Source organism: Thamnophis elegans, chromosome 1 (assembly GCF_009769535.1).
Source record: "Thamnophis elegans isolate rThaEle1 chromosome 1, rThaEle1.pri, whole genome shotgun sequence".
NCBI lineage: Eukaryota > Metazoa > Chordata > Lepidosauria > Squamata > Colubridae > Thamnophis > Thamnophis elegans.
In genome coordinates, this window is record NC_045541.1 from 67,343,827 (window position 1) to 67,404,107 (window position 60,281).

The window sequence follows — 60,281 nt, forward strand, 5'->3', positions numbered from 1 at the left end:
TTATATAAATATATCTAGTACTCCTTCCTCCTCCTAATTTCTCTACTACAACTACCCTGTAAAATGAATTGGGCTGAGAGAGAGAGAGAGTGAGTGGCCCCAAATTACAGACTGTTGTATATCAAATGCAAGTCTTCTTTACAGGGAAATATAAGATTCATAATCTTCATAATCCTTTTTTCTTCTTCTTGGTACAAATGTTGGAAACTGCTGGCTTTTGGGTGGGAGAAATATTTTCCATCTGTTTCTTGGTTTTGTGATGAACTGGTTTGGTATTGGACCATTAACTTTAGCTGCCTGGGAATTGGCCCATGTTGTTTAAGGGGCTGAACTGTACAAACCTGTATGTGTCTACTGAGAATAATCTTAGGTGCAATTCATTGTTAATAGGCCTTAGAGCTGAATAAGAGGATTTGGGATTGAAGCTCTTACATTTCATAGTCTACTAGCTTTATGCCTTCGTTGATTAAAAAGCTGAGGTTTTCTGGATCAAAAAATTAAAGTATTGCCTGGACGCCAGAAGATAGATATGAAATATAGTGGGAGAAGAGGAGAAGAGACAATAACCCAGGGGTGGGCTATGGGTTCGTCCAGGTTCAGGAGAACCCGTAGCTAATGTTATGGCCAGTTTGGAGAACATCCCACCCCTGGCTGGCCCTGCTTGCCCCGCCCTGCCCCTCTCACCCTACCCCTTCCCTCCCAGGAGTCTCCACGTGGCCCATTTTGGATGTCAGGTAAGGGCAGGGTCTCCACAGAGGCTTGGGGAGGGGGAAAACAGGCCTCGCTGAAGTTCCGGAAGGCCCATTTCCAGCCTCTGGAGGGCCTCTGGAGCCTGGGGGAGGAAGTTTTTGCCTCCCAGAGGCTTGAGGAAAGCCTCCGGAGCCTGAGGAAGGCAAAAATGCCCCCTGCCATGGACTAGCCACACCCGCCCAGCAACTGGCAGAGAAGCTGTTGCGGAAATTTTTGAAGCCCACCTTGCAACAAGCAACCTTATTGTCTGTCTACTACAGCCCTCCATGTTTATGTCCATGGACAGGGAGGAGAGTTGATCTCATATTAACTTTTCTAGCCAGGTTTTATTAAATCAATGTCATGCTAGACTTCAGGTGAGAGACCAACAAGCAATGTCTTAACATAGGTTAGTGATAAAATATTGTGTGTTGGTCTTTTGTCAGATCTCACAGACATCAGGCCTCTGGGTTCCAATGACTTGAATTTGCCCTACCATATTATGCAAATGCAAATGGCTATTTGGGCTTATGGGTTTACATTAAACCACAATGTAGTTTGATTGCTTTTATATTAGCAATTTGTTCAAATTCAGCCAATTGGAAAGGTTGATGATAGTCATGTCACAATGCAAGATGCAAAGTTAGCCAGCAAAACTGCCTACAACTCAAGCTAACTGTGGTCAGAAAGTGCTTGGTATTTTCTCTGCAGGGTGGAGATTTTTTATTTATATATTATCATACTGGGAGGCTCTGTTCCCAACTTTATGAGGATATAATTGATGTTTCAATTTTAAGGATGGTAAATTAATGTCTTTTTTTCTCAGAACATCTGCCACTTAAGCACCATATTTTAATCTGCATACAGATGCTTTGTAGATGACGCTCCCAATTAAAGTGATCTATTTTTTAACATCACTCTTTGGATCTGGGCTGGGCTGGGGGGGGATAGAAAAAATTAGAAGCACAGACTAGGATGATGGAAATGTATGGCTACAATCAACTTTTATTCCTTCAACTTTATTTGATAGAGCAATACTTAGAGGTGTAATTTTTTATAGTAAAAGGTTGTATAATTAAGATTCTTGTTATAAATTTCTCCTAGGGATTTTTCTCTAGTTGCTCAGATGTTCTTGAACTCCCTCCTTAGCTGCTAGGAATGATCCCATAGAGACTTTACACGGCTTCACCTAATGGTCCCAATTCTGGGAGCAAAACTGAAATCACCTTCCCAGGGATTTGCTCTTCTGAGTGTTTATACCTCTGGATTTGAGATGATCAGCTGACTGTAGTTGACCTGTCTCTTCAGTGACAGTGTCAGCTCCCAGCTAACTTAATAAGTCCTTCTGGGCACGATTAAAAAGTTTGCGCTTGCCACCTTGCCATTATGAAACTTATGCAAGAAGTTTGAAAGTTCTAGCAAATTGGCTCCTTGGTGTATCATTAAAAATCAACTTAGCTTCAAAGACATTAGTTTAAATGAGAAGAAGGCAGCTGCTACTTCTCTGGAGTTAATGCTCATCTGAAAATGATGTTCTGGGAAAAGAGAAAGATGCCTACCTTGTGCATTATGACTACTTTGGTTTAATGATTCTGCTCTTCATTTGTATTGCCCAAGTCCTCTCTACACCTGCAGCAACACACTTGAGTCCTTATGTGCATAAGAAATTAAGAACAACCAAACAAGGAGTTTTACTATTGGTTCACTTCGCATGCATTTTGCACTACATACACATGCGCAGTTCAAAGTAAATTGCTCTTCATGCATGCGCAGAACAATTTACAGTGAACTGCGCACGTGAAGTCACTACAAAATGACATGGCAGTGACATCAACGTTGGCAAGGGAACCAGTTCGGGGCTGTGGCAAGCCTGGGTCACTGCTGGTTCTGTGACTCAAGAAAAAATGCCACTACCAGTTTGGCTGAACCGGGACCAACTGGGAGCATCCCGCCTCTGAACCAAACTCTTTGAATCCAAGGTCCTTCTTCAACCAACATTTTTATTTCTTATGGTGGCCAACCAGATGTATCTAGAGCAGTGTTTTTCAACCACTGTGCAGTGGCACACTAGTGTGCCGTGACATAGTGTAAGGTGTGCCGTGGGAAAAATATATATATATAGTCAATATAGGCACAGAGTTAATTTTTTTAACATTTTCTAATGGTGGTGTGCCTCGTGATTTTTTTCATGAAAAAAGTGTGCCTTTGCACAAAAAAGGTTGAAAAACACTGATCTAGAGTGCTGATACATGGAGTTGGAGATCTACCACCCTCCTACTGTTGTTTTCTTGCAAATACTATTTGGAGGTATGCTCCATTCTACCAGAGGTTTCATTGAGTCTTCATGACCAATAATCTTTGATAAATCTTCCCTCCATGAGTTTATTAATCTCTCTTTTTGAAAGCTATTAAAATTAGAGATCATCATCAACTTTTCTAATAACAAATACAACCGGTTAATTATGCACTATGGGAAGAACTGTTTTCTTTCAGCTGTTTTAAATATCTTCTCAGTCTAATTATGTGCCTTTTGAGACAGGAAATAAAATGGACAACTTTATTTAGGTCAAGCGTGAATATACACAACCAGGTCAGCTATCTTTTTACTAGACACTGTAGCCTTTTCTTGTGTGCAAAGTGTTCAGTTCCCATGCACTTTAATTATTTTCTACATGACTTCTTTCCTGGTTTGTGGGAAAAACACGGTCCTGTTTACGTTCTTGCTAGCATCTATACATGGAAAAACTAAGGCATTTGTAAAGTAGGATTTACTGATAGGAATCCATGATATGTTTTTTTTCTTCATGAGCCTAGTATTTTTTATTTGATTAACATATCACCAAATGTAGCACAGACATTCAGATGATTGGCAATAAATTCCCAGATCTCCCCTGACTTGTTATTTTTTTAAAAAGTTTGAGAGCTTTTAGTCATCTCATGCTGGCTTTAATCTGAATGACAAATTGTAGGTATGAAAATATAAGATTGGGGCTGGAGAGTTATCACAAAGATTGTGGTCCAGGTTGTTTACTCACTGGGGGTGAATGGGATGGAAGAAGCAGTAAATCCGAACAGTGCATCCAGGTAAAGAGATTCAAGGATTTTTGTTCAATGAAAGGTGTCATCAGTGATAGTGAGCATTATGCACCAGGAAAGCAGGCCACAAAGTCGGAATAGCTGGAGACAATTGAAAGGATGATGGAGTTGGCAAAATTGGCTGGAAAGTTGGCTGGAGATTGGAGCTGATCTGGAACTGGAGTCTGTGAGAGCTTGGATACCAGATATGGAGGAAATCCAAGACAGAGCCCAATGTAGTAAGATTTACCTTTGTCTCTGTCCCATAGAAGCATCAAATGATGGCCAAATAAATTAATGGGGATGAGTAGTGGAAAATGGATCTGGTTCTCTATATGAGATTCTGCATGAGACCCTGGCTTGGCTGGCCCTGCCATGTCTGTCAATGATAGTAGGGAGACGTTTCCCATCACTGGCATAATAGATTGGGCAGCTGACCTTGCAGAGTAGTGCTGATATGAGTGACACAAAGATTGTTAGTGTTACTGGTGGTAGTCCCACTAAGACTGGTATAGAAGTTATCAAGGAAACTTTGGACACAGGAATACAGGAGGATGGACTCATGCTAATGAGAGAGAAGCCAGACTAAATAATGTTGTATGTTGTCAACCTGGACCCTAATGAAGCATGTAGTGGGCAGATAACGTCTGGGCCTATACCAAGTACATATAGGGTCTGTGGTGCTGGACTTTTTCCTATCTTTCTTACATTTGTTAATGTCTCAGTTTCAACTGTTGTACAGTACAGAAGCTGCTAGTCACACATTTGATTAGAATTTGATATTGCTTCTATTTTAATCAAACCTGGAGGTTTGGTGGTTGAGGAAGGATTGCAGCTGTTAAATGAGTGTATTTAGGAAAGCTATCAGAGTGGCTTCCTGGGAGGAGCCTGCTGGTGGTGGCAGCAAAAAAATCAGCTGCCTCCGAATTCCTGGCTACGTACCTGTTTAGAGGAGCTTCCATCTGACGTCTTATCAGGTTTTCTTATCCTTCAGGCAAGAAGGAAAGAAGAAACTGTTTTGCTGGCAAATGCTCTTCGATTTTTGCAGCTTTTGTGCTTGCAGGGAAAGGGGGGCTAGCCCAAGGCAGAACGGCTGTCCGTGCTGGGAACTTCAAACTGCCTTGTGCAGGACAAAGTAGGTCTCCCCCACTCAGTTCTAAGTTTTGTTTGATTTAATCTTATCACGAGCTGAATCCATTTCCGTGCACAATAATTATTTATCAACATTTTAGCTTCTTTTCTTTTTCTCCTCCGAAAAATTATTTACTTAGAGGCTTTTAAAATGGCGCCGAGCAGGCTGGTTTCTCCGGTAATAATGAACACTTTTTGTTAATCCTCACAAGAATTCACAAGAATTCAAAACAAAAGAGATTGCTTATCATATGTTTTGGTTTCACAATAGGCCAGCAGAAGCTTTTTAATTAGCTTTATTTCTACAAGAATGTTACTCCTTCATTAACTTTGCTTATCTGGAAGTTAAATGGTGATGAATCTGCTGAACGGTCTTGTTACAATGTTTACTCACTGAAAGTTTTGCCAAACCTTAACTTCAAAATAAAAGGGAAACACAGCCTCTTTACTTAAAGCTGCATATTCAGGCAATAGAGTTTTATTAACTGCAGGCAGATAAATTTTGAAATGGCTTCAAAAACAAATATTAACTTGAAGTTGTAAATTTGTTTCTTATTACTATTCAAAATACCAGCTTCAATTTTGTAAAAGGCTTTCTTATCCAGCTGCGTTACAAGATGGCGATTTTATAGCTTCTGTGTTTGATATATGACACACTCAATCAGCTCTATTCTCCTGAAGACTTCTCCTTATTAACTGTTAAAAGTCCATAAATAGTATCCCATTTAAAACCGAGGGGAGCAGAGACTTTGTTTGTTTGTGCATTTTTTTTATAATGGCTCCCAAATCGAAGCAGTCTAAGCGTTTCCTTAATAATACATCTTAAGAAATTGTTACAAAATCGCTGCCCTTGCCTCCCACGCCCTCTACTGGAGATCTCTTAACACAAGAATTTCTTTTTGAAACCCTTAAAGAGTTCAGACAGGAAATTAAACAACTTTTATCGGACTTATATGATAAACTGGACGCCAAGATTGCTCAAACAAGGGAAGATACGATCAGAGTTATGACTGTTATGACAGGCTATGTTTCTGAAATGGAGGACAAATTGGAACTTTTGGAAAAAACTAATTCTAATTTGACATCTAAAATTCAAACGTTACAACAGGAAGTTGAAAATGCTCAAAAACAACTCGTTATGATAAATTACAATAAGACTGCGTTTGCAATAAGAGTCAGAGGATTGCGTGAAAAGGAACAGGAGAATTTGAAACAGACCTTTTTTGAAGCTTTCAGACGTTCGGTGGGAAGTCCGGGATTTAACTTTGATTGGCAGATTCAAAAAATTTATCACCAGAACTCGTGTGTAGCAAAACAACGACAGCTTCCGAGGGACATAATTATATATTTCACCACAAGAGAATCCAGAAATGCGATAATACAGAAGTTCTACAATAACAGGCTGCGAATCGATGGACAGGACTTGATTGTTTTTAAAGAAATACCATCTCAAATATTAAGAGCAAGGAGAGACTACACTTTCTTAACTGAAAAACTCAGAGATTCTCAGATACAATATAAATGGGAAGTGCCATCTGGTATCACAGTCACATTTGAGAACCAAAAATATCGTCTCAATTCTGTTTGCGAAGCCCGAGATTTTTACTACAAAACTCTGAAGGCGGGACTTCCTGACTCACCCGGACTTGGAGAAAAACAAGGAGAAGGAGAAGATAAGCAGCGGGACACGTGGCTACAAGGCGGAGGGTGTTGCTTTCCCTTTCCGGAAGGGCAGAAGAGTAAAGAATAAAGATCCAGCTATGCCTTTAAAATACTTCTTAAATTTTTAATTTGAATAAAATTTCAGGACCTCTGTCTGGTATAAAATGACAAAGCTGTATACCGATGAAGAGATATTGAGACTGAAAGAAGCAGTGCTGAATTTGGACATATATTGCATGGGACTTATATAAGACTTGTTTGAATCTTAATTTAAACTGCGCATGATCTATTCTTTGGGGCGAGGAGAGCGGAGATCATAGTTTTCTTGGATTGTGGTTTGGGATGAATGGAGCTGGGTGCGTGGGGTAGATGGAAGGGTAGTGAAAGTTCAATTAGATTATCTTGATCCAGAATGTAAGCTGATTTTTGTATAAATTGTTATTTGAATACAAGGTTAAGAAAGATTATCTGGAGAGTCTACACGAGGGTGGAGTAAATATGAGAGGAGCAATGGATGAGGATAAAATATATATGCGGACACGGGTAAAGGCAGGATGGGAGGTATAGAATTTATATGCGGAAGCAGGTAAAGACATTGTTTAAGATTTTAAAAATAATGAGAAGCTGAGTTTAATGTTAGAGAGTATATTGACTTCTCTTTTTGGGGGGGTGGTTCCCCCCCCCTTTTTTTCTTTTTATTATTCTTTTCTTTTTTGCTCTTTATTTTTTATTATTTTTTATTATTTTGTAACTTCTAATCTATTTGGTTTCAATATACTCCAGACTTTGCTTGATAAAGAACGATGCCGGGAATGGGACCTGGGAAGTCGGAAGGGGGTCAGGGAGGGGGGTTCAGGGGGTGGGTGGGGGGGGAGGGTGGAAGTATAGACTCAATTTTCAGAACAATGAATGCACTTGGATACTGTTGCTTTTTTTTTTTTCTTTTTTTCTTTTCTTATTTCTTTTCCTTTTATTTTTCTTTTGTTTTAGTACAAAACAAATAGACCAATGAATACTAGAAATACACCAAAGCGAGGTGTAGAGGGAAAGAAGAGGGGGGAATTAAGAGGGAGTGAGAAGGGAATGTAAGGAGGGTGAGATGGTGGGAAGGGGAGAAAGGAATGGTTGAGGGGGAGGGGAAGTAGAAGAGGGGATTGTTGGAAGGGAGAAATGAAAGTTGGAGGGGTAGAAGGAAGGGTGTATGTAGGATAGAAGTGTTATGAGTTGTTTACTGCTTCTTTTTTCTTAACTGCACAGTATTTAAGTGATTGTATAAAGGAAAATGAAAATGTAATAAAAGAATCTTTGATTGAAGAGGAAAGCTATCAGAGTGTTAGTGGTTTGACAGATCCTTTTATTGTAGTCTTACTTCCCTCATGCTGAGTGTCTCTGGTGGAAACAATTGGGGAGGGGTATATATTAGAGGAAAATATTACGTGGTTGAATGAAAATATGGTGGTGGCTGTCACAGAGATGACAAGTGGAGGTGTGTGTGTGTGAGGAAGGCAGAGTCGAGGGGTGGGATGACGACAGGTGAGGATATTATAATAATGGATGGACAGGGGGATATATGAATGAGGATCTGAGGACTGGGACTCATGGATCAAATGTAACCAATATTTTAGTTCTGTCCCATCAACCAGCCTTCAGTGATCATCACTAACACTAGGCCTAATACAAAGCCCCAAGTTCCAGCTGATACTTTTAAAAACCATATTGGTGTGTCACCCACATCACCCACATGGACAGCCATATAGCAACTGCAGAAATTCAGATTGGTTTTCTCACAGGACCAATGATGTGATATGCTCTTACCTTCATTGCTGTTCCTGATCAGGATGCCCAAAGATTCCACCACAGGACACATTCAGGTACCAAAGATGTACTAGATGTTGGGTGATGAGACGCCCTACTTATTTATTTAGGATGAGTACTGTGGCAGGAAATTAATACTTCCTTCCAGTTATCCGTGCCCAGTTTTTCCTGGGCTGCTGAGTTGCTTATCCCCTTCTGAAGTGAACATTGTCTTTTATTTCTTTCTCTGGTAGTCTGGTGAAACATTGGACTTTTCTTATCTTTTCTCCCTTTTTACCACTTTACTGATAGAAAGTGAGAAGCAGGGACTCTGCTGGTTCACTGATGGAATAAAATGAGCTTAAAAAACAACAGGTGAAATTGGCAAAAGCTCTGCCATTCTTTCTAGATCAAAAAAATCACTGTAAAACCAATGCTTTGTTTCTGGTCCACCAATGTACCAGGCAAGAAGGAATGAAGAAGAGTCAATGAAGGAGGCCCAGCAAAGAAATTCACATGCCATTAGTATTTGTTTTCTTGGTGCATGTGGGAAGGGTAAAGAAAAAAAGGGGGATCCATCAATCAGATGCTACAGTAAATGTACTCCAGGCAGAACCCCCCAGGCCATCACTATGGTCAAAACAAAGGAAGAGGCAAAAATCCAGAAACAGATTTCTGAAGGTAGTTTCATTTTCATGGAATACAAGCTGCTTAAATATGGATAAGTCTTGTGATATGCACTAGATCAACCCATTCATTCATGATTAAACACAGTACCTTATTACCCACAAGTGATATTCCCTTAAAGAACAGGACATTTAGATTAAAACAATCACCTTCCCCATCACTTTGAATTGGTAAGAGTATAACCTAAAGGAATGGAGGAGACTAACCAGTTTACCTGCTGTCCTTTTCTTTTAATACCAGGTTACAGTTTTCATCAACTCTCTGCTGCTGGTTAGTACTTGACTATTCTTTCTAGTCCATTTCCTTCTCTTGCCTCTTGGAAACTTCCCTTAACGCCTGGATTTAATAAAACCTGAAACCCAAATGCTTCATTAAAAACTATATCCTCTCCTGGTAATGATATAGTATATGTACAAAGCCAAAGTAAACTGGGGCACTTTCTGGTATAAGTTCTCCCATGCTCCATTTAATCCCAATTCTAATTTAGAAACTTCTTTTTTTAATTTTCAGTGCTCAAGTGCTTATTCTGATCTAATCAAACATTTATACCTGTTCAATAAGTCATCAAAGTCTTCATGGAGCACCACAAAACCATAAAACTAGGATATATACTCATGTTATAAGTCCATCTGCAGATAAGCTGACCTTCCAATTTTTAAATAAAATTCTATTAAAAATGAGGGCAGCTTATCTGCATATGGCATATTTTTCATCATATTTTGGTTAAAATGTTGAGGATCAGTTTATGCACTGATGGAACTCTTTGTGAGCATATATACTACTTTTAACAAATTTTATAGGGTTTATATATATATGTGTGTGTGTGTGTGTGTGTGTATATATATATATATATATATATATGTATGTATGTATGTATGTATGTATGTATGTATGTATGTATGTATGTATGCATGCATGCATGCATGCATGTATATTCTGGCTTTATAGATTTTAGTTTTATAGCTATCACTAGTATTCCTTTCATAGCATGGATTCATCTATTGAATAACTTTATATGCTTAATTTGATAAATATTATATAGACAATTAATTTTATAACTCACCCTTATAAAATAAAAGCACCTGATAATTCCATAATTAATTCTGTATTGCCTAGTTGCTATCTTATTTTGATCAAAACCTGAAATAAATCTTTGGGGGTATCAGATTGTCTTTAAATACCTATGGTTCAGTGTCACATAGATTGGTTTGACTTGCATGCCTGTAACACCTGCAAGTATAAGCATGCTTCATAACATTTTTGAACAAGGACATCAGTAGCACTGCTAGCAATACAAAGCAATGCACTGATCTGTTAAGTCTAGCAGTAGCCCTTACTTTTTCATAAGTATGATTTTCATATGATTTTCGGGAGCAAGAAATGTTTTTTTTTAGCAGTTTTGCTCTGCAGCTTTGAAGGAACCAGGCTGAAACCACATGTCTGCAACAGTTTGGAACTGAATTCCTTAGTTACTTTGCCTGCAGCATTTCCAGTACTTCATCAACTTCTGAATAAGATTCCTTCAGAGAAAACATTACAGTTATCTTAACCTGAACTCTTCCATCTTCCAATGAGCAATTGCCATGTTGAAAAACTAATTTTGTTCTGATTTTAGGACCAACATGTAGACATACATATTGCAGGGCCAAAGCAATGTGCAACTTGTTCACACTGGTGCAACGGGACTGGGTGTTTGTTAATATGATTTATTAGGCTAGGAACTTTTTGTCTTCACTGTGAGTTGCATTGTGTTGGGTGCGTGTGCACTGAGGGAGCTCAACCAATCTCATTGTACATATGTTGTGCACTGACAAATAAAGTATTATTATACTGAAAGAAAGAAAAAACTTTTCCAAAAATCAATGCATTGATAGTTTGATTGTTGTTATGGCTCAAACTAATTCCTAAACTATACTCCACTGAAGATTTTGAGATTCTCTTGATACCAAAGAATACTTCAATTCGCCAGATGGTTTAGCAAGTTTTAAAACAGTAGCTTGCTTTTTAATTTTCTCAAAGGCCCAGATCCCCAGATGCTATCTTCAGTATGGATTATATATACAATACTTGCATACAACCTAGATAGTATCCAGATTCTCCCTAGTTCTATTCCGTTGAGGGCCTTTTCCTTTTATAGTACATAAGATGCAAAATATATAGCAGGATTTCATCACTGCATCATTTTTAAACAATGTTATCTTAGTGTTCTCTTGTTTAAAGCTAGAAGATCTCTATCAAATAGGATTTCTGTACCTTTAATAAATTGAAATAAGCTGGAGAACTGAAAACTGCTGTCACATTACACTTCAGGTACACGGGCAGTGGGCAATTTACCCTTTAGCATCAGATATTTGAAATTTGCATTGTGTATATTTATTTATTTGAAATATGCATTATATTTTCTGGAATAATAATCACATTCTCGATAGCAATTTTGTTTGTGGGCTTAAGATGTTGAGCTAAGTGAACAAGGTAAGGAAATGTATCCGTTTGCTTCAGCAAAAATGAGAGCCAAGTCTTAATAGAATATAATTAATAGATCCCAGTTGCTCTGAACTCTGGATTAGTTCCAAATTCTCATCCTATTTTCTTTTGTAAGTTTGAAATGTTTTTCGATTTTATTCTTCTTCTTCAACCTTGTCTTGGACTCATTCTGAATTTCACTAGAATTAATCTCAGGCTATAAATATTAAATCTATGCCAAATAGTTTGGTCTTTTTAGTTCATCTGTACCATACAGTTACCACAACACATTTATACATTCATAAAAATGTAGTAAAAGACATCTGATGCGATCTTAGTTGAATGTATGAAAAAGTCTGTAATTGATTTTGGATTAAATTCAAATTGTCTCTGTTGATTTTACATTACGATAAAATGCTGCTACTTTAATATTAAAATATGCTATGTAATGTCGTAATGAGTGCTACAAAGCCTGTAAATTGTGTTTAGAAATGTTAGAAAATATCCACTATTCAAGCTCAGATGCTTTGTAGGTGAGGCATTTTTGTCTGCTCAGAACCTGAAAAAACTAAGAAAGTTGGCTAAAAGATCGAGAAAAAGTTGAGTATAAATAGGATTAATGGCAAAGAAGTACATGTTTGTTATAATACAAAACCATTATTTATTAATATTGAATCTATTAAAGCATGAATGTGTTGATTTTGTAGCATTGGAATCAACGTGGAAGTGCCTTAGTTCTTTTCTAATGCCAGAAGAGACTTTTCAAAAATAATAGTTACGTTTCCCTGTATTTTAACTGAATTTTTATTGGCAATTACAACTTTCTCCAGTGTTTATTAAGGCTTTAAGGCAAATCAGCATTTCTGATAAATGGGATTAATGACAATTGGCATTAACAATTCAAAGTTCATACTTCATGCATACAACATTCCATGTTTGCAGATCAAAAAAGGAACATCAACGTGAAAATCACAGACTCCAAATTTTCCAGAAAAATCAAGTATTGCAAAAATCATTTTGTGAGATATATGCAGTCTTTCATGTGTGTGTATGTGTGTCTGTGTGTGTGGGGGAGGAAGGTGTATGATGAAAGATGAGGTTGATTCCATTCTGTGTTTTGGAATATATTCCTTGCTTTACAATTCATTCTGATGGGCATATTGCAAATTAAGGCTGTGTTTCTGTTTTGATTTAGTAGAGAAAAGGGAAGAATGGTCAGAATCTTCAGTAGACTTTATTTCCCTTCCCCCCCACTTCAGTTCACAGAACTGCCTCAGACTAGAGTTATCAATGGAATGATTTCTTGACATTTTGAGATGGGAAATACATCTAAACCAGGTTGCATATAATTTATAAGGAAAAAACCCCCAAATACATGCTTCCCAAAATGCATGGAAGAGAAAATCAAAAACCCTGATTTAACTTATTACACAGCATCATCCTCATATTGACCTGATTAGAGGCTCTTGGCCACCCACAACTCCTACACATCCAAAGGTTGCCGGTCCCTGTGCTAGACACTGAATGCAACTGAGCCCTATATGATTTGAACTGAGTGGTCAGAGAGTTTTCGTATGAACCAGTGGTGGGATATGATCGCTATGCCTCGCTACGGGCATACTGGTGCCTGCTGGGACCACCAGGTACCATTCTGGTACGGTGATCCAGAGGGCCCACCTGCCTGCCCATCCTCCTTACCTGTATGTGAGCTGATCAGGGCTTCCGCACACGGAGCCAAGAAGCTGGAGCGTCACTGGTGGTAAGTACACATGCGTGCGCTACGTGCGTGCTGCGCCATGTATGTGGTGAGCGCCTGGCACCACTGCACCATAAAGGTTGCAATGAGATCCGGAACCCACAACTGGTATGAACTATCTTTTGCCTTCCATATATCCTTTCATCAAAGGACATTGTAGGTCTCACTGTAGTACTTTCTGGTCTCAAAGCTGGTCCTACATAAAGGCTAAGTTTCTTTCCTCCACAACTATGTTGGAATTTTCTTTTAATTTCTTTTAACACCACTGGATGACATCGCCAGATCTCGCTGCTTTATCAGAGTAAGGAAGGTACTCAGAGATGATTCACACCCTAGTCAGTGTCTCTTTGCACTTCTACCATCAGGCAGAAGATATATAGAAGAAGTATAGCCAGCCGTACATTATACTTATAATTCTCCTTGTTGGTCTCCATAACATTTTTGCTGTGTCTCAAACTTTGGTTTGAAATTGATTTTGATTTTTAAAAAAATAACTCAATGAGAAACAGCGTCAAGATTCTCAGCCAACTATAGCAAAAATAAAAAGAAAAGGTTGGGCACACAAGATATGCTTTAATTACATTTTTTTCATTCTTTTTAGATATCTCTGCTTCAAGCTCCTTGGCATGAAAATGGCTAATAACACAGGCGTAAAGGATTTCTACTTGACTGAACTGTCTGATCTCCCTGCAGTGCACATTTCTCTATTTGTGGTGATTCTGCTCGTCTACCTGACCACTCTGGCAGGGAATGGAGCTATCCTTATAGCAACAGCAACAGATGCTCACCTCCAGACTCCCATGTATTTCTTTCTATGCAATTTATCTTTGCTGGATGTCCTTTGTCCAACTGTCACTGTGCCAAAAATGCTCCACATGTTCTTATCAGAGGACAAGAGAATATCATTTGTTGGCTGCATTCTGCAACTCTTCTTTCTGATTTATGTGGTGGGCACTGAAATTTTTTTGCTTGCCCTCATGGCTTATGATCGCTATGTGGCAATATGTAGCCCTCTACACTACACAAATATTATGAGCATGCGACTATGTGTTCAACTGGCAGCTGGGACGTGGCTAACAGGCTTCACAAATTCTATGATTCACACCTCAATGACCTTTACATTATCCTTCTGTGGGCCCAATAAAGTTAATCAATATTACTGTGACATCCCTCCAATTATGGCACTTTCTTGCTCTTCCACATATCTCCCTGAGCTTGTCCAACTCCTTGTGGCTGGCGTTTTAGGGGGTGGTGCTTTTCTCGTTACTCTGATCTCTTATATCTATATAATTTCAGCTATCTTACGCATGCACTCTGCTGAGGGCAGGAGAAAAGCATTTTCCACTTGTGGTTCCCACTTGGCTGTCGTTTGCCTTTTCTATGGGACAACCATTGCGACTTACGTCCGGCCCACTTCCACTTACTCACCCAAGAAAGACAGAATTGTTTCAATGCTATATGGAATTCTTACTCCCATGATCAACCCAATGATCTACAGCCTGAGAAATAAGGAAGTTAAAAGGGCTTTGATCAAAGCATTTAATATGCAAAAGGTTTGTTTGAGTGGTTGAGTTTGGGATCCCCTCTACTCAAATGTTATCAGAATATGATTTACTTTCTTGCAACATTTTGGTAAATTGTTTTGTGGCCTTTTCTGGTGGAAATTTTTTATCAAGCTAGCCAATTTTACTAACAATTACTTTCTTAGGTAGCAAGATGTAAGCACTACCCCTCCCCCTCTTCTTGGATGAAAAAAGTCAAAAGCTTCTGTAGGATCATTTGGGCCTTTGAACAATTGAAAGAAAATTGGGAAAAGGGGAAATTTTATTTTGCCTCAAAGAGTAGACTACTTGGGCCTCTCCTACCTTCAGGCTGATATGGTTGCTTTTCTCCATCCCCATTCACTGATATGATTATTTCACAATGGCAACCATGAAAAAAGATTAAAATGATATTGGAAAGAAGGTAACTTCAATCTTGAGACCACAACTATATGACAGAGCACCTTATTCAAGACTTTCAAGAAGGTCATTCAGCAACTTTACTATTTTTCTTTTCTTTTCAGTGCTGATTTGGAAAACATACTGGAGATATTTGCTATAAATTATGCTTGGTTGTGTGTCCATTTTAATACTAAGTTTGTTCAAATTTTAAACTTTGAAATGTTGTAATCTAATGTATTCTCTTTTGAGGATTGTTGCAGAATAAACATATAGGAACATAAATTTATATCTACTGCATTTCTTATGCACACATTAAACTATGTGAGTTTTACATGTCCCAATTGGAAAAGATGTATGCCATATTTTTCCACTATCAGTTTTATATGTATATGCCACTATAGATGACACTGGATTGTCCAATATTAGATTGACCTTGACTGACCTCAATAGCAATAGCACTTAGACTTATATACCACTTCATAGTGCCATACAGCACTCTTTAGGAGGTTTACAGAATCAGCATATTATCCCCAGCAATCTGAGTTCTCATTTTACTGACCTTAGAAGGGTGGAAGGCTGAGACTAAGTGGTAAAGAAAAAAATTCAAATGAAATCAAAACATGGAAGAAGACTGTGATAAACTACTTTCATGGTGTTTCCAGGAAAACAACATGGACATGTTTAGGAGGTCATCAGGAACTCGATTAGTAAGAAAGCTTATTGACTGCAGACTGGAATAAGAGAATTCAGTTTACAAATGTTGAGTCAATAGCTTGCTCAACTCCCATGGGGAAAAAAATGACTGGCTTCCTTTGAGTAAACCTGCTCTGAAGTCCAGCAAAACTTCTCAAAAGAAGTGACATTTTCAGTTTCTGCAACTCTGGACCAGAGGTGATATTGAGCTGGTTCTTACTGGTTCAGGCAAACCAGTAGCACTGGCTACTGGAGGCTCGGCCCACCCCCTGTGTTACCCGCATGAGCACGCTCACATTTGTGAACTGGTAGCAAAGGTAAATGAATCCCACCACTGCTCTGGACCAATTTCCAGTGGTTTGGAGCCATGCCAGAAATGCAGGGAATGTACGAAGGAAATGGTATTGATAAATAGTTTTCTGTGTTACATTTGCAAAAATAAAAGATACAATCTATGAAGGACCACAGTAGCCACAATTTCAATTCATTCATTCATTCAAACAGACAAAACAAAATTCATTCAACACTAGAATTTTATGCTAAAAGGTTCCTCTTTTAAGAATCAATTGTATTTACTGGCATGTATGTATTTTTTTTAAGATTTATTTTCCACATTTCCTTTAGGAGCTCATAGCAAAAGAAGTAGTCACAGCTGTTTGTCTCACAGACACCAAAATCCTTTATAGGAAATCAATGGATAAATTCAAAATAATAGATTTATTAAAACCAAAACAGGCAGATATAGATTATCTGGAATATTGGAATGGTGGAGAGTAGGCGGTGGCAACTTTCACCCATATAAAAGGAAATTGTGCAGTTTTGCAATCAACAAGACTCTGGATTACAGATGAAAAAGGGACACTTTCCTTTGAAGACAAGAGATGGGAATATGAAAATAATAGGTAAGATTTTATTTTACCATGTTTGTATTATGTTCCCAACTGGAGATTTAAAACCTAGATATAGAAATTGTCACATATACACACAGGATGTTTGATATGGATTGGAGCTGCAATTCACAATTTCGCAATTTAATGAGTTTATATGCCGCCTAATCCCGGGGGACTCCGGGCGGCTTACAAATACGAAATGAAATAAAATAACACATAGGGGAAGAATACAAACAATACAAACAATTTAAAAAACACAACATACATTTGGTTTAACTGGGGGTTGAACCTGATTAGAAAATCAGCAACCCCAGGCCTGCTGGAACAGCCAACCAGCCTTCAGTGATCATCACTGACACTAGGCGTAATACAAAGCCCCAAGTTCCAGCTGATACTTTTAAAAACCATATTGGTGTGTCACCCACATGGCCAGCCATATAGCAACTGCAGAAATTCAGATTGGTTTTCTCACAGGACCAATGATGTGATATGCTCTTACCTTCATTGCTGTTCCTGATCAGGATGCCCAAAGATTCCACCACAGGGCACATTCAGGTACCAAAGATGTACTAGATGTTGGGTGATGAGATGCCCTACTTATTTATTTAGGATGTGTACTGTGGCAGGAAATTAATACTTCCTTCCAGTTATCCGTGCCCAGTTTTTCCTGGGTTGCTGAGTTGCTTATCCCCTTCTGAAGTGAACATTGTCTTTTATTTCTTTCTCTGGTAGTCTGACTTCCTTTGAGTAAACCTGCTCTGAAGTCCAGCAAAACTTCTCAAAAGAAGTGACATTTTCAGTTTCTGCAACTCTGGACCAGAGGTGATATTGAGCTGGTTCTTACTGGTTCAGGCAAACCAGTAGCAGTGGCTACTGGAGGCTCGGCCCACCTCCTGTGTTACCTGCATGAGCACGCTCACATTTGTGAACTGGTAGCAAAGGTAAATGAATCCCACCACTGCTCTGGACCAATTTCCAGTGGTTTGGAGCCATGCCAGAAATGCAGAGAATGTACAGAGGAAATGGTATTGATAAATAGTTTTCTGTGTTACATTTGCAAAAATAAAAGAAACAATATATGAAGGACCACAGTAGCAGACACTTTCCTTTGAAGACAAGAGATGGGAATATGAAAATAATAGGCAAGATTTTATTTTACCATGTTTGTATCCTGTTCACAACTGGAGATTTAAAACCTAGATATAGAAATTGTCACATATACACACAGGATGTTTGATATGGATTGGAGCTGCAATTCGCAATTTCACAATTTAGCAATTTAATGAGTTTATATGCCACCCAATCCCGGGGGACTCCGGGCGGCTTACAAATACGAAATGAAATAAAATAACACATAGGGGAAGAATACAAACAATACAAACAATTTAAAAAACACATACATTTGGTTTAACTGGGGGTTGAACCTGATTAGAAAATCAGCAACCCCAGGCCTGCCAGAACAACCAGGTTTTGGTGGCTTTTTGGAAGGCCACGAGGGTGGGAAGGGTCTGGATCTCTTCTGGTAGCTCATTCCACAGAGCTGGAGCAGCTACAGAAAAGGCTCTCCCCCGAGTGGTCGCCAGTCGGCATTGTCCGGTCGACGGCACCTGGAGGAGGCCTAGCCTGTGGGTTCTTATCGGACGTTGGGAAGTGTGTAGCAGGAGACGGTCTCTGAGATATCCAGGTCCAATGCCATGTAGGGCTTTAAAGTTAATCACCAGAACTTTGTAGCGCGTCCAGAGACTAATAGGGAGCCAGTGCAGCTCGCGGAGGATAGGTGTAACAAGGGTGTACTGAGGTACACCCGATATCGCTCGTGCAGCTGCATTCTGGACCAACTGCAGTCTCCGAACACTCTTCAAGGGCAGCCCCATGTAGAGTGTGTTGCAGTAATCGAGCTTTGAGATGACGAGGGCATGAGTGACCATTTGAAGTGCCTCCCGGTCCAGATAGGGTCGCAACTGGTGCACCAGGTGAACCTGGGCAAAAGCCCCCCTGGTCACAGCCGACAAATGATGTTCTAAAGTTAGCTGCCGATCCAGGAGGACACCCAAATTGCGGATCCTCTCTGAGGGGTGTAAACGTTCACCCCCCGGCTAATAGATGGAAAATCCAGACTATCCTTGGGAGGAAACATCAAAAGCCACTCGGTATTGTCGGGATTGAGTGCCAACTTGTTTACTCCCATCCAGACCCTAACAGCCTCCAGGCACTGGCACATCACTTCCACTGCTTCGCTGAGTTGGCATGGGGCGGACAGATACAATTGAGTATCGTCCGCATATTGGTGGTACTTGATCCCGTGCCAGTGAATGATCTCACCCATAGGCTTCATGTAGATGTTAAATAGGAGGGGGGGGACAGGACCGAGCTCTGCGGCACCCCATATTTGAGGGGCCTAGGGGTCAACCTCTGTCCTCCAACCAACACTGACTGCGACCTGTCAGAGAGGTAAGAGGAGAACCACCGTAAAACGGTGCCTCCCACTCCCACCTCCCCAAGTCTTCGCAGAAGGATACCATGGTTGATGGTATCGAAGGCCGCTGAGAGGTCAAGAAGCATCAGGATAGTGGAAAATCCTCTATCCCTGGCCCGCCAGAGATCATCGGTCAGTGCGACCAAAGCAGTTTCGGTGGAGTAATCAGGCCTGAAACCCGACTGGAAGGGATCAAGATGCACAACAGTGATAACCTTTTGAAGAAATCCAAGGAAACAAGTGGTAGGTTTGCTTGAATAAGTGTAATTCTTTCAGTTAACCTGGAGATGGATATCATTAATATTTCAATACTATTTGTACTTTCCTGCAGAAAGTCCCTTTTAACTCAAAGGAGATTGTTTCTTTTGATTAATAGCATTGTAAAGTAACTTTTTCTAATTTGATGCTGTTGTGTTTCAAAAAGATTTTGTCTGAGTGCACTTCTGCTCCAATGAAACTCAAATCCAACTGGTATCAAATTCCTTGGAGACTTTGGAGTCCCTCAATAGTCTCTGTCTTAATGCTGTCATTTGCATTTGTTTAAAAAGGAAGAATAGCAAAGACTTTATTTTGATGATAGGAGCAATGATTGCCAATGTGATACCTGAGTAGCCATGCATGTATTTTACTTGATTCAAGATAAATTCTTCATGCTGTGGTTACTGCGTTGATAAGGTAAACGTAAAGGTTCCTCTCGCACATATGTGCTAGTTGTTCCCGACTTTAGGGGGCAGTGCTCATCTCCGTTTCAAAGCCAAAGAACCAGCACTGTCCGAAGAAGTCTCTGTGGTCATGTGGCCAGCATGACTATACACCGAAGGCACATGGAACACTGTTACCTTACCATCAAGGTGGTGTGTTGATACAGACAAGAGAAACAAGAAAGGCAAGTGACTTCATTTTCATTGGAAGAATAATTTTTTTGCCATTAGACATTATCTAAAGTCATCTTCCATGTTCAGGTACTCTCTTGATGTGCAGGATTTTCCTTATGGATATATGGTGAAATATGCAGACCGCCACCCAATCCACCTGGAGGCCAACAGATGAAAATGAGTGGATTTTGTCTGCAGTTCTATTCTTTAATGAATTACTTCTCCTGAGTCACTGTCAGAACAAAGTAGATTTTATCCATAGCTTTGACAAAATCTCATCTGATAACCTTAGGATATTTTGATTTCTTAATGTTTAACCTCCAACTGCAGAATGGGAAGGTTTAATTTAAGGGATTTTTCAGGAGGCTTAATAACAGCCTTGAAAACATTATAGTTTTGCACTGTATTGTTATCATTGGTGAATTGAAATCCATTTAGCTTTATGTTTTTGAAAAATGAAACACCCGTAACTTATTCATGCCTGCTAGCAATAGAGATTTTGAAGGGTAAAATGTTTACAGATGGTAGACTAGTAGGAGTTTCACAAATCTAATTTGCCGCTTCTGATAGGAACGTTACTGAATAACAAGAGCAATTCTAAAATAACCTTTTGGAGCAATTTGACTCTCTTATGCATTCCTGAACTAAAGTCGAATTAAGAATTTGCAACCAATGGATTTAAAGATTGAATATATGCAGTCAAATATTACAGTCATAATATTTACCCTACAACTATTTTTTATCAATGTTGTTTTGTTAATTTAGATATTGACTAAGTCTATTTTAAACATAATGATGTAATTTAATAATGTTCTGCTCTTTATTTCTTGATCTTATGTTAATATTTAAATAGTACTGTAACTTTTATATATATATAAATATTATAATCTAAGTAATCACAGAAAAAGAGAAAAGATGATAGAAAGGGAGTGGACTACTAAAGCTTCCAATGGCATCATGACCCGTAGTAAGAGGTAATAAAATTTAACATTGATCATTAGCCCCAATTACAAAGAGAAAGAGACACTATCTGTCCACTTATATAGTTTTCTGTTCCATTGTGGATTTATTCCTAACATCCAATTGTCAACTACCTTCTGTAGTCTGCAGATATATATGGAAGAAATGTAGGTGATAATCTGCATCTCTGCTATACCCTAAAATTCAGAAATATGTATTCTCTTAACAATCCTCTTTTGTGCTGTCTTGTTTTAGGTACTCCTGCAGCTCAGTCTGATTGCCAGAAAGATGGAGAAAAGCAACACGACTGTGTTGATGGACTTCTACTTGACTGAACTGTCTGATCTCCCTGAAGTACAGACTGCCCTCTTTGTGGTGATTCTGCTGATCTACTTGACCACCCTGGCAGGGAATGGGGCTATTCTCATGGCCATAGGAACAGATGCTCACCTCCAAACTCCAATGTACTTCTTCCTGAGTAATTTATCACTGCTGGACATCCTTTGTCCAACTGTCATTGTACCAAAGATGCTCCAGATATTCTTGTCAAAGGACAAGAAAATATCATTTGTTGGCTGCGTGCTGCAACTCTTCTTCCTGATTGATATGGTGGGCACTGAAATCTTCTTGCTTGCAGTGATGGCTTATGACCGCTATGTGGCAATATGTAGTCCTTTACATTATACTAACATAATGAATAAAGAATGGTGTATTCAACTCATGGCTGTAATTTGGCTATTGGGCTTAATTAATTCTATGATTCACACCTCATTGACATTTAGGTTGTCTTTCTGTGGCTCTAAGAAGCTCAACCAATATTTCTGTGATCTTCATCCTGTGAGGGTTCTCTCTTGTTCTTCTACCTACCTTGCTGAAATTGTTCTTCTTCTTGTTGCTGGTATTATAGGAAGTGGGGCTTTTCTGGTTACCTTGATCTCTTACATCTACATAATTTCTACCATCTTGCGCATGCCTTCCACTGAGGGGAGGCACAAAGCTTTTTCCACCTGTGGTTCTCATTTGATTGTTGTAAGTCTTTTCTACGGGGCCACCATTGCTACCTATGCTCGTCCCACTTCTTCTTATTCAGGCATACAAGACAGAATAATTTCCATGCTATACGGGATAATCACTCCTATGCTGAACCCTATGGTCTACAGTCTGAGAAATAAGGAAGTTAAAAAAGCATTGTACAAAGCCTTCAAACTTTAAAGATTTTCATATTTATCTCTTTTCTTTCCTTCTTTAATTATCAAAAAGTGTTAAGTGTTTAAAGCATTCTTTGTTCTCTAATTTAGCCATAATATCATTGTTAAAAAAAAAACCTAGATAAGCACTATGATAGCCTATTTTGTTCAATATTTGTAATGGTATGTGGCAAAGATCTTGGGCAAAAGACTGAGCAAAGAGAGCTGCCAAGAGAATGGTCAGATAAGAGACATCATAGCCCACAAGTGGATAGTGGGAAATGGCAAGAAGCATAGACAAGACACTCCTTTGTTTCTTGGGCTGTAAAGGAAATTGGGGTGGGGATGTATTTTCAGACTTTCAAGATTTTGTCAATATAATTAGAATTAACTCATTTAATTGTGGGTTTGTCCCATGAGGCTGACAATATTTTTCTATTTGTAAAAGAAAGAAATAATTTGGTGTAGTTATTAAGGCATCAGGTTAGAAACTGAGAAGCTGTGAATTCTAGTCTTGCCTTGGTACAAAGCCAGCTAGGTGGCCTTGGGCTGGTTACCTTTTTTTCAGCTCCAAGAAGAAGGCAATGCCAAATCAGTTCTGAAAAGCCTTGTCAGGAAAATTGCTGGGACTTGTCCAGGCAGTCACTAAGAATCAGACATGATTGAAAGGAAGAAAAAATAATCGATAAAGGGTTGGCTGAAGCTTTTGTTTTTGTTTTAGAACCATCCATGCCTTAATATCAGAATGCATGAAATTGTGATGTAACTGTACTTATAATGCAATGTTGCAACAGTCCAATTCTGTTATCCCAAGTGACATTCTCACTTGTAGTGAGCTTCCTTCCGTCTATTGAAAAGAAGAGAATTTTAATATTTAATAATAAATGTGCTTTTTTCCCTACTCAAAATAAATGTTTGTTTTAATGTTTACAGATCCATGGTATTCTTCTATCAATTTTTGGAATTTAAATAACAACAGCTTTTAACTTAATGTCTATGGAGATTTTCAGTCATCCCGGACATGCAAAGGTGCTTTTTCATGAGGTAACTGGACTTTCTTGTTTTTCTTTGAAGACATTTCACTTGTTGGATGAAGGAAAGTACAGTTGCCTCTTGGAAAAAGCACTTTTGGGGCTTTTAACTTAATGCATTTTCCCCTCCTGTTCTTAATTTTCTAAGAAAATTGTGAACTACATGCAAGTGAGATTAGAATAAGTTCTCACTATATGTTAATACTCTTCTTTAGCCCCTCAGAAATTCTGATTTTGAATGGATATATTAACATCTCTTCCATCCTAGACTAACACGGTTGGTGAAAAAGTTATGGATTAACTGAGATTAATGTGCCTCTCATGTTTGAGAACTTGTATAGAACTCAGCTGTTGTACTGAAATGTCCCAACTCCAGCTTCTTTCATTCCTTATTGCCTCACCGACCACCTGTGATTGTCCTCTGTAGAGACAATCTGCACGCACTGCACCTTACTCTGTTTGTGGTGATTCTACTGCTCAACTTCACCACTCTGGTAGGGAATGGGGCTATTCTTATAGTAACAGTGACAGATGCTCACCTCCAGACTCATATGTATTTCTTTCTGTGTAATTCAGCTTTGCTGGATGCCCCTTGTCCTACTGTCACTGTGCCAAAAATGCTTCTTGTCAGAGGACAAGAGAATATCCTTTATTGACTGCATGCTGCAATTCTTCTTCCTGATTTATGTGGTAGGCCCTGAATTATTATTATTTTTGCTTGCACTGATGGCTCATGACCACCATGTGGTGATAGACAGGACCTCACACTACACAAATATTATAAGCGAGTGACTATGTGCTCAATCGGCAGCTGGGACCTGGCTAACAGGGTAAACAAATACCATGGTTTTTACCCCACTGACCTTTATGTTACTTTCCTGTTGGCTCTAAAAAGTTAATTTGTTACATACTGATAACCAGTATGGTAGGTTCCACCAAGGTCCTCTGATCCGGCGGGAAAATACTCAAAGGTGATTGGCCAAGCTGTCTGACAGCTCCCTATAAAAGGGCTGCTGTCAGACAAAGCAGTTGCTGGATTGAACATAGTTATTACCAATAAAGAGCTGTTGTTAATTGCCAAGCCTCCAATCTAACATAATCAATATTACTGTGACATCCCTTCCCCCACTCTTTCATGTATCTACCTGAGCTTGTCCTCCTCCTTGTGGCTGGCACTTTAGGGTGTGGTTCTTTTCTTGTTACCCTGATGTCTTACATCTATATAATTTCATCTATTTTACGCATGCACTCTGCTGAGGGCAGGAGAAAAGCATTTTCCACTTGTGGTTCCCAATTTTCTGTTGTTTGCCTCTTCTGATGGACCACACCAGCAGCAGTTTCAACTCATTCAAAAACCAACAAACAAAAAACCTCACACCTATTTGTTAGATTTGTTTTCCACATTTCCTGTAGGAGCTGATAGCAATGTCAATAGACCTCCCCCATCTCATTTTGCTATACAAAGCTAGCTTGTGAGGTGATTTGGCCCATAGAGACCAATATTCCTTATTAAAAAAATCAATAGATAAATATAAAATAATCCAGATATTATTTTTAAATCAAGAAAGACAGAAATAGATTGTCTGAATATTGGGATGTGATGGGGAGTGCCAGCCTTAATCCATTTAGAAGGCATAGCAGAAATTGCAATTGTGCAAGCCACAGAACAATAGCTCAGAACATAATCGTCTTTCTGTTATAATGGTTAACAATGTCCATACCCTGGTTTACCATGAAAAAGATATAATTTCCTTTAAAGACAAGAGACGGGGATATAACAATAATAGGTAAGATCTTATTTTATCACATTTGTGCCCTTTTCACAACTGGAGATTTAAAACCTATATACAGAAATTGTCACATATACACACAGGATGCTTGATATGGATTAGAGCTGCACAACAGAAATAACCTTTTGAACAGACCCAATTGCAAACAAAATAAAAAAGTACAAAGTTCGCTCGAATAAGTTTACTTCTTTGAGTTACTACAAATGGGAGATGGATATCACGAATAATCCAATACCATTTGTACTTTCTTGGCAGGAAGTCCCTTTTTAATTTACTTCTCAGAGATTAACAGTAGTGTAAAGTCACTCTTCCTACTTTGATGCTGTTGTATTAAAAAAAAACCCCACCAAATTGAACTTCTGTTCCAAGGAGACTCAAATCGAACTGGTATCAAATTCCTTGGGGAACTTTGAGTCCCTCAATAGACTCTTTGTCTTAACGCTGACATGTGCATTTGATAAAAAGGAAGAGGTAGCAAAGACTTTACTTTGATAATTGGAGCAATGATCGTTAATGTGATGCCTGAGTAGCCATGCATGTATTTTGCTTGACTCCACATAAATTCTTCATGCTGTGGTTACTGTGTTGTTACAGACAGAACAAACAATAAAGGCAAGTGACTTCACTTTATTGGAAGAATAATTTTTTTCCGTTAGACATTATCTAAAGTCATCTTCCATGTTCAGGTGCCCCCCTTGATGTGCAGGATTTTTCTTATGGACATATGGTGAAATATTAAGACTGCAGCACAATCCACTTGGAGGCCCACAGATGAAAATGAGGGGGTCTATTTTGTCTACAGTTTTATCTTTAATGAATTACTTGCCCTGAGTCAATGTCAGAAGATACTAGATTTTATTCATAGCTCTGGCAAAATCTCAACTGATAACCTTAGGACATTTTTATTTCTTAATATTTTATCTCCAACTACAGAATGGGAAGGTTTAATTTAAGGGATTTTACAGGAGGCTTAATAACAGCTTTGAAAATATAGTTTTGCACTATATTAATACAATACAATAGCAGAGTTGGAAGGGACCTTGGAGGTCTTCTACTCCAACCCTCTGCCTAGGCAGGAAACCCTATACCGTTGCAGACAGATGGCTATCCAACCTCTTCTTAAAGACTTGCAGTGTGGCGGCATTCACAACCTCTGGAGGAAAGCTGTTCCACTGATTAATTGTCCTAACTGTCAGGAAATTTCTCCTCAGTTCTAAGTTGCTTCTCTCCTTCATTAGTTTCCACCCATTGCTTCTTGTTCTACCCTCAGGTGCCTTGGAGCATAGTTTGACTCCCTCTTCTTTGTGGCAACCCCTGAGATATTGGAACACTGCTATCATGTCTCCCCTAGTTCTTCTTTCTATTAAACTAGACATACCCAGTTCCTGCAACCGTTCTTCATATGTTTAGTCTCCAGTCCCCTAATCATCTTTGTTGCTCTTCTCTGCACTCTTTCCAGAGTCTTCACATCTTTTCTACATTGTGGCGGCCAGAACTGAATGCAGTATTCCAAGTGTGGCCTTACCAAGGCATTATAAAGTGGTATTAATACTTCATGTCATTTTTGGTGAATTGAAACCCATTTAACTTTGTGGTTTTGAAAAAAGAAACACCCGTAACTGATTTATGTCTGCTAGTAATAGAGATTTTGTAGTATAAAAGGTTTCTTTGTATATCCTAGGCTAGTAGGAGTGTCATAAAACTAATCCACTCCTTCTGATAAGTACCTTATAGAATTACAAGAGCAATTCTAAGCTAACCTGCTGCAGCAATTTGACTCTCTTATGCATTCCTGAACTAAATCTGGATTAAGAATTTGCATTCAATGGATTTCTAGGTTGAATATTTGCAGTCAGATATTAGTTTCATAGTCTATAGCCATAACTACTTTTATCAATGCTGTTTTGTTAATTTAGATCGTGACTAAAGCCTCTTTTAAACACAAAAGTTATAATTTAATAATGATCTATTCTTCATCTGTTCCTCCTATGTTAATATTTTTATAGTACTAACCATTTATGCTGATTTTTATAATCTAAGTAATCACAGAAAAGGAATAAGAAATGACAGAAAGGGAGTGAAAAACTAGAGATGATTTCTAACTCCTTCATGCTTGATCATTGACCATGAAGGGATGAGGGGTTCTGGATTACTAAAGCCTCCAAAGGCATCATCATTCATAAAAATAGGTAATAACATTTAACACTGATCCTACTTACAAAGACAAAGAGACACTATCTGTCTACTTGTATAGTGTTCCCCCCAATTGTGGACTTATTCCCAGCATCCAATTGTCAACTACCCTCTGTAGTCTGCAGATATATATGGAAGAAACGTAGGTGATAATCTGCATCTCTGCTATACCCTAAAATTCAGAAATATGTATTCTTTTAACCAACCTCTTTTGCGTTGTCTTATTTTAGGTACTCCTGCAGCTCAATCTGATTGCCAGAAAGATGGAGAAAAGCAACACAACTGTGTTGATGGACTTCTACTTGACTGAACTGTCTGATCTCCCTGAAGTACAGACTGCCCTCTTTGTGGTGATTCTGCTGATTTACTTGACCACCCTGGCAGGGAACGGCGCTATTCTCACGGCCATAGGAACAGATGCTCACCTCCAAACTCCAATGTACTTCTTCCTGAGTAATTTATCACTGCTGGACATCCTTTGTCCAACTGTCATTGTACCAAAGATGCTCCAGATATTCTTGTCAAAGGACAAGAAAATATCATTTGTTGGCTGCGTGCTGCAACTCTTCTTCCTGATTGATATGGTGGGCACTGAAATCTTCTTGCTTGCAGTGATGGCTTATGACCGCTATGTGGCAATATGTAGTCCTTTACATTATACTAATATAATGAATAAAGAATGGTGCATTCAACTCATGGCTGTAATTTGGCTATTGGGCTTAATTAATTCTATGATTCACACCTCATTGACTTTTAGGTTGTCTTTCTGTGGATCTAAGAAGCTCAACCAATATTTCTGTGATCTTCATCCTGTGATGGCTCTCTCTTGTTCTTCTACTTACTTTGCTGAAATTGTTGTTCTTCTTGTTGCTGGTATTATAGGAAGTGGGGCTTTTCTGGTTACCTTGATCTCTTACATCTACATAATTTCTACCATCCTGCGCATGCCTTCCACTGAGGGGAGGCACAAAGCTTTTTCCACCTGTGGTTCTCATTTGATTGTTGTAAGTCTTTTCTACGGGGCCACCATTGCTACCTATGCTCGTCCCACTTCTTCTTATTCAGGCATACAAGACAGAATAATTTCCATGCTATACGGGATAATCACTCCTATGCTGAACCCTATGGTCTACAGTCTGAGAAATAAGGAAGTTAAAAAAGCATTGTACAAAGCCTTCAAACTGAAAAGATTTTCATAGATATCTCTTTTCTTTCCTTCTTTATCAAAAAATGTTAAGTGTTTAAAGCATTGGCTTTTTTTTCTGATCTAGCTATATTGTCATTGTAATGAGCCTGAGTGAACACTAAGATTGCTTGTTTTTGTTCAATATTTGTAATGGTATATGGAAAACAGCTTTGAAAATTGAGCATGCTGAATTGTCATATAGGAAACAACATACCCAGCAGCTGGATAGTGGGAAGATCAAGAAGTTTAGATGAGACATTTCTTTGTTTGTAAAGAAAATGTGGGAGGAATGTGTACTTTCAGTTTTTCAAGATTTTGTCAATGTACTTAGATATAAAATCATCTAGTTGTGATTGGGTGGTCCACGAGGCTGACAATATTTCTCTTTTGATATCCATAAGGAGAGAACCAATTTGGTATAGCAATTAAAGCATCAGGCTAGAAAGTGGGAGGCAGTGAATTCTAGTCTTGCCTTAGGCATAAAGGCAGCTAGGGGTCTTGGGCTAGTTACTTTCTCTCAGCTCTAGGAAGGAGGCAATTGTAAACCATTTCTTAAAAACCTTGCTTTTTTGTGTGTTTTGTCTCTTTGTGTTTGTTCAAAAATAAAAATAAAATATTTATTAAAAAAAAACCTTGCCAAGAAAATTGCCAGGACTTGCCGAGGTAATCACTGAGAATCAGACATGATTGAAAGGAAAAAAAAAATCTATAAAGGGGCGGTTGAAAGTTTTTACTTTTGTTTTAGAAGAAAACCTTAGATATTAGAACGGATGAATTTGTGATGTAACTGTACTTAAAATGCAATGTCGCAACAATCCAACTCTGTTATCCTAATTGACATTCTCACCTATAGCTGAGATTCCTTCTGCCCTCTATTGAAGAGAAAGCAATTTTACTCTGTGATAATGTGATTCCCCCCTCAAAATATATGCTTCTTGTAAAGTTTCTGGATCTATGGTATTTCTCTACCAACTTTTGGAATTTAAGTAACAATAGCTTGATATCTTAATGTATGTTTCTCTTTTGTCTTAATTTTTATAAGAATACATGAAATTCATGTGAACTACATGAAAGTGAGATAAGCATATGTTCTTATTATATGTCTATACTCCTCCTCAGCACCTCAATAATTTTGATTTTGAATGGGATTTATTCAGATTTTTCCAGTGACAGAACCAGCAGTAACTCAGGCAGTGGCAACCCTCTTCCTTCTTTCTTTTTTTTTCAATTTAACTTTTTAATTAATTTATCAAAGTATAAAATACAAAGAAAAAGAAACATGGAAAAATAAGAGGAAGGGAAAAAGAGGGGGTATCGTGTAATGGGAGAAAAAAAGAAAAAGACACCAACTTCTGACTCTCTTTGGCACTGTTGAAGTAACATTACAACCACAGCAAATACAAGCATTTCTATAATAAGCCTGTCTAGTTTACAAAAACTGCAAAGCACAAAATCCAGAAGCAATTTCAAACTAGAGCCAAAATTAAATACATTCTCTTATTTGGATAAAAGAATCATTTTAACCATCTCAGCTTCTCCTTCCTGTGGGGAATAATTTATCATTTATAATTTCAAATCTAGTCTGTAATATTTTGCCAACTTTAGAATATTATTCAGCATTACTTAAAGGACTCATTTTATACATACAAAACTAACTTAAAGCTTTCTAACAGTACATATATCATTTCTTTTAAAAAAATCCATCCTAATTAATTAAACTATATTTAAGTCACCCATTAAGTCACCCTGAAATAGCCATCATATCTTTTTTTCTCAAAGAATTCTCCTCCTTCCTCTTTTTGATTATATTACAAAGGTTCCTTCTATGGTGGAATGGTGATTCCACCATAGAAGGAACCTTTGTAACTCCCCCATATTCAGTATATTCAGTAATATGTTCCATAAAAGATTTCCAGTTGGTGCCTGAAATAGCCTTCCCTGTTCCATAAATGTTTGAGCATATTCGCTCCCATATTCAACTTTATTGGGAAAATGATGACACTCAATTGCAACTTTGAGAAAAGTAATTATTTTGAGATCTAATAATGGAATAGAAATGGTGTCAATCACTTTAGTGGATGAAGTTTGTCAGGATAGGGATGAAAAAAGAGGTCTTCCTGGTTCCTCTGGTTGTCCCAGGGTTAAATATTCTCCTCCATGCCTTTTCTCACCATGCTGGATGAAACCATTGGAGGGGAGCAACTGTTGTGTTGTGTAGGATGATATTTGTTTATTTATTTTATTTGTATGCTGCCCAATGGCTCTGATGACATTCTGGTATGCATTACCAAACTGGAAATGGCTCAACCAGTGTCTAACTGATAGAAAAGAAAGCCCAATTAAATGCTTCCAAACCCAAGGCAATTGTCAGTAAACTCCCAGAAAAATTGTTTCCCCAAAAAAGATCTTGGGACATGAGTTCATAGAAACAGTGGTTATGGCTCATGAGGCAGTCAGAACCTTGTTGTCCCAATATGGTCAGGATTAATCATTCATGCTTTGAGCATCACTTGGATGTAATGCAATCTAAGTAGGGTAGGCTTTGGAGAGCATCTGGAAACCATAGGTGGTTTAGAATGCAGCTGCAAGATTAATGGTGAGCCAATCCAGCCATGGCACGATCACAGCTTTCCTGAAACCACTTCTACAATACAACACAATAGCAGAGTTGGAAGGGACCTTGGAGGTCTTCTAGTCCAACCCCCTGCCTAGGCAGGAAACTCTATACCGTTTCAGACAGATGGCTATCCAACATCTTCTTAAAGACTTCCAGTGTTGGGGCATTCACTACTTCTGGAGGCAAGTCGTTCCACTGATTAATTATTCTAACTGTCAGGAAATTCCTCTTCAGTTCTAAGTTGCTTATCTCCTTCATTAGTTTCCACCCATTGCTTCTTGTTCCACCCTCAGGTGCTTTGTAGAATAGTTTGACTCCCTCTTCTTTGTGGCAACCCTTGAGATATTGGAAGACTGCTATCATGTCTCCCCTAGTCCTTATTTTCATTAAACTAGACATACCCAGTTCCTGCAACTGTTCCTCATGTTTTAGCCTCCAATCCCCTAATCATCTTTATTGCGCTTCTCTGCACTCTGTCTAGAGTCTCCAAATCTTTTTTACATTATGGTGACCAAAACTGAAGACAGTATTCCAAGTATGACCTTACCAAGGCATTATAAAGTGCTATTAACACTTCACGTGATCTTGATTCTATTCCTCTGGTTATGCAGCCTAGAACTGTGTTGTCTTTTTGGCAGCTGCTGCACACTGCTGGCTCATATTTAAATGGTTGTCCACTAGGATTCCAAGATCCCTCTCACAATTACTACTATTGGGCAAGGTACCACCTATACTGTATTTGTGAATTTTGTTTTTCTTGCCTAAATGTAGAACCTTACTTTTTTCACCATTAAATTTCATTTTGTTAGATAGTGCCCATTGTTCAAGTTTGTCTGTATCCGTTGTTCAAGTTTGTCTGTATCTTAAGCCTATTTTCTGGAGTGTTGGCTATTCCTGCCATCTTGGTGTCATTTGCAAATTTGATGTGTTCCCCATTTATCCCCTCATCCAAATCATTGATGAAGATGTTGAAGAGTACTGGGCCTAAAACAGAGCCTTGGGGTACTCCACTGCATACTTCCCTCCATGTAGATGCAGTTCCATTGAGGATTACACATTGAGTGTTGGTCAGCCAGTTACGAATACATCTGGTGGTGATGCTGTCTAACCCACACTTTTCTACTTTATCTAGTAGTAGGTTATGGTTTACTTTATCAAATGCCTTGCTGAAGTCCACGTAAATTATATCGATGGCATTGCTCTGGTCCTTTTGTCACTTTGTTGAAGAATGCAATAAGATTAGTCTGGCATGATCTGTTTTTGACAAACCCCTATTGGCTTTTGGCTATTACTTTGTTTACTTCTAGTTGTTCACTAATTTGTTGCTTGATTATCTTTTCCAGAATCTTCCCTGGTATTGAGGCCAGGCTGATAGATCTATAGTTTCCTGGATCTATTTTTTTCCTTTTTTGAAGATGGGAACCACATCAGCTCTTTTCCAGTCCTCTGGCAGTTCTCGGGTGCTCCAGGATCTCTGAAAGATATAGTTCAGTGCAGGGGTGGGTTCCTGCCAGTTCTAACCTCTTCTATAGAAGAAGTTCCACAAATCTACAGTGCCATTTAGAACCAGTTCCAGCTCCCTCCCCACGCCCGTCCACACACCATCAAGATGAAGAGCGAGAGGAGGAATTCTGGGAGTTGAAGTCCACAAGTCTTAAAGCTGTCTAGTTTGAACACCCCTGTTTTTTTCCCTAAAGGGTTAGGGGTGCAAGGGTCTTGTAACTTGACAGCTTTAAGACTTGGGTGCTTTAAATGCCAGAGTTTCTGAGCCAATATTTTGGTTGCTAAGCAAGAGCGTTGTTAAGTGAGTTTCACCACATTTTACAAGTTGGCCATGCCCACCCAGTCATATGGCTGGCAAGCCACTCCCACCCAGTCACATGGCCGGCAAGCCACTCCTACCTGGTTACAAGCCCGGCAAGTCACTCTCACAAAACAGACCAGATCTACAGAAGAGGTTCTAAAAATTTTTGAAACCCACCACTGGTTCAGTTCTGAGATCTCCTTTGCCAGTTCCTTCAGAACCCTGGGGTATAATCCATCTGGTCCTGGTGATTTGAACTCATTTAGGGTAGACAGGTGCTCACTTACCATTCCCTACTTCATTGGATCCCACTAGTCATCAAGACCCAACTCAAAGTACTGGTAATGACCTATAAGGTCCTATGAGACAGCATTATGTTACATTCTGTTCTATTTGCAGCTATTGAATCCACCTCTTCACAGGAAAAAAAACTAAGAAAACCTGTTAAGAATTACCCTCCCTACCCTAAATTGAGGAGGGGGCATGAATAAGATGATAGGCTTTCTCTGTGGCAATGCCCACACCTTGGGATTCTTAACCCCCAAAGATGTGTATGGCTCCATCTTTAATAATCTTAAGAAAACGAATTGGGAGTTGTACTATATCCCGTAGTTTGTGTCTGTGTTTCTATTGAGTCTCAATATACTTTTAATAGGTTTTTTATTTTAATGTAATTACTTTTATTTGTTTTTTTGGTCACCCCAAGTTTCTTGGCTAGATGGCTGGCCATATAAATTAGATGGATAAATGAATGAATAAGTGAGTGGATGAATGAATGAATGAACGAATGCATGTTACCATTTAGAGACATTTTTATTACACTGTGCCTTCAACTGTGCCTTATAGACATCCATCTTTATTTTTTTTTAAAGGCTCATTTCTATTGTTGATTTTGTAATTTTAATCTGTTGCACTTTACCTAGTGCATGGTCGGTTAAGTGGGTAATATATAAAAAGCTGCAAAATAGGCATATATATACATGTCATATTATAAAAAACAATTTCTTAATCTTTATTCTTCTCCAGGCTCCTTTAACTTCTTTGTTTCTCAAAACATAGATAAGGGGGTTCAGCATGGGGATCACAACAGCATACAACACAGAAATTACTTTGTCATAATTCAGAGAATGAGAAGAGCTTGGTTGCACATACATGAAGAAGAGGGTGCCATAGAAAATCACAATAGCAGTCAGGTGAGAGGCACAGGTAGAGAAGGCTTTGTGTCTTCCGCTAGTAGAAGGTTTTCTGAAGATGGCATTGAGAATATAGATATAGGAGATGATGACTGTGAAGAGGGACCCAGTTAAATTGATTGTACTCAAGGCAAAAAGCTGGATTTCTTTTGGCTGAGTGTTAGAGCAGGATAAAGCTAGAAGTGGTGGATCATTGCAGTAAAAGTGGTTAATTAAATTTGGACCACAGAAGGATAACTGGAATGTTAATGCTGTCTGGATTATGGAGTTTACAAATCCATAGCTATAGACGCCAACTACTAAGGAAACACAGCACTTTTTGGACATAATTCTGGAATAAAGCAATGGATGACAAATAGCCACATATCGATCATAGGCCATGGCTGATAGCAAAAACAATTCAGTGGTCACCAATGCAACAAACATAAAAAATTGTATAAGACATCCAGCCCACGAAATGGTTTTCTTGTCAGCTAAAAAATCTGCTATTGCCTTGGGGGTAACAGTTGAAGAATAGCTGGCATCCAGGAAGGCCAAATGACTGAGAAAGAAGTACATTGGAGTATGTAGCTGGGGATCGATCTTGATCAACAGGATCATCCCTAGATTTGCACTCAGTGTAATGATATAAATCATCAAGAATATATTAAAGAGAACAACTTGTAATTCTGTATGATCTGTGAACCCTGAAAAGATGAATTCAGTCACCTGGGTCTGATTTTGTTCAATCATGTAGTCCTGTCCTTTTTTTTCCTGCCAAGGGTTTGAAGAAAGGAAGAAGAAATCAATATTACTGTACTGTTGTTCATTAACTTTTGATGTTTACTGGTTTATTTTAAAATAAATATTTAATGTTCGTTGATCTGAAAAGTGGATCTTGCACCTGTGGGAATAACATTAGGAAGAAGATGATTTAAATATGCTTCACCGGAGTTTATAATTCAACCTCACTCACTTTATTATTGAACTTAAGAGTCAGTTTGCTCTAGTGTTTAAGCCATCAATCTAGAAACCAGGAGACTGTGAGTTCTAGTTCCGCCTTAACCATGAAACCCAGCTGGGTGACTTTGGGTCAATCTCTCTCTCTCTCAACCCACCTTACAGTATTGTGGGAAAATGATGCAGATGAAGGTGTGTTGGATATCTTTTCTGCTTTGAGTTATTTGTAAAAATAATAGACACTATATAAAAACATATTAAGAAATAATACAATTTTTCTAAATCAAATAAAACTCTTTTCACATATTCATATTCCTCTCAATTGAAGACTGAAAAGAAAATGTTTGGCTGGAAAAAAAAAACATTTCCAGTGTAGTCATACTGCCCTTCCCAAATCTTGTTCATTATCCTTTTTTGTCACCCTTTTAATCGACTGTTAACACTTTCCCAGGCATATTTAATAAACTTGTCTATAGTACTCGCATCCATTCTTTATATCTTTCCTTTGTATAAGAAATAAGTAAAAAAAATGGTGAATACCATCTGCCTTTTAGGATCAACCATCAACAGTAAACTAACCATCCAGAATTAAAATGCAGACTATCACTTGGTAGAGCATCCCGAAGGCTTTGGAAAAGAATATGTCTATAATATAACACCTGCCTATATACCTACAATATAGTACAAGCCATATTACTCTCTGTGACATTGTGTGGAATGAAAGTTGGACTTTGAAGAAACAGGATAAGAAGACTATTTGATGCTTTAATTTTGGTATTGGAAACCTGAGAATGCTATGGACAGCCAACCCCCCCCCCCAACCAATGGATTAACAAATTAACCAAGAATTCTCATGTAAGGCACAAAGGATCAGTCTCAATTGATTGTACTCTGGATACAATCTTATGCAAAGACCTAGTTGTGTTGATAAAGCTCCAATGCTGGGAAAGATTGGCCTTCTTTACCTTGACATTGATTGCTGCCCTCCAGGACCAAAATATTTTTACAAACTCACCAGTGGAACAATGAGCAGGCGGGTTTTGTTTTTCCTTCAAATGTTCTGATGGAAGGGTAGATGAATGGATTGAACATTGTTTAAAAAAAAAATTAAAAAGTGAAATTGACAAGGCTGTGCTCTTTTCTCCTTCCAGGACTACATGCAACTAAAATATACAAAAGACCGATCACTAACGTTAATTTTAGCTTTTGCAAAAATGAATTATTAAAGTATTAAATTAAAAAATTCCTCAATTATTGCATCCTTTTAAAAAACTTTCTGATAATTTAAACACTACCCATATATAAGTTTCTGAAACTGGAATACATTGAATTCATCTTTAATTAGCTACCAATTAAGCAAATCAATGCTAGAAAGCAGCAACAGTGTACACACACACACACACCTACACCTTTTTAAAAAAGCTCTGACGTTAAGGACCTACCTGACTAGTCCTTGAAGCACAGTTGTTATCAAGAATTCATATAGGAAACTGCATAATTATATACAGTATTGCAGTTGGCTTAATATTTTCTCCCTTGATAGCGGTTAAGTATGTTTACTAACAAGCAGCAACTGGAGGAAAAATGGAAACAGAAAACAGCCAGACACCATTTTCCTACAAAGCCAAGTCTCTAATGAGGTTCTCCTGTGTCTGACTTATTTTTGAAAGATCTCTGCCTAGTTCAGCAAAACAGCAGCTGCCTCCATTTTGGCTGCATGTTTGTGCGTAGAATGCAGACACTGTATGTATGTTGTATGTTGTATGTTTATTATACTTCTATGCCGCCCTATTCCCGAGGGACTCAGGGCGGCTAACAAACAAGTGAGGAAGGGGGAGATACAAAAAAACCAAACAAGACAAGAACAAGATATAAACAGATTAAAAGCTACACAACAACCACAACAATTCAAGTGGGGCTGGGAACTCATCAGCCCCAGGCCTGCCGAAACAGCAAGGTCTTGACGGCTTTGCGGAAAGCCTGAAGGGTGGCGAGGGTCCGAATCTCCATGGGGAGATCGTTCCAGAGGGCCGGAGCAGCCACAGAGAAGGCCCTCCCCTGAGGGGTCGACAGTCAACATTGGATAGCTGATGGTATTCGGAGGAGGCCTAATCTGTGGGATCTAATTGGTCGTAGGGAGGTAATTGGCAGGAGGCGGTCTCTCAAGTACCCAGGTCCGATACCATGTAGGGCTTTAAAAGTAACGACTAGCACCTTGAAGCGCGTCCGGAGTCCAACAGGCAGCCAATGCAGCTCGCGGAGGATACATGTAACGTGGGTGTACTGAGGTGCACCCACAATCGCTCGCGCGACTGCATTCTGGACAAGCTGAAGTCTCCGAATGCTCTTCAAGGGCTGCCCCATGTATAATGCTGCCAGAGTCTCATTAAATACTACTCTGTACAAAAAAAATGAAAAAATCACAGAAAATTGAATAACAGGAGATACTTTTTAAGCTTGTTTTGATCCTATCACGCTAGAACTGTACTTACAAGGCAGACTTTCTGAGATGCCAAGGTATTCAGAAGCAAACGTTGTTGTTTGTTTTCTTTTCACATATTATTTGTTGATGTTGACAACTGTCTTTATTAGGATCAAGTAACCGTTCAAGGAATGAATCTCTCTGAACATGAAAGTTTTACCTTTGATTCTCTTAGAAGCCATAGAAAGGCAGCTGCCTAATTAATAAAGAAGGGCAGATAAAGTGCAGTAAGATAGACAATGGCTGAAAGTTAAATCTTTTGGAGAAGACCAAATCCTATACAGCAGGTTTGTCCAATTCATGTCCTGCATGCCTGGCTAGCTAGTAATGTGGGCCCACAACTTTTAGCATTATTATGCACGTTTTAGTGATTTTTTTTAGTGATACCATATTATATATTTTATATGTGGCCCAAGACCTTCACTCCTCACTTAATGAGGTCCAGGCAAGCCAAAAGGTTGGACACTCATGCTATATTCCTTAATTTCCTTAATTATCCTTAATTTCTCTTGCTAAGAGTTGGAACATTTGAGTGGTGTGGAGATAATCTTGAAAAAGGAATGCAAAAGTCTGCTCCAAAGCAATGTGAAATGAAAGCCCATGCTTACTCTATTCCATGTGAACATAGTTTTATCTATTACATGTCTTCTTTTTTCCTTGCTTTTTTCCTTTTGCCATCCTGGTATGTTAGAAAACTGGGAGTTGCAATCATTTCTGCAGTCAAGATGTCTGATAGACTGATAGGAAAGGATCACAAAGCTTCCAGAATTTGCATGGACCCTTCCATAGAGATTGGATTTCATTTCTTCTGGTTATATAATCCCATTTGATTCCCATTCGGAGTATAGACAAATCCAACGCATATCCCTACAGTGGAATCATTGCATTAAGTCTGTCTCTCTTTCTTTCTGATTGCTATGTCTTTTTATGGTCACTGAAATCTGAAGACCCAGCAGGATATTTCTGAATCTGGAATAAGCAGAACAATGCTGCTGACTTACAAAAAGTATGCTTATTTTTCAGCGCATAAAAGCATAAATGGATTTGTGGAAACATCTCTTCTTTCTATTCTTTTTCTTTTATTTCTGATAAATCAGCAGTAATTGCAGTTACCACTGTGCTAAAATGAAGGGCTTTTTTGGGGGGACAGAAATAGTATAAGGCATTCCAATTCATATTCAGGGCGAGATGGGAAGAAGACAAATAAAACTATTCTTTACACTTTTTAGCTGCCACCTGATAAGGATTTAATTGGAATCCATATGTTAAACTTGGTTCTTATACTCATTTAAGATCCTTGTGCTGTTGGGCATCTTGTGTGTTCTTTTCTTGGAACTCCAGTACATTAGATATGCATGTGTATATCCATATGTGGGGGGGGGGGTGTGCATGAACATTAGGCCTAAAACGGGGCATGGGGGAGTGCGGTGGCCCCCCGCATCCCATTTTTGGTCCTAGAAGGCTGCAGGGAAGCCTACTGGGCCCAAAATGGGACAGGTGTGTGTGTGTGTTGTATGCACATGCGTGGGGGAGTGCAAGGGGGGCGCATGTGCAGGGGGTTGGGCATGGAGAGTCGCATTTGCACTGCTTTTGGCACGCAAAGAGAAAATGGTTAGCCATCACTGGCATAGGATATGATGAATTGTTTCTTTTTAAAGTGATGCATACATAGTACAATTCCTCTGTGTTTAATTAAAGTAAATCGTCATTTTTAGTCTGTTTTTCCTATTTCTTTATTATATATCAGCCATCTCCTTCTCTCCCAGTATTTTTCTCTCTGTGTCCTTCTCTCAACTACATCCCCCCCCCCCCCAACACACACCTACCTTTCTCTCTGTTTGTGTATGTGTATGTGCAACTTTGAGTCCGTGTTGACTCTTGGCAATTGCCTGGACAATTATACCTTTCTTAATAGAATTTCAGAAATGGTTTGCCATTGTCTGCTTCCTCGGGCTGAGAGAAAGAGTCTGGCCCAGAGTCACCCAGCTGCCTTCGTACATATAGCAGAACTAAAACTCAGTCTCTCCGTTTCTAGTCTAGTATCTTAACCACTACACTAAACTGGTTTCTTGTAAGGGAGTGGCCATTTAAACCTTTTATTCACATTCAAATAAAATAATAGCATAATCTGTCATCCCAAACACAATTCAAAGCCAGCTTTCATAATAAGTAGTCATACATGACAGCCATGGTAAATAGAAGGGCACCTCCTGTTTTGGAGAAAAAGCAATAAGAAATGAACCCTGAAAACAGCAATAAATCTCAATAACATCACACATTCCTCCTCTGTATCATGCTATGAGGAATAAATTTATTAAGAAATAGCAAAGGATTAAAATAACTTATTTGGAAAGGCTCACATTCTATATGTACATAGCAGAAACAATTCTGTTGAACAAAAAGAGTGACAAATTATATATGGAATATAAATTATAGGTAATCCTCGATTTGCGACATCAATTGAGCCCAAAATTTATGTTGCTGAGACATTTGTTAAGTGAATTTTGCCTTCTGACATCTTTTTCTTTGCATTTCTCTGCGTTAAGAACTTGTCTCTTTTAATTCTTTAAAATATGAAAATTACATACTTTAAAAGTCATTATTCACAATATATAAATCTACTTATAACTCCAAGCAAATATGACTAATTTTGTTTTTGTTTTATATACAATAATGCCAATGATGATTTGTGTCTAGTCATATTCTTCTGAATTTGATCATTCTTGAATCAGAAATCTTACACAATATTTAGAGAAACCAACTAATTAGCAATTACCAAGAACTCTGTTCATTTAATCTGAAGAAATTTCATCTTGATTACAAATAAAACAATTTAATTTATCTTTCTTTAGAGTCTCTGAATCTTAATAGTATGGATTAATTGTAAGCCTCCTTTTCAGTTGCTTTACAGTTTACCTTCCCTTAATTTCACAGATTGGAATATTAATAGTTGGTAAGAAGAGGCAACAGTTAGAAAAGGTTAGTGCCACGTCACAGTGGCTGAAGGGGGAGGTTCTGTACAGTATCTGATATTGAAATGCAAAATTGCTAATTCACAAGTAGCTTTGGGAACAAGCAGAAGCCATTGAAATTAGCAGATTATAAAGATCTGTTCCATCTTGTCAGCATTCATGTACCTGAATGAACTTTGCTTTCTGTAAATTCCAGCTCTATCACAAAACATTTGAATGAAGATCATGGGGACTTCTTTCTTGGTTGTGACTTAGCAGCTGCAGCAAGCACAGGTTCTTAGTTATGGCTACTCCACCACTTCATGTTTCTCAAACCAATAGCAAGTCAAAGGCCTCCTTATCCATCTCACAAGGACCAAAGATGTTGGTTTCTTTTCTGGGTTTCTTGATGCAAGGCAGACTTTTAATTCTCTCTGTGCCTCTTACGTTACACTTTTTATTTCGTGATGCGAGAAGAGTTTCCAAGCTGTGGCAAATTTGCATAGAACGTGGAGTGTTAAGGAAATTTTTCACAGCTAATCACAGAATGAAACAATTGAGGCCATATTGCCTTTGTTGTGAAGAATGAGTAAATTGCATTTGAAAATGACTAGAAAATTCTAGAGCTTTCTTGACGTTTATTTTTCTCACAAATATTTGGCCATGTGCCTACTATTGGACATTGTTTGCAAGGCGTCTCACTATAAAAAAACATTTCCTCCCCATCACCTTTTTCAAGGCTTCCTTCACTTCTTTGTTTCTCAGGCTATAGATAAGGGGGTTCAGCATGGGGATAACAACAGCATAAAAAACGGATACCACCTTGTCATAACTGAGAGAGTGAGTGGAGCTTGGTTTCAGGTACATGAAGAAGAGGGTGCCATAGAATATGATCACAGCAGTCAGGTGGGAAGCACAGGTGGAGAAAGCTCTGTGTCTACTCCCAGAGGAGTGTTTTCCAAAGATGGCGCACAGAATGTAGACATAAGAGATGACAATTGTCAAAAGAGAACTACTTAAATTAATACCAGACAAGACTAAAAGCTGGATTTCTTTAGGACGCGTGTCAGAACAGGACAAGGCTAATAATGGAGGGTCATTGCAGTAGAAATGATCAATCACATTTGAGGAACAGAAAGAGAGTGTAAAAGTTAATGCTGTTTGAACCACTGAGCTCACAAAACCATAGAGATACACAATGGTCACTAATATGGTGCACAACTTCTTCGACATAACAACAGAATAAAGCAATGGGTTGCAGATGGCTACATATCGATCATAAGCCATGATGGATAGTAAGAACAATTCTGTCATCACCAAACCATCGAACATGTAAAATTGAATAGCACATCCGGTCAAGGAAATGCTTTTCTTTTTGGCAAAAAAAACTGCCATTGCTTTAGGAGTAACAGTGGAAGAATAGCCAGCATCCAAGAAAGACAAATGGCTGAGAAAGAAGTACATTGGAGTATTCAGCTGGGGATCAATTTTGATCAATAGGATCATCCCTAGATTTGCACTCAATGTGATGATGTAAATAATCAAGAACAGGGCAAACAGAACTACTTGCAATTGTGGATAATCTGTGAGTCCTGAGAAAATGAACTGGGTTACTTGGCTTTCATTTTTCTCATTCATTTATAGTATTTTTCAATTTTAAAAAAACCTGTCAGAGAAAGAAGGGAAAAAGAGCAACCCAAAACAAACTGGAAAAAAGAAGATAAACATATAGTTATTTAACTTTATTAAATAATGGGATTCGCATAAATTATCATAAATGCAATAAATTAAAACAGAACAAATTCCAAATTCTACTTTATATTTTTAAACATTTAAGTTTACATTCAGGATTGTGCATGTTCAGTAACTCTGAAATGACCCAATAATCCAGTATTAATCTTTATTATTGATCAGTTGAAAATTTATACCAAACTGAATACAGTTTTCTTGAGCAAAGTTCATTGGAAGAAAAAAAAAGGACACATATTTTAGAAAAGTATATATTGTAGCAATTGGAAAGAAAAGGAATCAGGAACAATGCTGATGTGGCAAACACATCTTCTCAATCCTTCCCTTGCTCCAGAGTTTGTAAATGTAAAATTACACAAGGTACCATCAGTTTTATGACTATCATGGCTACTGTTAGATTATCCAGGCTCTACATTTTTCTATTACAAAAGCTTGCTTTATAATAAAATCATTAAACAGATGTTCTGCCTTCAGCTATTGAAATTCTGTTAAATAAATTTCCTACTTTGGGAAAATGAATAAAGTAAACAGATGTGTTGCTTCTTACAAGTTAGAATAGTCAAGATTTCATTTTCCACCAATCACTGGCTGATACACATATCTTAGTGAGACTTACCTGTCTTAAGCAGTGTAAATTCCATCTGAAATGATGTAGTGGAATAATGCACAGCACAATAATATACTGCAATTACATCTCATGGGTGTGATCTTTTGTATCCTCAAGACTGATGAAACTCAGCAATTAAACTACACTGGGCATCAGGTTATTTTTCTCAGCTCCCTTGGAATTTCCTATTTGTCCTTGTTGCTGTCAAAAGAGCCTAGAACTTGATAGATGCTTCCTTGGTAGAAAAATAACTATTGGAGGTGAAAATTTAAGTAAGTGGTACTTAATCTTTTTCACCCTCTCTGTTATTCCATTGGGAGCCCCTCACCAAATCAGCACTCCAACTTTAAGATGCCAAAAACATTGAGCATCCTTTTATTCAGAAATTAAATTATTTCAGCCTCCCTATGTGAGGTTTTAAACATAGTCATTATGTCTATCATTTCAGTAAAGCCAAAGGATATTTCCACAAGGTATTATTTTCAGTCCTTCTAAAAAGTTGAAAGTATTGTTTCTATCTGTCTCAGTAGATAGAAAGGAGGAGCATGCTCCATTTAAAGAATGTCTTATGGGTCTTTGAAAGAGTGGCTTTTCTGGTGCAGAGCCTGCCCTCTGGAACACCACACTTCATCTGACCTCGACATTGGCTCTTTCCTAAAGACATGGTTATGCCCCAGAGCCTAGAAGTCATAACCTTTGCAGACCTTAACAATTGCAAATGAATGAGTTAATGAGTAAATATATCTTAAAGAGCAATTAAGAGAGCCAGTTTGGCATAGTGATTAAGTCACTAGTCTCGAAACCAGGAGGCCATGAGTTCTTAGTCCCACGTCACAGAAAGTCAGCTTGATGACCTTGGACCAGCATCTCTCTCTCAGCCCTAGGAAGAAAACATGGCAAGCCACTTCTGGAAAACCTTGCCAAGAAAACGGCAGGGATTATCTAGGTAGTTGTTAGAAGTCAAACCCTCCCATCATCATTGAAAACATTTTGGTTTTCAGAAATCAAAGTATCAAGAATGAAGTTCTCAGAGGTTTGTTCCAAAGAGGAATAAATTCTTAACTGAAAAATGGCAAAATGGATGACTAAAGCTGATTTTCTTTCAGAAATAATTGCACCTGATGTATGTCTCCCCTATTCTAAAGTGAATGATATGGGTGACCAAGCTATTTTGGAGTATGAGGGTTAACCTTCAGATAAACTTATGTGAGACTTTATTTTATTAGGCACCAGATTTTCCCAGATCCATGAAATACTATGCTCAGTCATGTCCTCATCCTGCAGGGTATTGAATGGCTGGACGCAATGCATTATTGCATTTAACATATATATCTTGAGGGCACAAACTGGGGAAGACTGATAAACTATGTTAATATGGGGAGAAAAAGGATTCTTTTATTCTCAGCTAGAGAAAATTTCATCTAACTTTTAAATATGTAATACCCCTTTTCTACAGTTAGCTCTTTCTTTAAAAAATTGCCATAGTATATTAATGTTCTGTAACTACTGTTAAAAAAAAAGAAAGAAAGATACAGGACAAGATCTGGAATGGGAAACATGATAAAGTTGAAAAAGAAACTCAGTGAAGACTTCCCTAAGAAAATCCCTGAATTCTTCATTCCATTGTAGAAAGTGGTTACAACTGATTCAGTTTATCTCAGGGTAACATCAGTCATTGGTGGAAAGATAAATCAGTTAGCTGGTAGTGACTTTTCTAATGGCTTCTTTCACCTCCTTATTTCTCAAGCTATAGATTAGAGGATTCAACATGGGTATGATTAATGTGTACATTATGGAAATTACCATATCCGTATCCTGTCCAGATTTAAGATTGGGATGGATATATGTAAAGGTCCCAGTTCCATAAAGTAAAGCCACTGATGTTAGGTGAGAAGCACAGGTGGAGAAAGCTTTACGTTTTCCCTTCATCGAGTTGATCTTCAGGATAGCAGATAAAATGCAGAGATATGAAATAATAATGACTGAAACAGAGGTCATTGCAACTATTCCTGATGCAAAGACAGACAGAGATTCTGAAAGGTGGGACTCAGAGCAGGAAAGCTGAAGAAGTTTAGGGATGTCACAGAAGAAATGTTTGAGGATGTTACATCCACAGTAGGATAATCTGAATATACACGCTGTCTGTAGCACTGAATTTGCAACACCAGCTGCATATGATCCTGCAACCAGACAGTTGCATACTTCTTGGGACATAAAAACAGGATACAAGAGAGGATTGCAAATGGCCATATATCGGTCAATTGCCATTACAGCCAAAAGAAAGCACTCAGTAGTCCCAAAGGCAGTGAACAACCATAGCTGAACAACACAGCCTACGTAAGAGATGCTTTTATGATCTACCAAGAAGTTCACTAGCATCTTGGGGGCAATCACTGAGACGTAGCAGAGGTCAGTGAAGGATAAATGGAGGAGGAAAAAGTACATGGGAGTGTGAAAGTGGGAATCAGTCCTGATCAGCACAATAAGGCCGAGGCTTCCGGTCACAGTGAAAAGATAAATGGCAAGAAACAGAAAGAAGAGAACCATCTGCATGTTGGGTTCATCAGTGAATCCTAGTAGAATGAATTCTGTTACCATTGTGTAGTTATTCTGCTGAGCCATCTTTATTGAATCAGGTCCCTGGAGAGAAAAAAATAATAATCAAATCAAACAAAAATATAAATTAAGTATTTGTTGTATGATGATTACATTTTTGTTTGCATTCATAGGTTTACTTTGGTTATGCTTTAATAAAATATATGGATCAAGAAACCCATAACCTTTTCCCAAACATAAAGGCTCCCTCGCTTTGTTTTATCTGTCCCATTAACGCTAACAATCCGTATCATATAAGAGTAGTATTTCATCCAGCAGCATAAAGAGGCTACAGGAAAAGGGGCAAAGAAAGTAAACTCATAGTTTATCTCCAGAAAGTAGGAAAAAAGTGGAGAAAACCTTTATAAATTGCAGATAATATGAACCTTTGGTTTGACATGGCATCCAGATCCAAATACTGAGCTTTTCTAGCTTCTGTGCTGGCTACATGTTACGTAAAAGTGTTTGCAGTGAGAACTTCCAGGATATGCCAGGTGTACATGGCTCCCAGTGTCTACCCACTACTGAGAGAGGTGGGTAGAACCTCTTTTACCTCAATGCCTTGATAGGGACCCAACTTCCAAGGGATACAGCACATTTTCTCACTACTGTATTCTATGTGTTGCCTTGAGCACTTCATTACTGCATAAGTTTTTATTTATATTTGCTTAATTAATTAATTAATTTTTTCAAATTTCTGAATTTCCCATCACATTTACAGTTTCAAACAAAACAATATAGTTATATAAAAGCCATAATTAAAAACAAATCTAAAAACAAAATTAAAAGAGAGTTTTAAAAAAATGACAATTGCAAAGTTAAAAGGGAGAAGGAGACTCTTTAACCCACCCATTACTTTCAGGATTGAAATACCTCCAAACAAGTTGGCAGAGTCAGGTCTTGATGGTCTTCAGAAAGCCTAGGAGAGTGGGGACCTGTCTTGCCTCTGGGGACAAGATGTTCCATACCACCAAGATTCCAAACTCTTCCATCTCCATTGAAAATGTGTGAATCTATCCATTCATAAATCCCATCTCCATACTCAAAACTTCATTGACCAAGATATGCAGTGAGGGACTTGAAAGAGGAAAGATTGAATAAATGGAGGAATAGAGGAGATTTTTTTTGTCATTCTGCCCTTGACAAGGGTCCAGTTTTCACTAAGCAAAATAACAACCCTCCCCCCAGGTTAATCACTGTCCTGGTTCATCACATTCATGAAGCTATCCCCATTTGTTCTGCAGAGTGCAATGTTATTGGCTGGGGTCAGACACTGAACTTTTTTTATATTTATATTTACGTCCAAAACAAATGCATTCCATTATCATTTGAGGCACATTTGAGGGACATGAGGCACAATCATTCTCTGTTTTAGAATGTAGGACCAGAAGGGGAAAATACATTCTTAGTCAGATTAAATAAAGAAGAAGGTAGGATGAAGTATTGTTTAGGGAAGCTCAACTAAAGAAATTTGTCTTGTTCTGTGTCCTAACAGAATGGATGAAAAAAAAAAGATTTTTCTTAATTGCCATCATTTTTATCTTCTTGTGGCTATCTTCTTAGCAGTACAAAATCCTACACCAATTAAAGCTTAACTAACACTGCTTGTTTTTATAGCTTTTATACTGATTAAAAGCTGTTTTCTGATTACATTAGGTACAAAAAATATTATCCATTTTTTTTGCCAGTGGTTATTTGCAATGTTATATCAGTGTTTTCTAAGTTCAGTCCAGTAACAGTTTTGACATAGTTAAAAAAGTTGAATCTTGGAGTATGACAATTAGTGCATTATTTCTACTGTGAAGTCATTCATGACACAAAATTTAGGTTCCAGTCATTTCTATGTTGTCATCGTAGATGAATTGAGTATTAATGCCTTTCACCGAAGAGAAGAAGGTTGTGTTCTAAAGGTTTCAGATGATGGATTTTTTTCATTCAATTAAAGCTGACAGACAAATGAGATCTTTAAGAGAAGTATATTGTAGCAAGTGGCCATCCATCTCTTTTTTCTCTTGAATATTCCCCTAAATCACTTTGCAGATGAAATTATAACCTTAATCTTTTCGTCAGAGTTTAACTACACATGATAGACTTAAGATAGATTTAATACCTCCACTATAAGTAAAGCTTGTACCCTTATTGATAGACATGAACATACTGTACTAGAGAAAGTTGACCATGGTACAACCTCTCTCTCTCTCTCTCTCACACACACACACACCAACAAAATTGCTTAACAAATATAGTTTTAAAGAATGATATATATATCTTGCTTGTACACATCATATGTTAATCTCTAAATTTAAACTTTTTCTTTTTTCCCTTTGTAATTAAATATTTATTTGTTAGAAATATTTTTCAACTTACCAAAGTATTGCACAAAAATGGCAGGCATAGGAAACACAAGGGGTCTGTCTACAGTTTTCCATCCACAACGACTAGATTGATATAGCCTCATTGCATGCAACATTTCAAAATGGTATCAGCATATTTTATTTGTAGAAAATCTAAGATACCCTGGGGACACAGGTAGTGTCTTTAATGGATTATAATAAGTCCCATTGGCAAAGCACATATTAGACAACAAAATTGTCTATCTTTTGAAAAGTTAGTGTGAATTGTCTAGATATAGTTTGCATACAAGATCCAGATGGCCCACTAAATGTATAGGATATTACTTTTTGACAGCAAGTGTGAGATGGTTTCATATATCCCACTAAAACATGGCTTGTTTTAGCCCTGGGTTCCTGATCAAGCAATAGTGACTGGTTCACATGTAATGTCATGACATTAGTCATGATTTCCAAGCCACATTATTTGGGTTATTTGCAGGACCACTTATCTCTGATCATTTCTGCCTATTCCACAAAAGCTTGCAAAGCAGGTACAATTCCGTCCATCCCTGATTCAGATTCATGCCTTTTTAGTCACTCATCTCTCAAGATGTGGATACACCCTGTTGGCTTTTTGCTAAGCCTTGAAATTTGGCTATTTTTTGGGGACCGAGAAGAATGTTGAATGAACCTATGTGTAATATAATGGTTGAGATTATGTTTGTGGCATGGCCTTGGTTTTGTGGTATTTTTCCTTGTTTATTTGATTGGTTATTATCAGTTTTCCATTTTTACTTCAATGTACATCTCCCAGGGTCAGAACTGTGAACTGAGCAGCTATTTAAATTGATTAAATAACTAAACAAACAAAAAACAAAAACACATTATATGTATAATGTGCATATTACAGGGCATGAAATCAGCAATCACACAATGTCTGGTCTTCAAAGAACGATAAGTAAATCTGCAATCCTGTTTTAACTAGAGCAATCGCTACTGGATTTATTTCTGAATAGATGTGTATACCAAGTAAAGGTTTCACTTATACAACAGACCTGCTCTGCCTAGAAGGGCAGCTGCCTAATTAATGAAGAAGGGCAGATAAAGTGCAGGAAGATGGACAACAGCTGAAAATTAAATCATTTGGAGTAGACCAAATCCTATCCAGCCTGCAGGCTATGGCTTGTCCAATCCATGGCCTGCAGGCCTGGATAGCTAATAATGTGGCTCCACAACCTTTAATGTTATTAGATGTTTTTAGTGATTTTTTAAAAGTGACATTATATTACATATTTTATAAGTGGCCTAAGACAATTCCGCTTCACTCAATGGTCCCAGGCAAGCCAAAAGGTTGGAAATCCCTGCTATTTAGCATCCTTAATTTCTGTTACTCTATGAGCTGGAACTGGTGTGCAAATAATCTTGAAAAAGGAATGCAAGAATCATTAAGCAAAATATAGCTCAGTCCTGGGAAAGGAAAATCAGAATGATCTGAGAAACAAAAAACAACCCCACCTTGATAATGTTTGCTATAAAAGGGGCAGAGGATCGTTTTGCAAACTTTAAAGATTCTTTTATTTCACCTTACCACAGCACAGTAGCATTCCTGAAATCCTTGCTCTGTTTCCTGACCTGGCCTGCTTTGAAGGGCTGACAAGAGCCCAGGTATACGCTAGAAATCAGCATAGATGGGCCAAGAACAACTTTGCTTAGTCACTGGGTCTGCTTATTATTAGAAAACTAAAAGGAGAATGCGTGTTATTTGAAGTCGGATTTTCAGAAAAGAACTCTTTTTGATGAATGAATTTTAAAACCCTGGATTTAAATACCCATAGCCTTTACAACAGCTACATCAGTTCTTCTGAAACAATGTGATCTCCATTGCCTTACAATTGCTAATGCTTCTTGCAAATGTCATCATCTCCTGACAAGCAAAAATGTTAGCTATGTTTTTCCCAGGCTGATTAGTTTCATCTTAGATTAGGCCTTGTGTTCAAGTGTTCAGTCCTGGATACAATCTGAATTAGAAAAAAACCCCACTATTATATTGTTGGCATATTCTTTTCCGAAGCCTTCTGGATGCTCTGCCAAGTGCTAGTCTTCATTTTACTTCTAGACTGTTAGTTTACTGTCCTAAAAGGGAGAAACTATTCACCAATATTTTCCTTGCTCATGCCTTGAATAATTTTCTCCATCTTGCTGGGGTTAAATCAGGATGAGCCAATACAATGAAGCGGAAGCAGAAGCTAGTGCGATGGGAAAGTTATAAATATTGTGGTGCTGAACTATAAGGAACTGTCAAAAACTCTTCCTTGGAACTGCTAGAACCGCTGCCTGTTTTCTGTTACTATTCTTGGTAGGATTACAAGAGCCCCATTTCATGTACTTAATAAGTACATAATAATAAGTTCCCTGTTTGTGAAGGAAATATTACAGAATAGACTGGGCCATTTTATTGGTGATGAAGATAAGATTCTTCTCTAAATCTTTATAATTAATTAAGCATTAGCAATCGTATTTTCTGGAAATAAGATGCTAGAATATCTACTGGAAATAAAAACATATAAAAAAGAATGTTGTTCCTTGATGCTCACTGAATCTTGTTTGCTTGCTGATGTTTGGTTACCCAACTAAGTAACATCATCAGTGCTATGATGATGCTACTTTGTTGGGTAACGAAATCACGGGTGGTGTTCACTTACCTTCCCTACTGGTTCACAAATGTGAGCGTGTGAACACGACTGCATGTGCCACCTCTGCACATGTGCTCAGCCATCCGCGTATATGGTTTTGGCTAAAAAATGGGCCTAAATGGGACACCATAGAGCCGGGGTGGGTGGGCATGCCACCCGCGATTTCCGCTACTGGTTCGGATTAACTGGTCCAAACAAGGAGAATGCTACCACTGAATGGGTAGCAAGCAAACAACCAAACTCAGAGAGCATAACTCTGATGTATATGTATTCTTTTCTATTGTGTTCAGTATTTGCTAATATTATTCATTAATCCATTCTGATTGCAATTTCCTATGTGCTTTCTGTTTTAAGCTGCAGCCATCATGACCACAACCTTAGCTGAGTTTTTGACAAGCTTCCGGGTTTGTTAGTCGTCCTGGTTTTAGTAGCATACATTTTGATAGAGTTCTGGAAATGTCAAAAACTTGCATGTTCGATTGATAACTGTGATTTAGTAGTCTAACCATATTGATCCATTTAGATGAACCTAACCACCATGCTATAATTCTTTATGATAACACCTAAAAATGTTAACTTGTGATTCTGGAGTTTTGGATCAAAATCTGGAAAAAGGCAGATATGATGTAGTGTTCGGAGTCCTGTTTGTTGTGTACATGCTTGGTAGGTACAAAAGCAGTGGGGCTTGATTGTGCCATTAAGTCCACAGTCCTGCTGATACCAATCATCCAATTGATAACGCTAGTCCAAATGTCAGGTAATATAGCAAATGTATTTATACCACATTGTACAAATCTATGTTTTATGATGTATGCTGCTCAGAGTGACTTGCTGGGATGAGCAAATGTAGAAATCAAATCATACCATATCAATCAATCAATCAAATCATTGCTGAAGTCACATGGTAAAAGCTAAACTATTTTTGGAAAAGGTGTGCTTTAAGAAATTTATTTCATTTATTTATTAAATTTGTTTGCTGCGTATCTTATTTCAAAGTGATTCTGGGCATCTTACAGCATGTTTTTTTTTAAAAACCATCAAATATAAATATACACCCAATAAAATCACAACACAAACAGAATAAAATAATTGACATAAGATGGAGAAGGAGGCAGTTGAATGCACTGGGGGGGAGGGGGGATTAGGGCTCTTACTTAATTCACCAGCTACAGTTTGAAACTCCCCCACAGGGGCCCCAAGCCATCTGGCAGAACCAGGTCATAAGGCTCTTATGGAAAGTCAGAAAGGTAGGAGCCAATCTCACCTCAGGAGGTAAAATATTCCAAAGGGCAGGAACCATGGCAGAGATTACTCTTCTTCTAGACTCTGCCTGCTGAAATTCCTTGATTGACAGGATCTGCAGTGTGTCCCCTCTGCCATACTACGCCCCCTCTGGGGCAAATGGGACAGGCCAGTTCCATTGGCGTGAGATGGTTCCTCAAATAACCTAGATCTATGCCATGTAGGTAAAGGTAATACCTAACACAATGAATTGCATTCAGGAGCAAACCAGCAACCAGTGCAGCTTGTGAGCAGTGATATAACATAGGCCATTTTAGGGTCCTTAAGAATTGGCTGCATTGCTGCATTCTGCTCCAGCTGCAGCTTCTGAATGCTCTTCAAGAGTAACCCCATGTAGAGTGCATTGCAGTGGTCCAAATGTGCAATGACTAGGGCTTTCATGACGGAGTGCATTCAGGAAAGGCTGCAACTGGTGCACAAGACAAAGTTGTGCACAGGCTCTCCTAGCTGTGACTGCCACCTGCTCTTCAAGCAGGAATTGCTAGTCCGGGAGAAAGCCCAAGTTGTAGACCAGGTCTTTCTTGGGTAGTGCTACCCCATCCAGAATTAAAGATGTTGAAGTCCAAGATCAGGAAAAACATTCAGATGCAATTTTCTTTGTTTTGATTTAATGCAGATTTAATACAAATTGTTAGATCAATATAAAAATACATTGTGCTTTCATTTTTCTTTAATTTTTGCTTAGACTTTGGATAACTTATATGAAATTTCAGCTCTTTTCTCAACTGCTCAAAATACTAACAACATTCAATATCATTTTTCACAGAGAAATGTAAGTATGGCTTTAAAATGAAGGAAGTTACATTTATGTCATTTTTAGTTCAACAATATTATCTTGCTTAGCATTATGCTAACAGCATCCTTTACTTCCCTGTTCCGCAGACTGTAGATGAGTGGATTAAGTGAGGAGATGACAAGAGTATAAAAGGCTGATAGAATTTTGTCTTTATCCAATGAGAAATTGGAGCCTGGTCGTACATACATGAAGATGACGGTTCCAAAGAAAATGGTTATAGTGGTGAGGTGGGAGGCACAGGTGGAGAAGGCTTTGTATCTTCTCTGGGCTTTGGGTGTAAGGAGCTTCAGAATCTGGGACTTTAACATCTTTAATTCTGAATGGGGTTACACTATACTTGCTCCTCCCAATACGCATCCTGTTCCTTCCCTTCATGGCAATGTTAAACCAATTTTAGAATAAATATTTATTGTTTAAATGTTTGGATATTATTTTGTTTTTAAGATTATCAATTGCTTAGAATCTCCTTTAGGTGAAATGGGTCACATATAAGTTTAAATCAATCAATCAATCAATCAAACAATCAATCAATCATTATGGAGGATTGTTTCTAAGTAAACATGAAAATATAGCTCCTGATGTGGAAAACTGAATCCTCCATTATTAGTTGGTAATTGTATTTTATGTAAAGATATTCTTGGAATCAGAGAAGCACATGGAATAACTATGAAACCTATTTAAATAGATTATTTTCACCTGTATTATTCTTCCTTGCAGCTCACATCTTTTCTTCTTGAAGATTAAAATAGCAGTAAAAAAAAGTTCAGAAGGATAATTTTGAGGTAAAGAAAATGGAGCGAGGATGGAGAACAGAGAGAAAGAAACATTCTTTTTCTGCCTGCATTTAGGAGAGCCTTAGTTTGAAAAAAGCTCCCAGGTCAACTTTTTAATATTAACATATATTGCTAGTGGCCATCTGTTGTGTTTTTAATCAACAACAGTTTTTGCTTTCTCCATCAAATTTTTAATTCAAAGAACATGAAAAAGATAACATTCTTTCTTGTAATTAAGATTATTTTGTGTATTATTTTCCTTTTTTCATTATAAGGTATTTTGAAGGAATGTTGCTAAAATTGATTGAAGTACTTAAACTAACGGTGATTAAACAAAACTGAACATACATGTTGCCCTTTGCCATTAACTGACATAGATATTCTATCAGTTTCATCCACTTCAGTGCCAATAAAATAGTAAGGAATTTCACATCTGAATTACCTGGAAATATACATTGCATCTAAACTTTGTTTTATAATCAAATGGTTGACTTTGACACACTCTTCTTTAGTTTAATGTTCCTGTCAATACTGTACATCCATTTCCACACGAAAAGCATTCAAACATAATGTATTTGTTTTGATTAATAAAAAGGAATTATCCTTCTTTTTAGGTCAGCATGAAAATGCATTGTCTTTTCCTTTTAGCCTTTGTATGACTTATTTGAAACTTATTTTCTCACCTCCCTAAATTGCTACCAAACATTCAATAGGAGAAATGCAACTATATGGCTTTCTTTTTTGAATTGAAACATTTCACATTTATACCATTTTTAGTTCAACAATATTATCTTGTCTAGCATTCTGCTAAAAGCATCCTTTACTTCCTTGTTCCGCAGACTGTAGATGAGTGGATTAAGTGAGGAGATGACAAGAGTATAAAAGATGGATATGATTTTGTCTTTATCCAATGAGAAATTGGAGCCAGGTCGAATATACATGAAGATGATGGTTCCAAAGAAAATAGTCACAGTGGTGAGATGGGAGGCACAGGTGGAGAAGGCTTTGTATCTTCCCTGGGCAGAGCTGATCTTCAAGATGGCAATAACAATGGCAATGTAGGAGATCAAAACAGTCAGAAAAGTTGTCAGTGCAATTGTAGTGGATATAACAAAATGCACAAAGTGAGCAATGCGTGTATCTGAACAGGACAATTGAAGCATTGAAGGAACATCACAGAAGAAATGATTAATTGTATTTGAGCTGCAAAAATTCAAAGTAAAAATAATTATGGTCTGCACTATTGAACTTGCAAAGCCACAAGTATAGGCAGCTATGACTAAGAGGGTGCAAAGCTTCTTTGACATGATCACAAAATACAACAACGGGTTGCAGATTGCTGTGAAGCGATCATATGCCATCACAGCCAGAAGGCAACCTTCAGTGGTCACAAAGATGGCAAAAAAGAAGAATTGTGTAGTGCATCCTGTGAAGGAAATGGTCAAATGTTTTACCACAAATGTTGTCAACAATCGTGGGGCAATAGTAGTAGAAAGACTAATATCTATAATGGAGAGATTTCTAAGAAAAAAGTACATGGGGGTGTTAAGCCTAGCATCAAATTTTGTTACAATGATTATCCCAATGTTTCCCACAAGTGTGATGAGATAGATGAGCAGAAACAAGATGAAGAGGGGAATCTGAAGCTCTGGGTGATCCATGAATCCAACAAGGATGAACTCAGTCACTTTGGTTTGATTTGTCTGCATTGTTTATTCCCCTCTGATAGAATAAAAAGAGAGGGAAAGCCTTATAGCAATACAACTGTTGGATTGTTTGAGAATGCCCAAGGGAGAGACTTTGAAAACCCCAGGCTAAATGGAACAGTGTGCTTGATAGTTATGCTCTTTTTAAAGTACAATGTTGAATTGGAGATTGTACACACCAATACATAGCACTGCCTTGACAATTAGCAAAGTATGGATTCATACCTACCATCATCTCCTTGCATATTGGCTACTCTGTACGGATATATATTGAACACACATCTGAAATTAATTCTAATTTATGAACTATAATATTTACATTTGCAGTTGGTTTTTAGAGCATTTCAAAGTAGCTGATCAGAAGAGTTCCATTTAGTATTTCTTTTTCCAAGTAGAAGTACTCTTAAATGGAATGCCAAACATATAACTAAATCTTCATTTTAGATAAACTGGCTTTATAAATTGCAAGACACTGATTAAATCATGCAATATAATATTCCACTGGCAAGAAAATTCATAGGCGAGGTTGTGCTGACTGGAACTGACCAATTGTGTATTTGTTGTCCTTCTGAAAATAAATATATTTGCTATATTATAAATAATATAAATTGAGTGAGGAAAGTAACCATTTCCATCAATGCACAAATAAGGAGATGTCCCACTATAGTCTCTACTAATAAGCTGGAAGAAAGAAGGCACCAACTGTTGACTCATGAACTTCATTCTGCATTTCTGCATCTCATGTGTTATAAAAGATTTAATTTTCACAAAGCATCATGAAGTAGCTTTTAGAGTTTGGGTAAAAGAAAATTCTAAGTAAAACAAAGATCAATATTTTCATATCAGAACTTTTGAGTATTCCTACATCTGTCTGCAAAAATATAATAATGATGAGGAGTAGAAGATGGTGGTGTAGGAGGAAGAGGAAGAAGAATATAAGAACTTTTAACAATACATTTGTATAATTAAAAGTGTTAATTAAAGAACTTACCAGATTAGAAGTCAAGATTCATTGCCAAAGTTGAAAAATGAAACATTGGGATGCAATTGCTCATTTTATACTTGGTTTACCATCAGTTCAAAACCAAGCCCATGAAACTCTCTGTTGAAGTAATTAACATATCATTAAAATATTCAATGCAATTCTTGGCAAAATACACCTGAGGTCCTACTGGGAATTCATATTATCCACTGTATAGTTGCTGTACATAATTAGTTCACACTTCCATCGCAACGCACTAAGAAACATCATTTTGTAGATTGATCAAATGTATTTATAAGATTAACTTGCCAAAAGAGGAATGCTCAGATTAAATCAATCATACTCTAAAAGCCAGAGCAGTAAAGCCTAACCAACAACACGAAGTAGTGACGATACCTGTTTTAAAATCAAGTAGAACTGACAGTTCCACATTTCATTTCAGACAAAGCATATCCAAACATGAATTGGCAACATGGTTTTTTTTTTTTTGTCTTTCTTCCAAATATTCCTACTAAGTGTTTTTTTATTCCAGCATATTTCCTTTGGCCCTCCTAGCAAAAGCTATGGATTCATAGTTGTGAATGAACATTGTTGTATTAGTTGGGCACAAAGGTCAGTGCTGGGGCCTTTAGGAGTTTACTTCCTGCTTCCTTTTGAAACTTTCTTCTTGGATTAATGTTCATTTCCAGACCAGAAGCGGGAGATCAGCTAGCAGGACAATTCATCAACGTTAGAGATGTGTATATAATATTTTGACAGGTACTAGTCAATAAGATACTGAATTGCTGTGAAATCCTGTAGCCTAGGTATTTCCTAACTATATTTGCTTTTTCCAATTCTTGATCCAAATTGCAATTTTTATTGGAGAAAATGCTAAATTACTGAACAATTAACCAGCGGGACAGCTTTCCTTCAGAAGTTGCAGAGGCTTCATCACTGGAGGTTTTTAAGAAAAGGCTGAACAGCCACCTATCTGAAATGGTATAGGATCTCCTGCTTGAGCAGAGGGTTGGTCTAGAAAACCTCCAAGGTACTTTCCAGCTCTATCCTGATTGATTGATTGAAATAAGCATGAGATTCCCTTTATCTGTAGTCTTCTGGTCCTTTATCTGCTTATGATATCTGCAATTCACAACCTCACTGTTTTAGGAGGTTGTGAATTGGAGCCTTAAACATCTACAGTCTCTGCATGCTTTCATATAGGCTTTACACTTTTAAAGTGATGTCCTTCAATATATTCATTGAATCATAGCTGTAGTGGATAAATGAGAACATTCAGCACTCTCTGTAGAGCCAAATGGGTCATCAGATTTTTAACAGCCCAACAGCATGAGGAAAAGGAGAGGAAGAAGAATCAGATTAATTTTAACCTCTTCAGACCTGTTTTGATGAAGATTCAATTGATTAAAATAAATAACATCTTTGTATTAAATGACTCCATCAGAGTTTTGCAGCACCCTCTTAATATTGCAAGCGTTGCTCTGACGATGTACACTTTTTGATGTAGACTACAAAAAAATAAATTGGGATCCCAGCCCACAGCCCATTTATCTTTTGTTTTTTTCTTTTGTTGCTTTTAAAATAAAGAACCCCCTTCTAAGATAAAAATGCATATAGAAAGTACGTACAGGTACAAATTTAAAAGAAAATTTAAAAAGGAGGTGGAAAAAGTATAGGAAAGGAAAACATAAAATGTATCCATTCTTGTTCTCCTTGACCTCTCAGTCACCTTTGATAGCATTGACCATGATATCCTTTGGGGCTGGCTGAGGGCTTTGAAGCTGAGTGGCACAGACTTGTGCTGGCTTGGCTCTTTTTCCAAGAATGATCCCAGTTGGCGTTGATAGGGAATGAGAAGTCTTGTCCACAGCTACTACTATGTGGTGTGTTGAATGGACAGATACTCTCTACACTCTTTTAAAACATCTATATGAAGCCACTGGGTGAAACCATCCACCAATATGGGTGAGATAAGCTGATGATACTCAGGTTTATATCTCCATCCTTGGTGACCCAAGTAATCATTTCACAGCCTTCTGGCAGTGCCCAGAAGTTGTAAAGGTTTTGGGGGGTGGGGGGAGGGATAGGAGACTTCAGTGTAAGCCTGTTAAGATTGAGTGGCTTTGGGTGTAAGTAGCTTCAGGATCTGGAACTTCAATATCTTTAATTCAGGATAGGGTTGCACCGTCCCAGACAGATCCAGTTTGTACACTTGGTACACTCCTGGACTCTAAATTTCTGCTTGAAGAGAAGGGGGTAGTGATGGCTAAGAGACCCTTTGCAGTGTTATATACCAGTTGCTCTCCTTTCCAAATTGGAAGTCCCTGTTTTCAGTCACTCAAGCCACGTTCATTTTATGCTTTTATGACTATTGCAACAGGGTTCATATTCAACAATCCTTTGAAGATAGTTTGGAAGCCATAGCTGTTGCAGAAGTTAGCCCTGTGGACAGTTCTTGGAGCCTCTAGAGTGGTCCATGTTATATTGCTGATTCACCAGCTGCACTGGTTGCCAGGCTATACCCGGTCTACCAGTTGAACAATTTAACAATTCAAATGGTTGATTATTAACTTTGAAGCCCTTCATGGCTTAGGTCCAGGTTATCCAGGAACTGTCTTACCCAATGGGAGTAGCTCTGCCAACTGGCCTGGGGCTCCAATGGGGGTGTGTCATTCTGGATATGGTCAATGGACTAAGCCCAGGATGGCGAACCTATGGCACCTGTGCCACAGGTGGCACATGGAGCCATTTGTCAGGGCACGCAAGGTTTGCCCTGTCAGCTGGCAAGCACGCATGCGCATGCTGGCCAGCTGAATTCAGCCTTTTTAAAAGCCATTTTCACCCTCCTCAGGCTCCAAAGGCTTTATAGGAGCCTGGGGAGGTTGAAAAGAGCCCCCCCTTGAGGCCCTCAGGAGGCTTCAGGAGCTTCCCTGAAGCCTCTGGGGCACAAAAAAACAGCCCTATGGGCGAACCGGAAGTTCAAGAATGGACTTCCGGTTTCCTTGTAGGGTCAGTTTAAGCCCTCCGGAGGCTTCAGGGAGCTTCAGGACATAACTTCCGGTTTGCTCGTAGGGTTCTTTTTAGTCCTCCGGAGGCTTCAGGGAAGCCTCCTGAAAGTCCCTGAAGCCTCCGGAGGACCTCCGGGGAGGGGCTGTTTTTGCCCTCCCCAGGCTCCTATAAAGCCTCTGGAACCTGAGGAGGATGAAAAAAGCATGCAAAGATGGGGGTGGGAGCGCCTCTCATGCATGCATGTGCACTTGGGGGGGTTCACACATTGCATTATGGTTGTGGCACACCCATGTATGAACCCCCCTGTGCCCCCCTTATGGCATGTGAGCCAAAAGGGGTTCGCCATTGCTGAACTAAGCTAAGATCCTATCTCTTCCCCATGTGCATCTTGTTTCCTTTTCCTGTCTTGTCAATGTTCATTCTTTTAAGGTTTTACCTTGTTTTTAATGATTTTAAGTTGCTTAGAGTCACCTTTAAGTGACACACACTTAAGCACATTAAGCAAAGTGCAGCATATGAGTTTAAATAAATAAATAAGTAAATAAAAGTAGAGGGCTATTTTCAAGCATGATAATATAATAGTATTTTTTGGATTATAAGACGCACCGGAGTATAAGACTGAAGGGGTAAATTAAAAAAAAGTTTTTGCACTCTGCAGGTCTCCCAAGGACTTTGCATGCCTCATTTTTTGCAAAAAAGAAAAAAAAGGGGGGGATGCAGAGCTTTCGGAGGCTCTTAGAGTGCTCCTGGTGGCTGGGGGAGCCATAAATAGCCCACGTTTTGCTCTTTTTTGCCCTCCCCAGCCCCCAGGAGCACTTTGCAAGCCTCCAAAACTCTCTGCACATCCATTTTTTCAAAGGGGGTGGGGTTTCAGTAGACCAAAAATGTTGTATTCAGTGTATCAGACACACACAGATTTTCTCCCTCTTTTTTGAGGGAAAAAGGTGCATCTTATACTCTGAAAAATATGGTAACTCCAGATATGGAAGCCTGATCATTATTAGTTGGTAATTGCATTTTATTAAAAATATTCTTAGAATCAAAGAAGCACATCTGGCAATCTATTGTGTTTTCAATCAACAACAGTTTTGTTTTCTCCATACAATTTTTTATTCAAAGACTCTTAAAATATTTTTCTGCTTTTAATTCATATTGTTTGGGAGCATTTCCTATTTTCATTATAAGGTATTTTGAAGAAATGTTTTAAAATTGACTGAAAAAGTCAAGTG

At 38.2% G+C, this 60,281-nt stretch overlaps 7 protein-coding genes and 1 pseudogene across 7 annotated transcripts; 4 read left to right on the forward strand and 4 right to left on the reverse strand.

Annotated features, from left to right (window-relative positions):
• The first annotated feature begins 13,923 nt into the window (after positions 1–13,923).
• LOC116504850 (olfactory receptor 5V1-like) lies at positions 13,924–14,868 on the forward strand. Its single transcript, XM_032212071.1, has one exon. It carries the CDS (start codon positions 13,924–13,926, stop codon positions 14,866–14,868), a length of 945 nt encoding a protein of 314 aa, XP_032067962.1.
• Positions 14,869–21,416: 6,548 nt separating this feature from the next.
• Positions 21,417–22,346, forward strand: LOC116521157 (olfactory receptor 5V1-like). The gene has a single exon (XM_032235855.1). It carries the CDS (start codon positions 21,423–21,425, stop codon positions 22,344–22,346), a length of 924 nt encoding a protein of 307 aa, XP_032091746.1. The 5' UTR covers positions 21,417–21,422.
• Positions 22,347–23,103: 757 nt separating this feature from the next.
• On the forward strand, positions 23,104–24,670 carry LOC116504859 (annotated as a pseudogene).
• Positions 24,671–27,592: 2,922 nt separating this feature from the next.
• LOC116522330 (olfactory receptor 5V1-like) lies at positions 27,593–28,534 on the forward strand. Its single transcript, XM_032237201.1, has one exon. It carries the CDS (start codon positions 27,599–27,601, stop codon positions 28,532–28,534), a length of 936 nt encoding a protein of 311 aa, XP_032093092.1. The 5' UTR covers positions 27,593–27,598.
• A 5,391-nt stretch (positions 28,535–33,925) lies between these two features.
• Positions 33,926–34,867, reverse strand: LOC116522436 (olfactory receptor 1030-like). The gene has a single exon (XM_032237341.1). It carries the CDS (start codon positions 34,865–34,867, stop codon positions 33,926–33,928), a length of 942 nt encoding a protein of 313 aa, XP_032093232.1.
• Positions 34,868–41,037: 6,170 nt separating this feature from the next.
• On the reverse strand, positions 41,038–42,145 carry LOC116518530 (olfactory receptor 1020-like). Its single transcript, XM_032232000.1, has 2 exons — positions 41,237–42,145; positions 41,038–41,043 (listed from the first exon to the last, which is right to left on the reverse strand). The coding sequence occupies exons 1-2, from the start codon at positions 42,143–42,145 to the stop codon at positions 41,038–41,040; spliced, it is 915 nt and encodes a 304-aa protein (XP_032087891.1).
• Positions 42,146–44,558: 2,413 nt separating this feature from the next.
• LOC116504868 (olfactory receptor 1009-like) lies at positions 44,559–45,485 on the reverse strand. The gene has a single exon (XM_032212093.1). It carries the CDS (start codon positions 45,483–45,485, stop codon positions 44,559–44,561), a length of 927 nt encoding a protein of 308 aa, XP_032067984.1.
• An 8,643-nt stretch (positions 45,486–54,128) lies between these two features.
• Positions 54,129–55,076, reverse strand: LOC116511250 (olfactory receptor 1020-like). Its single transcript, XM_032221159.1, has one exon. It carries the CDS (start codon positions 55,062–55,064, stop codon positions 54,129–54,131), a length of 936 nt encoding a protein of 311 aa, XP_032077050.1. The 5' UTR covers positions 55,065–55,076.
• Between the last annotated feature and the right edge of the window lie 5,205 nt (positions 55,077–60,281).

Coding starts and splice junctions, on each gene's coding strand:
- LOC116518530 (XM_032232000.1), bottom strand. CDS start 42,145: ATGAATGAGAAAAATGAAAGCCAAGTAACCCAGTTCATTTTCTCAGGA.
- LOC116504850 (XM_032212071.1), top strand. CDS start 13,924: ATGAAAATGGCTAATAACACAGGCGTAAAGGATTTCTACTTGACTGAA.
- LOC116511250 (XM_032221159.1), bottom strand. CDS start 55,064: ATGCAGACAAATCAAACCAAAGTGACTGAGTTCATCCTTGTTGGATTC.
- LOC116504868 (XM_032212093.1), bottom strand. CDS start 45,485: ATGGCTCAGCAGAATAACTACACAATGGTAACAGAATTCATTCTACTA.
- LOC116521157 (XM_032235855.1), top strand. CDS start 21,423: ATGGAGAAAAGCAACACGACTGTGTTGATGGACTTCTACTTGACTGAA.
- LOC116522330 (XM_032237201.1), top strand. CDS start 27,599: ATGGAGAAAAGCAACACAACTGTGTTGATGGACTTCTACTTGACTGAA.
- LOC116522436 (XM_032237341.1), bottom strand. CDS start 34,867: ATGATTGAACAAAATCAGACCCAGGTGACTGAATTCATCTTTTCAGGG.